Here is a 65,260-nt window from a genome sequence, read left to right as displayed (position 1 = left end):
TATTTTGTGATCAGTAATGATCTCTAGTTCTTCTTTGGTCATGAATTCCTTCCCCTTCCACAGGTCTGAGAGGTAAACTATCCTGTGTTCCTCTAATTTATTAATAATTTCATTCTTTATGCCTAGGTCATGAACCCATTTTGACCTTATCTTGGTGTACAGTGTTAAGTGTGGATCAATGCCTAGTTTCTGCCATATTAGTTTCCAATTTTCCCAGCAATTTTTGTCAAACAGTAAGTTCTTATCCCAAAAGCTGGGGTCTTTGGGTTTGTCAAAGACTAGGTTGCTATAGTTGTTGACTGTTTTGTCCCTTGAACCTAACCTATTCCACTGATCAACTAATCTATTCCTTAGCCAATACCAAATGGTTTTGGTAACTGCTGCTCTATAATATAATTTTAGATCTGGTACAGCTAAGCCACCTTCATTTGATTTTTTTTCATTAATTCCCTTGAAATTCTTGACCTTTTGTTTTTCCATATGAATTTTGTTGTTATTTTTTCTAGGTCATTAAAATAGTTTTTTGGGAGTCTGATTGGTATAGCGCTAAATAAATAGATTAGTTTAGGTAATATTGTCATCTTTATTATATTTGCTCGCCCTATCCAAGAGCATTTAATATTTTTCCAATTGGTTAGATCAGACTTAATTTGTGTGAAAAGTGGTCTGTAATTTTGCTCATAAAGTTTCTGATTTTCCCTTGGCAGATAGATTCCTAAATATTTTATATTATCAGTAGTTACTTTAAATGGAATTTCTCTTTGTAACTCTGACTGTTGGATTTTGTTAGTGATATATAAGAATGCTGATGACTTATGTGGGTTTATTTTATAACCAGCAACTTTGCTAAAGTTGTGGATTATTTCTAATAACTTTTTAGTAGAATCTCTGGGGTTCTCTAAGTATACCATCATATCGTCGGCAAAGAGTGATAATTTGGTTTCCTCATTGCCTATTCTTATTCCTTTAATCTCTTTCTCAGCTCTTATTGCCAAAACTAGCGTTTCTAATACAATATTAAATAGTAACAGTGATAGTGGGCAACCTTGTTTCACTCCAGATCTTATTGGGAATGGTTGCAGTTTGTCCCCATTACATATGATGCTTACTGATGGTTTTAAATAGATGCTGCTGATTATTTTAAGGAAAAGTCCATTTATTCCTATACTCTAGGAGGATATTATAATAGTTCAGGTGAAATGTTATATGTTGGAACTTATTTGGTGGCAATGTGAATGGAAAGGAGGGGATAGGGGAGAGATGTAGAATTAGAATAGGCAGAAATTGACCTAATTGACCTACCAAATCCTTTGATTTGATGGGAAGATGGAAAGAGAGGAAAAGGTATATGACACTGAGATTTTGAATCCATGAGATTGAGAAGAATGCAGCTATGAATAGGAATGGGAAAGAAATGGTAGGTTTAGGAGGGAAATATTGAGTTCAATTTTAAACATAAAGCTAGATATCTGAGCAAGACATATTGATGGAGGGAGTCCCTCAGGTAGTGAGAGATGTAGGATTAATGTTCAGAAGAGGGATTGGGAATGGAAGCATTGATTTAGGAATCAAGTACATAACAGTAATAATTAAAAATAAAATAATTTCAAGAAGACTTCTTTTTTTCAATGAACATCAGTATGATGTATTGGATGGAAAGCTGATCTTGAAGTCAGAATTGCCTGACATCTCTGACATATGCTCAGTCTCACATGGCTGAGGGACTCCGAGTAAATTATTTAATCTTAGTGTTCTAGCCAATTCTATAAGACTATAAATTGCTGAGAAGTTGGTTTTCATTGGTAGAGTTTCTCATCCAGCAGATCCTAATACCAATGAAAGGACATGTCCAATTTCTCTTTTCCTTACCCAGGCTACCTTTCCAGGTTTACTGTACATTATTCTCCTTCATTCATTCTATGTCCTAAAGAAACTGACTGGCTTGCTCTGCCTGGAATGTACTCTTCTCTACCACTTAGAATACATGAATTCTTTTTTTTAAAAAAGCTTTTTATTTTCAAAACATATGCATAAATATTTTTCAACATTCACCCTTGCAAAACCTTGTGTTCCAATTTTTTTTTCTCCCTCCCTTTCCCTCATCCCCTCCCCTATATGGCAAATAATCCAATATATGTTGAACATGTGCAAATCTTCTATACATATTTCCACATTTATCATGCTGCACAAGATGGGGGAAAGTGAGAAAGAAAAAAAATGCAAGTAAGCAACAACAAAAAAATGGAAATACTATATATTATGGTTCACACTCAGTCCCCACAGTCCTTTCCCTGTGTGCAGATAGCTCTTTCCATCATAAGACCATTGGAACAGGGAGGAACACCTCATTGTTGAAAGGAGCCACATCCATCAGAATTGATCATTTTATAATTTTGTTGTTGCTGTGTAATATGTTCTCTTGGTTCTACTCCACTTAGCATCACTTCTACATGATTTCTTTTTAAAATTCAATTTAAATTCACCCTCCTATAGGAAGGCTATCTAATTGTTGGTAGTGTCCTTCCCCTGGAAACTTCTTTGTATGTGTATATGTACATATATACATATATGTATATTTATGCATGAACTAACTCCCTTAAGGTCACAATTTCATTTTTATTTTTGTATATCCAACATCAAACTTAGTACCTGAAATATTACAGGTCAACTTCTTGTTGAATTTAACTGAATTATTGTTACTACAACTATTTTACAATTTACTATTAACAACTCATTCAAATAAACAAGAAAAATATCATTTTAGTATTCTCCATAATGTGCAGCACAGTGTCTTAAACAAACTAACTACTCAATAGATATTTTTGGAATGGATAGATTAATTGATAGTCCATCATGTTCTACATTTTTCTATAAAAGGGCTCTGACTGATTTGACTACTGGTTTGTAATTGGAAGGATCTTTTCATTGGGGAAAACTAATTGAAAGCTATATGAGTGTCTAAATATCCTTGCTAATCTTACTGTGGAAAAAAGTACTGTTTGCTTTCTTCCTAATTCTCCTGTGATATTGATGGATGAGAACAATGATTTTATATAATAAGATACATTTCTTTTTGTGACTCAATTAGTCAATGTTTATATGGAATTTGAACTTTCTACAGACAGGTCAGTACATTATACCATCGGGGGAAACCCAGATCTGACTTTTACGGACAGTTCAAGGAAATACTATCCATTTCTTCTTTAATTTTATTATACTTGAGAGGGGTGAGGATGTCTTTGTTCCCTGAGTTGGGAAGATCCCAAGGCTTTAATCTTGAGACAATGAGGAAACAACTCTTAGAAGACAGGATGAGTATGACAGAATATCTCAGAATTTCTGGGAAGAAATTTAGGATGTTGGGAAATGGTTATGTAGTAAGATGTTATCTTTGTGGTAACTGGAAAAGTCAGAGAGGCAAAAGTTTCATAATAACCAAGAGGGGAGATGGGGTTTCCAAAATATGCTTATCATCTGCTAAGGATTTTGGCAGCTGGACAATGTTGAAGCAGGGAAGTTCCTGTGATGGGGAAGGGGAATAGGAAGTATCAGTTGTTGGAAGGAGTTGGGAGAGAGATTCTGGTAGCAGAAGAGTTGTAACAGCTGGGAGGGCAAATCAGGAATGTTACAGCAGCTCCATGGGGACTAACCCAGGGTCTCTTTATCATGCTGGATTGGCAGAATTGCAGCAGCTGGGAAGACCTTGAGCAGGAGATTTGAAAGGGGGAAAACAAACAATAGAGTTTGAGGGGGAAAGGTGCCTCCAATGTGACTCACATCCAACTATATCTGTTTTCCTCATTAGTGGGACTCTGGCCCACTGATGCTCTCTAGAGGTATAACAGTACAAAACCTACCAGCTATTCCTCCATGAGTTTCTCAACTGGGGTTTCCATTTTCTTCAGGAATATAATGTCTATGACAGAAATTCATTTATTTCTTGATGATCCCAAAAAGCTATGTAATTCATTAAAAAAAGAAAAATAACCATAAAAGTATGAGAAAACAAGCAATTTGGTGTTCTTATTCTAGGGTCTCTGAAAATCGTTTAAAATGAGTGAATAGAAATACAGATGTAGAGAGACCTCAAAGAGCATCTAGTGTAAATATCTCATTTTGCATATAAGGAAAATGAGGTTCAGGGATTGAAAGGACTGCTACACAGTCACACTGGTAGGCAAGATTTAAATCCAAGACCGCTGTCTTCAAGACTATTGCTCTTTTTACTGTACCATACCATTGGGATAGATTGAAAACCAATATGGCAGTCAGACATGAAGAAAAGGAAAGACTATATAGGTATGCCTCATTCTGTATTAAAGTTATATTCCTCAAGGGTTGTATATAAATGGATTTTCTTCTAAAACAAATCACATTTAAAATATACTAGGAAAGTTTGAGAGGATCTTTTGCATGTTGGATACAGAACCAACCTCTGAGTCATGAATATTTGGATTCAAGTGCTGCTTGAGATACACATTGATTGTGTGGACAGTTAACTTCCAAGTTTCCTAGGCAATTCTCTGACTCAATTTTCATGGACCCATTTTACTAGAGGGAGTTTCTTTACTCTGAGTTCCTATACCACTGAAATAACAAGTCCAAAGTCTTTTCCACCTCCCACCAAAAGTAGAACTTATTATTCAAATCAACAAGGATTGAGTGCCAGATCCTTGAGCTGAGCAAAACAGACAAAAAACAGTATTGCTTATTTTCATTCCTATGAGAAAAACCAGGAACAAGAAGGAGAGAGTATAGTAGTGGGCATTTGCGTGAAGATGAAGAGAGGAAGTATACTACAGACCACATGGAAATGAATAAGGAATTAGGGAAACATCCCAGTTATTGCATCAGGGCATGGTAGAATAGTGATAGAGAACTTCAGTTAACTAGACAACTCTATGCCTAAAGCAGAGTAGCCAATAATTTTGACTTGTGTAAATAATCTTTCAAAAGGTAAAAGACATACAAGGGGAAATTTCAGTCTGCCTTTGGTTCCCACCAGTAAGGAAGAACTAGTTACTGCGGTTAAAATTGGGTAAATCTTGAATGAAAGTGAACACTTCATTTTAGAATTTGGAACATAGATTTCAAAAGGGCAAAGAAAAGAATTATAGTAGAATTTAGTCTGCAAGAGATGGGAAGCTCTCAAGAATGAAGTTCAGAAGGCACTTTCAAAAGAAACAGCTTTGATGGGAAAGAAAAGAGAGTGTTGTCAAAAGAATCAACATGAATGTACAAAGAAATTAATAAGATTTTTTTTAAAAGATATGAATGTTAAATGGAAGTAACAGCAGGTAGCAGATGATAACTACAACATTGTAGCAGATCCTTGAGTAATGTCAGAAATACTAGAGATCTGAAGGAACTGAGGCTGGCAAAAAAAAAAAAAGATGCTTAGGGCAACAACAATAACAAAGGTTGTTTTGGGAGAATTGGTATTGGGAGAAGAGGAGGATGAAAGAAGGGTGTAAAATGACTTGTTGAGGTAGGTAACGACGATGACTACTCTGTTTTCTCTGCTAATAATCTGGAAACTACCAAGTAAGAAGATAATTAGAGAGTGCCTTGCCATCCTTACTGAATTCAAATCACTTGGCCCAGATGAATTATAATGATGTGTTTTACAGAACTGTCAAATATGATTGATGAGCCACAGTCATTTATTGTTGAAAGATTTTAGTAAATGAAAAAATGTTATGGAAAAAGGACAATATTGTCATCATTTTGGTCCTTTTCTCTACTCCCTTTGAAATCTGTGCTGCAAATTCTAATGGCTTTTTCATAAAATGGAAGTAATTGGAATTTACCAACCATAGGTCAGTGGGTTTAACTTCAATTTCTGATAAAATTTTAGAATACATAATTAAAGGGATGATTAGTGAACATTTGAAAAGGAGCCATTGATCAAATAGAACTACCATGACCTCATCTAGAATAGGTTATGTCAATTTGAAATTATATATATATATATATATATATACACAGATATATATATATATATACATATATATATATATTAAAGTGACTAGGAAAACTTTGATGAGAGATCCTGCCATTAAGAAATACTCCAATGCAGTCAAAATGTAAAGAAAGGTCACAAAATATCCAGATAAAAAATAGAAGCATTTTTAACAAAGAATTGTCAATAAAATAGGTGACTGCTATTTGAGGAAAAGTAAAACAAACTGGGGCATATGAAGAAATGACCAATATGAAGAATTCACAGAATTGGAAAACTGTGCACTGATGCTGAATGAAATAAGCAGAACCAAAAAACGATCCGAACAGTGAATAATTGTAACAATATGAAAATAAAAAACAACAGTAAAATGAAACTGAATAATTATAATGACAAAATTTGGCCCTGTGTGATTTAGAATAGATACAAAGAAGAATTTCCTATCAGTGAAGGATTTCAATAATCATAGTAGTAATGATAATAAACATTTGTAGAGCACTCTGGGTTTGGCAAAGTGATTTATAAATATTTGTCAATTCTCACAACAAACTGTGAGACAGGCACTATCATTTCTATTTTCCAAATGAAGCAACTGAGGCATCCTGAGATCAAGTCACTTACCTAGATCACACAATTAATAAGTGTCTGGGACAGAATCTGAATTTAGTTTTTTCCTGACTTATAGTACAACCTACTATTTACTATACCATCTAGCCACCAGGAAGGAGGAGTTACTTGTGAATCATGCCACAATATTAGAGAATCTGGTGGGAATCAAGAATAGGGTCAATTTACTTCTGAAACTACAAAAAGTGTTCTTTTTCAAGACTATTATTCCCTGGCTGTAGAGGAAACCTGAGGTGGCTTTGAATTAAAAGCTTGTTTTCTTTCAAACTTTCAAAAGCATAAGATTAAAAAACAACAACACTAATTCAGGTTTACAATATTATTGTAAAAAAGAAATTCAAGAAGTAAATAGCATTAAATATTTTATTTTTAGAAGTTATTTATTCTCAGATTGTAGATTTTTACATTTTGTGATGATTTCATGAAAAGGCCTCCTAGTATAATGTATAAGGTCAGTAAAATCTGCCTAATAAGTTCTCTTATCTGTCAGTTACTAGTTTTATGATTTTGCAAATATCATTTATCCTTACCTCATGAAATTTTTAAGATTTATTTACTAAATTAATGGCAAGTTTGTAGTCTTCATTGGCGGAGGGGAGAGGGGGAGAGAAAGGGAGGATTTCCAAAGCCCCTCAAATCACAGATTTTTGAAGTAATGATGACTAAAATATCAATGGAAGCTCCATAAATTATACCCTTTATTTACAATTAGGTAAAAGCAAAAGGCAAAAGGACCAACTACAGACAACAGAGCCAACATGTGGGCAATATAACTTAACTCACCAGTGTTAATAAGAGATATATCTCAGTGGTTTGTGGTTACTAATAGGAGCATTCCAGACTTGGCTAAATTGACTAATGTGAAAAGATATTATGCTTTCAGATAACCACTAAGCTAAGTGTCAATAATGATATGTATCATATTCTCTTCTTTACTCTACTGATAAATATCTCAATTGTCCAATCCTTTGAATGACATAGGGTAATGAAGAAGTTTCTAAAGGTACTGATAGTTTCTTTCAGAGTGGGGATGTGTTGGGGAAGGGGAGGTTGTATAAATATTAATTAGCAATTGGTGGTAATCTAAGATGTATTTTTAAAAAATCTAAATTATACTTGTAAACATTATAAGAAATGGCATGTGTAAATTTGAATACAAAAGCTATGACTAGGGAAGCTGAGAAAATCAAAAGTATCCAGCGAAAATATGGAGGTACCATTGATGCTTTATTGCATTTGTTTATTCTCTCTAGCTTTTATTATAGTATTTGGCATGTAATATTTGATAAATATTGATTTATGTGGAAGTAGATTTTTATTTTTACTGACAATGATACAGTGACAGTGATATTCTATAAACAGTTCTACATATGTTGTATAGATCCATCCTTCTGTCCTGAAGGGGATCAAATTAAAGAGGGCTTCTTTGTGGATGATGCTCTTCTCCAGATGCTCCTGTTTGTTGATGCCATTGTGCTGATTGCATCAATCCCCAGAACATTTCAGAGTCTTTTGGAAGAAATAATCAATCAATCAATATTTATTAAGCACCTCCTCTGTGCCAGATATTATATGGGACAGAAAAAGAGGCAAAAGACAGTTCCTTTCCTCAAGCAACTAAAAGCATTCAAAGAGTTTGGTCTAACATTCACAGAGGAAAAAACAAATAAATGAAAATGTTTATTGCTCAAATTACATTACATCTAGATGAACAATTTTCCAGAGCTTGCCTAAATATAGGTATATTTGAAACAAGTAGCACAGATGAACAGCAAGTTAGTCTTAGAATTAACCATAAGAGAGGAGCAATTTGGATTGCCTTTGGGAAATTGCAAAGCCTTTTAATGACCCAGAGCTTCCAATATTCTACTGGTATTTCTAAAGGGCAGTAATACATGGACTACTACCCTACTTGAAGAGTCAAAAATGATTATCATACAGAGGGGAATGGAAAAGCATATGTCAATATGAATAAGTCTTAGTCAGAAAGCATCTAGTTATTTGTCACTCAGAAAAAAAGATTGTCAAAGATAAATCCAAATATAATCTAAACTTGTTTGTAAAATTAATATGGATTCAGTTACAATTTTAGATGATCAGATAACTAATAGACCCTCATGGTGGAGTGAAAAAAGCATTGGAGTTGAAGGCTAAAGCTCTGCATCTCAGTTGTGCTACTTCCAAAGTATATGACCTTGGGCAGATTATATAGCCAATGTAAGCCTCGGTTTCTCCTCTGTAAAATAAAAGTGGTTCTTAACCTGGAGTACAAGGATAGGTTTCATTAGTTAAATGATTTTTTTTTTACTAATCTTTGGTTTCTTTTAATTCTATATATTATTTTATGCATTTAAAAATATTCTAAGACAGGGTCTCCTGACCTTCACCAAATAGCCTAAATTGTTTGTAACACAGAATAAGATTAATACCTCTAGGATTAGATGATCTAGGACAAAGTTCTTAAACGGTAGGTTGCGACCCTATATGGGGCTGCCTAACTGACTGTGGGGATTGTGAAATTATGATTGATTATCAATAAATGTTTGATTTGTATACATATATGCTGGGGTCTTGTAAAAAATTTCTCAGGCAAAAAAGGAGTTGAGAGTGGAAAAAAATGTAAGAAGTCTTGATCTAGGAGACCCATAATCGTTGGCTAAAACAAAACAAACAAACAAACAAAAAACCCAAAACAAAAAACCCAATGATAACCCCCTCCAAACAACTATGTGTCTAAGAAATTTCTCTCATTTTCTTCATCTGTAAAAGAGGGATAATTATACTTGTATCACTTCACAGACTTGTTATGAAAAAAAATGCTATCCTAATTTAAAATAGTATATTGGCATATTGTTGTAGGAATGTTCTTGAGATCGTGCTCATGAATGATTTTAAGCTCTTTTGGGAATTACATCCTCTAAATTCAGTTCAAGTGTGCTATATGATATGATATGTGTAGGATGTATAGGAAGTTAGCAACAAAAAGCATAAGGTTGAGGGGAAAATAAAGAGAAGAAGGCAGTTAGGAAGAGTCCCTTTACATAAAAGGGGAGGGAACCACTACAAAGTCATTCGTCATACTGTCAGGATAAGTATATTCTGGGGCTTTCTCCTCTACCTGCTGAGGTCAGACCTCTGAGACTTCTCCTTTTCTGAATCAGGAAAAGTAACTGAAGTCACCAGATATTGAGATGTAGCACCATTCATGGGCATGTGATGGATAAATTGTTAACTCATTTCTTCCTATTTTTTTCCAATTGGGTATGGGGCTGTAGTAGTATTGGGGGACAGGGTCAAACTAGGCTTGCAAACTTTTGTTCCTGAAGATTGAAAGACGATTTGATTTGAACAAAGAGTATTAAAGGTTTTTATTGATTAATATATTTTCCTGCTATTTTTCTTATATATTTAAATCAGTTATCCCCTTTTCACTACTATAAAGTATGTCATGTAATGAGTATTGGATGCAAAGCAGGATTCAGAAAAGGAAAAGTGAAGAGAGAGCAAGAATTAAAGAATATACAAACCCTAAACTCGGTATAAGTTCCTCGAGGAAACAAAGGGTGTTAGATAATTATTGTTTTGTTGTTCAGTAGTTTCAAATTTTTTGTGACAGCATTTGGGATTTTCTTGGCAAAGAAACTGGAGTGATTTGCTATTTTCTTCTCCAGTTCATTTTACAGATATAGAAACTGAGATAAACAAGGTTAAGTGACTTGCCCTGGATTTCACAGCCCCAGACAAGAGAAGTGTCTGGGGCCAAATTTGAAGTCAGGTCTCTTGACTTCAGCATAAGGAGGCAAATATAGTAGGGAGCTAGATTATAGAAGCCTTTGAATGACAAAGAAAGCATTTTGTATTTAATCCTAAAGGACATAGGAAGCCATAGGATTTGATTGAGTAGGGAGTGACACAACAATACTGTGCTTTAGGAAAACCACTTTAGTGGCTCATTGGAGAATGCATGTTACAGGCAGATCCAACAGCAGGCACTTCTTGAATTGAAGTTGAGGTAAGGAAGACCTGCCCCAGAATAGTTGAGTCTATAAAGGGAAAGGGAAATGCTCCAGAGATGTGTCAAAGGTGAAAGTTCTTGTTGATTGCTTGAACAGAGATGGTAGTAGTGAAAAATAGGATCCAAGCTGACTTCTGGATTGCTAGCCTGAAGGACTGGGAGGATGGTATTGCCCTCTGTAATAATAGGGAAGGTTTACTGTTAGAATATTATTGTAGGTGCTGAAAGACAAAGTTTACATAAATCATAGTTCTTGTGCTCATGGAACTTATTATAAGTCAAATGACACAAAAATAAATATTTCAACGATCTGTGCTTTTCTTTATGAATAGGCTCCCTCCATCTACGAAAAGCACAACCCTTCTATTATTTAGTAGATTTTCTTCAAAAAGTTACTATGACCAAAAAATTCATGGTCAGTCTGATGAGAAATCTCTTTGAGCATGACTAGGTTGGTCCTCAGACAATAGATAGTCCACCACTAAACCCCAATCTCTCTTTCTTTCTCTCTCTCTCTCTCTCTCTCTCTCTCTCTCTCTCCTCTCTCTCTCTCTCTCTCTCTCTCTCTCTCTCTCTCTCTCTCTCTCTTCTCTCTCTCTCTCTCTTTCTCTCTCTCTTTCTGTCTTTCTCTCTTTCTTTCTGTCTTTCTCTCTCTCTCTCATATAAACTATTCTGCACAATACTAGATGATAGATATATTGAGAGCTACAAAGCAAAATAATTTCTGAGGTAGAAGTCATTAACAACATGAAGAGTGATAGAATGCTTCATAGAAGAAGCACCACATGAATAGAAAAATGAGTGGAAATCTGAGAGTTCAACAAGACTGTTCAAGATTGAGGTCAAGATCAGGCCAAGAATCTGATCCTTTATAGCCCTTTGCCTTGCTGCCTCATTTTTCTTTCCACTATCAATCTTTTGCCCTTTCCTTTCTCTTTGTCTTTGAATTTCCATTTGGTGTTTGGCATGGAGTAGGCAATTATCAAATTATTATTGGTTGATTGCTCCTCTTAAGCATAGACAAAATTAGCACAGGGCAATTGGGACTTTAAGCACAGACAAGTTACAAGGGAATGAATTTGCTTCATTTTCCCAAGATGAAATGCTGGCTCCCTAAGCTAGTCCATTCCTTGCCCCATTCCGGGCTGAATTCATCTCTTCTTGGCTCCCACTGATATTATTCTTTTCGTCTTGGTTTGCCTTCTTATCATATTGGACTGCTTCTGAAGCACCACCTGTCCTCCAGATCCACTCTACATTGGAATATCTGAGATCGGAAGGGGGGTTAATGGTGAAGATGATATAAGGATCTCCTATTTCTCCAATAGTTACCTCTATCTAGTATTAAACAGTCCCTATCCTTTGCATGCCCTTACCACTGTACTCTCTGAAATCTTCCTATATTGTTAAACTCCCTTTCATCATAGCTGTCTATCTTCCCTGCCTCCACTTCCTTTCCTTTCATCCATTCCTAAACCCTTTGTAAGTTTTGCTTTCAACCACATCTCTGAACAGAAATTGCTCTTTCCAAAATTGCCAATGACCTCTTAATTGCCAAATATGATGCTTCCTCATCTGTAAAACGAAAGGTTTGGACTATATGGCCTCTAAACTTGTTCCAGCTCTAAATTTATGATTCTATGACTATTATGTTCCTTGAGAATGGGGAATTTTTAAGCCTTTTTTGCATCCTCAGCACTTTAAAGTTCAATACCTGGCACATCACAAATGTTTAATAAGTGGTTATTGATTGGCTGACTGTGGCTCTCTCCTCCTGCTCATTGTCAGGGGTGATGGAATTCCTAGTTAAAGCTCTACTTTCAAATAAATGTGTTCAGTATTCCTATTCTCTCTTTGGTAAATGTCTGCCTCTGTGACAGTAGAAGTAGACCCTTAATTCAACTACCATGTTTCCTGTTTGTCTATGGAGTATCATAAGCTATAGCTTGCCAAATTCATTCACTTTCCTAATTCAAGCAGTTCTTAAAGTCCCATTTTTTCCTTTGGGTTGCTTTTTGTCCTTTGTTGCTCAACTGAGTTCTATATAACATTATCTGTTAAGAAATTTAAACAACCTGCTGATGGCATTTAACTAGGACTAATGGAAACAATGAGCAGCTAGGTGGCACAGTGGACAGACTGATGGGCCTGGAGTTGGGAAGACTCATCTTTCTGAGTTAAAATTTGGCCTCAGACACTTATTAGCTGTGTAATCCTGGGCAAGTCACTTTACCCTATTTGCCTCAGTTTCCTCATCTGTAAAGTGAGCTGGAGAAGGAAACCACTTCAGTATTTTGCCAAGAAAGTACTAAATGGATCAAGAAGAATCAGTCATTTTTTGAAATGACTGAACAAATGTCTAGATATATGTAGTATCTCAGAGAGCTGGATTTAATATTATATGTCAATAGTAATAATAATAGATTAGATCATATACTCCTTGAGAGCAAGGACTATTTTTTAAAATTAATTTTACTTCCACTTAGCACAATGTCTGGCACATAGCAGACACTTACTAAATGTTGATTGGATTGAATTGGATAATAATAGCATTTATAAAGTACTTTCCACTTTACAAGATGATTTACAAATTGGTTCCTTTGATCCTCATGACAATTTTATGAGGTAAGCACTATCATTATACCCATGTTATAAATAAGAAAACTAAAACTGAAAGTTTAAATAACAGAGGCACACAGGCACACAAGTCACACCAGTATGTGAGGCAGGATTAGCATTCAAGTCCTCCAGATTTTAAGTCCAATAGCATATCCATTGCACCACCTAGTCTCATCTAATTAGTGAATTAATCTAAATTCTAACTAAATCTAAATGCTAACTATGTAGAAAAATTTAATCAAAATTGTCATCATTTTAAATTTGTATTTGATTTGATGGAAATTTCAGGTACTTTGCTCTTTTTCATAGTAATTTCCTTCTTTCCTTGTATTTCTCTAAGACTGTTGGAGTGTTGGAGAAATGTAACAGCAAGGATACTTTTGTTCAATGACCATTTCATTACTAATATCTACCAAGGTATAAAACAGGAAGACGTATACTTAAGCAAAGTTTTTTGCCACTGTCATGTAGGGTGTCCTATGTGAAGGACAAAGAAAGAAGGAGTCCTTATAGAAGGTGAAGTATGTCAATGCTTTTCTTTGTGTATGGATTGTAAATTGATGGGCTTTCAAATGAAATCATAGGTTAGTTTGAAGAGACCTTACAGACCATTTAGTCTAGAACCTCCCCCAATTTTATATATGAGTAAACTGAAATTTCAGCATTTCACCAATGAAAAAGGCTAGATTTGAACCCATGTTCTTTGACTAAATCCAGTGCTCTTTGCACTGCACTACATTTTCTTTCACATTCACTTAAAAGATTTCATTCAGACTGTTCACCAAGGAAAAACCAAGTAGAAAAAAGTCTGTTGTCCAATCTATGATAGGCAGTTGTTCGGCTTAGAGTTGACCCATCAATGCATATACCTTGGACAGACATTGCGGATGGGCAGTGAACTGGCTCCTGAATTGAAAAGGAGAGCATGGGCTAAATTACACTGGAGAGATTATACAATGTCTTTTCCCAACTAGGATTAGCAGGATGATTAGATCCTGATATCTTGGAACATTATTTCCTCTGCTCCCCACCCTCAACTCATTGACATCTACTATATCTCCCACTCCTTTGCCAAACACTAAAGTTAACAACTTTAATACCCCACCTAACTACATGAAGGGGTTCTAAGACCAAGGTACTTTTTAACCAGGATAGGACCAACAATTCCCTTCTCTCCAATCCCCTACCAGACTTGGGAACTAGAGTTATGAAGGAAACCTGGAATCATAGCATCATAGTCCTACTCATTATGACCCTATTTGGGGTTCTCTTAGCAAAAATACTGGAATGTTTTGCCTTCTCCAGCTTATTTTATAGATGAAAAAACTGAGGCAAATAGAGCAAAGTGGTTTGCCCAAGGTCCCATAGCTAGAAATTTTCTGAGGCTAGGTTTGAATTCAGGTCTTTCTAATTCCAGACCTGGCTGTATCTACTTTGCCACCTAGGACCTACACTAAAAAAATCTTTCTCTTCTCTGCTGCCACTTTGAACAATGCAAACTCAATCTGAGCCTTGTCCTTTTCTGGTCACTATCTTATTCTGCCTTTCATTTCTACTGTGATACAGAGGAGATGGATTTAGAGTTGAGAGGACCTAAGTCCATGTCCTGACTCTGTCATTTATTGAGTTTGAGAAATTGTCACATTTGGAATTGTGAATTCCAAATTGGAATTCAATTTCCTTGCCAGCACACTGAGAAAAACCTATCTCTACATATAAATTGGACTATATGACATATAAGATCCCTTCAAACTCTAAATATATGTCCCTTTAAGCCTAGTTCACTTTCTCTCACACTCTTGCTCACTAAATCTTGCTTTCTCCTAAAAACAAATCTCTTGTCCCCCTTTCTATATCTACATCTATATATGATTTCATCTCTTTACACCTTCACACACAGGAGTAGGAATAAGAATTAATTTATCCTCTGTTCCGCATTACCACTTTCAGACCTTCCCTCTATCACTATCATTCACCAGTAAACCCAGTACAATCCAACTAGCATTTATTAAGTGCAGGTCACTGTATTAAGGAGGAAATTCAAAGACCAAATGGAAACCAGTCTGATATTTTTTAAAGCTCACTCAACCTTCACAGATCCTTGTTACTATCTTCTATGGATCTCTAGGCAATTCTATTTTCTCTCTAAGAGATTTAGAACCTACCTATTCTAGGTTCATAGGCCTAAGGACTGGTATGGATAATCAGACTCCCCTACCCACTTCCCAATGTTTAGTCACTAAACCTTGGAAATGAATAGTTGCAATGTAAAGATTTTAGCTAATGAAAAAAAAAAGCTATTGAGTAAATTAACTCACAGTCTTCTTGACTTCTGTCCCCTAATCAAGAAAATTCACCATGAACTCTTTTCTACCCCTTTCCTTACCTTACATTTCCCAGACACCCTTTCCCAATTATTCCTCTTTTTTCTCAGTCTTTTTTGAACAAGTGGATTTTTTTTTCTAGCCAAGGCTTCTACATGTATCCTGGATTCCATCCCCTTGTGTTTGCTTCAAAAGATTAGCATAATTATTATCTCTTCTTTCTCTAATGCTCAATCTCTTTGTATCTTCCATTTCTTTCCATGCTCCCTGCAAACTTGCCCAACTTTCCCAAATCCTTAAAAAACCCTCACTGGATGCTCCTGTTCCCACTATTGTCCCATTCCTTCTTTTCTTGGCTAAACCACCTGAAAAAATGTGGTAGATTACCAGTGCCTCCATTTTCTCTACTCTAATTCTCTTCTAAATCCTATGAAGGCTGATTTATGATTTAATTACTCATTTCATTGTGCTCTCAATTATGTCAGAGATGGGATTCAGACCTAGTTCTTCCAGACTCCAGGTTTAGTTATGTATTTACTACAGCATTAATAAAGGAGGGACTACAACAGATAGATCCATTTTAGACATGGCAAATAGCATGAACAAAAGCTTAGAGATAAGAGGAAGCCAGATGAGACTGGGAGACAAAAAACACCTGAGTTTGGCTGGAACATTGGGTACATGAAAGAGATTAGTATGAGACACATTTGGAAAGGTACATTCTAACCAGATTGGGCAGGACGGTGAGTGCCTGCATCAGTCAAGTCAACAAGCATTTATTAAACGTCTGTTGTGAGCTAGGTACTGTCTAGTAGGATGAGTTTACAAAGCAAGACAAAAAAAGAGTTCCTGACTTCACATATCCCACAGTCTTAAAAAAAAAAAAAACTATGTAAAACAAATGTGTACAGACAAGAGATATACAGAATAAAATGGAGATGATCTCCCAGGGAAGGCTGAAGTTTAAAGAGCCTTCTTGCAGAAGGTTGGTCTTTATCCCTAGAGGCTGAGATAAAGGAGAAAGGGCGCTCTAGTCATGAGGAACAGTGAGTGAAAAGGCCCATATTTTATGCTTTGCTCAGTAAGCAATGGGGAGACACTGAAGGTTTTTTTGTTTGTGTTGTTTTTTTGTAGCGTGTCATGAATAGGCCAGTGTATTAGGGAGATCATTCAGGCTACTGAGGGGGAAAGAAATATTGGGAAAGAATAGACTAGAGGCAAGTAGAACAGTTAAGAAACTACAAAATATAAGTGAAAAGAGTTGAGGGCTTGAACTGTGATTATTGCATCTAGAACAGAAAGTGATACCTCTTTACAAGAGATATTATGGAGATAGAAATTACAATCCTGGCAACTGATTGAATATGTATCATGAGAGAAAAGGAAGAATCAAAGATAAGTCCAAGGTCACGAACCTAGATAACTGGAAACATATTACATTGAGGAAAAAAGAGAAGTTAGTTGGAAAGATAGGGTTGGGTTTTGTTGATTGTTTGTTTTTTTTTTTTAGGGAAAGGAATGATTATGATACAGTTTGGAATATGTATCGTTTGAAATGCTATTAGGATATCCAAGTAGAGATACTTTTCAAGAACTTGGAGATCTGGCCTCGGACACTTGACACTTAATAGCTGCACATAACTTACTCCTGATTGCCTCACAAAAAAATGAAGAAATAAAAAATATATTTTTAAAAATCACTTTTTTTTCTTTAAATTGCAGAACACTAGTTTTCTTGGCCTTAATTTTATTATCTGCAAAACGAGAATACTCTGTATCCTAAATAATCTATAGACTAACATGCTTAGTCTGAGATAAGGAATTGGAGGTCAGGGAAGAAACATGAAATGGATATACAGATTTGGAAGTCAAAAAAAGAGGTTAGAATGAAATGGAAGAGGCCATGTTTATTGGGAAGAGATGAGGAGTCAGAAAGAAATACTGAAAATTCGTTCAGAGAGCTAGATGAAGAAACGAGCATATGCAGTATTTCTGGAGGACAAGGAGTACAGGAAAATCCCTTGAAATTAATCTAACTGAGGGGTGAAAGATGAATTAGAAGAGAGAGGGGTAACAGAGAATGACAGGATTATCTTTTTAGTATAGGCAGAGGGCTCAGAAAAGTTTGAACTAGGAATGGAATAGGTAGGGACTAATTCTAGAACTTTATGAATGTTTGGTACTTCTTTTGAGATTCCAGTTTACTTCAGTATAATGCTGAACTAGATTTAAAAAGAGAAATCAGAGCAAAAAAGCCCCCCCAAAATATATGTGGCCCAATTTTGGGGGGGAAGGATATATTGCTTATTTGGGTCTCTATCCTTTGCACTATAGCTGAATGCCTCACTAGTCAAAGAATAATAATAATGAGGAGGAGGAGGAAGAAGAAGAAGAGGAGGAGGAGGAAGAGGAAGAAGAGAATTTATAGAGTGCCTTAAGGTTTACAAAATGTGTTGCATACATTTTTCTCTTAGCCTGTGAAGATATATTAAATGAGGAAACGGGCTGAGAAAAGTTAAATGACTTGCCCATGGCCACAGAGTTATGAAGAGAGTGAGGTAGATTTTGAATTCAAGTTTTTTTGACTCCAAGTTCAGCATTCTGGTCATTGCACCACTTAGGTTCTGTGGCAAATGCTGAAGCGAACTGAATTTTTAATTAAAAAAAACAAAAAACAAATTGAAACATAGGTTGGTTGGTCTTCTGGTCACTGTCTTTGTTTCACAGACATGATGGAAAAAAACAAAATATGGAAAAAGTACAAAACAGCATAACCATAATGCCTTCAGTTTCATTAAAGAGGGGAAGCACCCCAAATTTGATCTTTTTTTTAGTTTACCAAGTAAGACATATTCTAACATACTTCCCTTACTCATCATCTGTGAAACATTGACAGGACAAAGTGAACTTTGGGGCTCCAGGGACGGGAAGAAATTGTTAGGGAGAGGGAGATGAGAGAGGAAAGTTTCGGGGAAAGGGAGTCAGGGGAAAGAGAGGAGGTGGGGAAAGAGATCAGGAAGAGGCCAGAGGAGAGAAAGCTGTCGGAGAGGCGTGGGAGAGGGAAGGCGGAGAATGATTCCAGCCAATAGGCGTCGGTCAAATTGTTTCGACCTTGGAAAGTGGACTGCACACCAGGCTGGAGCTCTTTCCTGTGGCGTCCCCCAGGAGCTAGTCTGGTCCCCGCCGCCTCCGGCCAGTGGTTGGTGCGGATTTAGGGGTGGAGAAGGTGTAAGAAGTGTAGGGAGCAGGTAGAGAGCGCTCTAGCCTCAGCCTCTAAGGACTGCAGCTACAGCGGCCGCAGCCAACCACGCAGGGCCAGGTTCCGCCTCTTTTTCCCTCCTCCCATCGGCTCCCCTCGAGTTATGTCATCGTGAAGCTAGAGGGAGAGACAGAGAGACAAGGAGCGCTTTGGCTTGGAAAGGCTGTGTGCGAGGCTCTCCTGGATCGGTCCCTTATCCCTGGCCGCATTGTGTCTTGGCGGGTGCCCACTAAGGAACCGCGCCAGTCACACTTCTCCCAGAAATCCTCCTTTGTCTCGCCACTTTTTCCTTCGGAATTCCAATTTTTCTGGGTGGCTCGTTGAGAACAGGGTATTGCACCGTTTTGCCTTCTTGCTGGAACACTACCATTGGCGAGGAGAAAGCCGGCCGGCCGGCCAGTCTCCTCTTGTCACCGAGGTGTGGGGAAACAATTTGGGGCGGAGAGGGAGGAGGGGGGCCGCGGATCTTTCCCGGCTCCCCCGGTGGACGCCTGCAAAGCTGCCTGGACACAAGGAGGAGACGGGAATCGCCGGCCGGACCATACCGGGTTCGTACATCCCAGAGGACTGGGATCGAGGAAGAGATCTCTATACAAGGACGTTCAGGGGGGCTCTGTCCGCGCGGCGCTGAAGTGCCGTTTGCGCCCCTGGGGGCCAGGCTTCCCTCTCCCAGTTCCCGGAGCACCCCGCGTGGGCTCCCCTTTATCCCCTTTGCTTCCTCGTCCGCGGGAGAGAGCCCAATGCCGCCTCAGCAGGGGGAAGCGGAGTACATCAGCAAGCCAGTGCCGGGCTGCTGCAGCTGCGAGGTGCCTCCGGTGCCCCCGCGCCGGGTGCGCAGCAGCCGGGGCGCAGCAGCCGCCGCCCTTGGAGCAGCCCTGGGGAACCGCTGCCGGGCTGGGGGCGCGGAGCGGCGGAGCATCAAGTGCGTGCTGGTCGGGGACGGCGCGGTGGGGAAGACGAGTTTGGTGGTGAGCTACACCACGAATGGGTACCCCACGGAGTACATCCCTACCGCCTTCGACAACTTCTCGGGTAAGGCAGGAGTTGGAGCCCCGGCTTCTGGGAGCTAGTGTTTGGACAGGAGGGGAAGGGACAAGGAGCAATGTCTTCGTTCTTATTAAGAAGTGAGGCTTTAACTATCAAAATGTGCGTGCGTGTGTGTGTGTGTGTGTGTGTGTGTGTGTGTGTGTGTGTTACTGTTCATTCAATAGAGTAATGCCGTAAATTAATCAAGCTACTGGCTTCCGCAACCTAGAGGGAAGGCATGTTTAGAGTAAAACGTAAGAAAGTGATCCCGGCTCCCCAAACTCGTTGAGGTGGAAGTCAAGTGCATATGGAAATTTTATAAAAAGGGGGGGGGGGCAGGGAGTAGTCCCTCCGATCTAGCGGCAGTTTTAATGGGAGGAAGAAACAAATTAAAAAGGGAAACCTCCTATTGCCGGTACAGTTGTCCTGGGGCGAAAAATGCTGAGTCCGGGCAAAACCTCCTGGCGCCTGGGTTGGGAGTTTTAATTGGAGGGTGATAACTGGGTGTGCTGTTATCAGCCAAGCCTGGGACTTTCAGCCCTTTCTGGTGGCGTGCCTGACTTTGTGCTTGTTGAACTTTAAAGCGCCGTAGAAACTGGCAGATAAGGTTTAATTTGCATCAAAATAGCACCAATCACAACTCACAAATCCTCTTAGGCTGAGTTATTCCCGGGTATCAGGCAGGTTTTCTTTCTTCCTGACCTTCCTTCCCATAACAATAGCTAGGTCTATTTCCGATTTTAAGTATCTCTTTAGAGTCTACTTTGAGCCTCAAACTTGCGCTTCTTAGAGGGTCTGTTAATGCTGAGGTAAACTCTCTTTAATTACAACCGTCTTTGTGATTTTTCCTGTCTTTGTCACTTTCTGGAAGTTTTATGGTGCCCTTGAAGAGTGCGTAATTAGCAAACGTTTATTGTAGTTTTTGTTCTTTCTGCATCCACCCCCTTAAGGACCCTCTTTTCTAAGGCTATTAGTAACTCGTTGTGGCTAAGGACTGGCAATTTATTAATCCATCAAGACAAGCTGGATGGACATGTGGAGCTATTTTTTTTTTAAATAATTTTTTCCTTACTTTCCTCTCCTTTTCCCCCTTTCCTTTCTCCAGTTGAGGCTGGGTTCATTTAAAAATAATCTAGAATGCGGCATTGCTGATGAACAAAATTCTACTAAGGCTTGTTAGAATAAAAGACACAAACAAACAAACAAAACAAACCCTTCACATCCTGATCAAAAAAAGGTGAGCTGTTAAAAAAAATTCCTTATTTGAACAAAATGGAGAGATAAGCAGAAACCTCTTTTATAAACAGAACAATGCAGGTAGCTGCTGTTTGCACATGGTCTCCAAACAAGCTTGAGTTTTATGATAAACTCTGCAGTCAGAAAATTTTCCCAAGGGAAAACAAAAATATTTACTGTGGCTTCCCAGTGATTTAGAACTGTGAGGTTGATTCCCACTTACCCAAGCCTTCTCTCACACCACCCTCCTGTTGTTTTTAAGTCTTTCTGAAACATAAATGTGACAAGAGAATAAATCCTCTGAACCTGGAGGAAAGGGCTGTGTCTCTTTTGGTCTCATCAAAGGGTTTTTCTCCAGTGATTTGCTACTTCATCAGCTGCTGGGAAATGAACTGTCAAGCCCTGAAGGGTTTTTGTACCCAAATGTTTGTGACTGATCAGATTCCAACTCTTCGGGCTATTAAGTCTAAATTAATTGAAGAAACTAAAAGAAATTGTGTTGGTGGGAGGGCCTGAGCAAGGATTGGGGTGGAAGACAGAAGGTATTATTCTTTTGTGAATGATTAAGGAAGCCCCTCTTTATACTTTTCTTTTGTCTTTTCTTCTAAGCTGTTGTATCTGTGGATGGCAAGCCGGTGAGACTGCAGCTCTGTGACACAGCAGGCCAGGTCAGTAAAATAACTCATTCAAAATAATTTCTTAAAAGACGTTATGGGTTTCCAAATGTTTTACAAAGAGACTGAATTATCCTTCTAAGGTATTGTGAAATCATCTTTCGCAAGCTTGCCTTTGGCTGTTCTCGTATGAACTGAGGGACCATGATTAATAAATTTGCTTTAAGGTTTGGCCAAACCCAGCTGATAGTGGCCAAGGTCACTAGGCAAGGAGGCAAGTTTTACATCTTCATCTCTTTCTCTACTCACCACATCCTCTTGTAATTTATTTTTGTATAAGTGAACAACACCCAGTAACTACACTTAGAATTATGGATTTAGAAATGGAAGGAATCTTAGAAGTCATCTAAGGACATGGAAGGACTTAGAAGTCAAATATTGGAAACTTCTGGACTGCAATATTTCTATTTTCCTCTAATTAAATTTGATTTTCAGATCTATATTTTCTGCCTCCTACCCCATTCCCCTATTGAGAGAGCAAGAAAAACAAAACTTATTTCAAACATCAAGCAAATCAAGTTCTCATATTGACCATGGCAGCCCCACCCCTTCTAAATCTTAATTTTGAGTCCATCACCTGGGAATTGTGTCCTTGGGAATTGTACTTAGTCCTTATATTGATCAGGATTCCTAAATCTCTCATAAAATTCAATTTAATGTATATTTTATTAACTGTTTAGTATGTGCCAAACATGATGCTAGATATTAAGAATAGAAAGACAAAAATGAAACAGTCCCTGCCCTCAAGAAGTTCACATTCTATCTGAGAAAAACAACTTATAAACAACTTTACATAATAAATAATTTTTGGGTAAGTAGATGGAGAGTATTAACAACTGGGCCTCACAAAAATAAGAAAAAACCTTTTTTTAGAAGGTGGCCTTTTAGTTGAGCTACAGTACCAAGAGGTGGGTTAATAGAGAGAAAAATTATTTATTCATGAGTCCCAGTCTATTAGACAGGGGAAAGGGCAGCAATTAGTGTGTTTGTGGAGAGTGTGTTAGATGGAATAACGTGCAGTTAGTTAGCATAGAAAAATAGTCAGCTAACATTTTAAAAGAAGATATTGTGCTAAGTTCTGGGGATACAAAAAAAGGGCAAAAATCAATTCTTGCTCTCATTGTAATGGAAGAGACAACATAAAACTAGATACAAATAAAATATATACTTATACATACATATATATATATATATATATATATATATATATATATGATAAATTGGGGTAATCTCAGAAGGAAAACTAAAATTAAGGAGGATTTTGATATCCAACTGATCAGTTTATGTTTTATTCTGGAGTCAAGAGGGAGTCACTGAAACTTCTTGAACAAAGGAGTGACAATAGGAAATACCTATAATTTAGTAATATCAACATGATATTGGTATATAGGATGGATCTGAAAGAAGCTGGTTGCAATGAGACTAATTAAGAGACTAGTGAAAATCCATGAGAGATAATAGTGAGGCCTGGGGTCAGAAAGGTTATAGTGCTAGTGGATAGTGATGGGGTGGGCGGGCAAAGGGCCCTGAATGCAAAAGTTGTTTCCACAGATAGAATTGACTGGACTTGGTAAATGAATGGACAAAGTGGAGTGGAGGTGAGTGAAAATGGAGTTGAGGATGGATGATTCCTCAATATGATCTACTGAAAGAACAGTGATATCTATAACAGAAATTGGGAAAGTGGGAGAGGAGATGGGTTGAAGTAAAAAGTGTTTTGGGATTGAGTTTGAGTGCATATAGTTGCATTTTTATGCAATTTAGATTTTTATCTGGTTTGTTAGCTCTTTTTTGAGGGACATATTCTTTATGTCCCTTAAAAAAAAGTCTCTTCTGCTTCTAAGCTCTCTCCTTCTGTAATCCATTTTGGGTATAATTTCAAACAAAATGTCAAACTCATGTTTATAAGTAAGGCCTGAACCTGATTAAAATGTAATTAGAAAGATTTGACAAAAATGAAAATATAATAAAATGTAGATAATGTTAATTTGTGGTTTTCTAAATCAATACATATTAGGCAGGGATCCATTTCTATATGAGTTTGATATCATTGATCTAAGTAATTTTTTTAAGATTTTGGTCTGCTCAAAAAACATGGATCTTGTATATAGCCAAGTTTTAAATTGTTAGATCATTGAAACTGGTTCTAACCAAAAGTTTTCCCTTTTTTTCTAATAAGTACTTGCAGACCTGGAGAACTGGTAGGGTATAGTTGTACAGTGAGTACCATGAGACATTATGCTGATAATCACATGTCCATTCTGAATGAAGCTAACGTTTCATTTCTGAAGAGATTTTCAGGCTAGTGCCATCTGCCATCAGGGCCAAAGTCAGTTCATCATCCTGGTGCTCCAACTCTGTGGGATAAATTGAGAATTGTAGTGGGGGAGTGCTTCAGACTTGAGAAGTTCCGAGAAGGAACCAGTCCAGCCTTCTTTTCACACATGATTTCACTACATTGTCTTCCCCACTGTCATGGCTGACTATTTACTTCAAGCTCACTGCCAGCATTCCTTCTATATGGTGTGTGGATGACATGGGTTGGGTAGAAAGTGGATATGCATATGGAATGAGAAGGGTTGCAGAGCCTTTTGTGTTATATTAGCATATTAAAAAAAAAACCAAGAACCACTAAAAGTACAGAATTGGAGACAAAAGAAATCAATATTTTGAGTCTTAAGAAGATCAAAATCTCCCACATTTTTTTTTCACTGTAGTTAAATACTTTGGTGATTTTGGAACAAAAATTTCATTTCCTCACACATTTTTTTTCCTCATACAACGTAAATGGGCCAATCTGTATAATCTGTTTAATGTTGATAGTAGCATCTCATTTATTGAGAAATCTGCTATTGAGAAATCAGAAGCAAGGAGAAAAGATCTTTGGGGCACTCAAAACATGTAATAAAATCATGGTTTTTACCCTCAAGAGAATTATTCCTACTTTCCATAATTCAGAAGAGCACAGATTTAGTTTTGGAAAAGTCCTCAGGCCATCTAATTCAATTTACTCACTTTACAAATGAGGAAATGGAGGCCTACAAAGGTTAAGGAACTTTTCAAAGGTCATTTGTGTGGTTAAAAAAAAAAAAAGACAATTTTCCATTTAGAACTTGACCTTTCATGTATACTTATTGTGTATCTAATTTATATTTTAATATATTTAACATCTACTGGTCATCCTGCCATCTAGGGGAGGGGGTGGGGAGGTAAGAGGTAAAAAATTGGAACAAGAGGTTTGGCAATTGTTAATGCTGTAAAGTTACCCATGCATATATCCTGTAAATAAAAGGCTATTAAAAAAAAAAAAAAGAACTTGACCTTTATTTTATGCACATTTCAAAAAATGAGGTTATCTCTTTTGCCAGGGCATGTGCACATGCACCACGAGTATGTGTGTGTGTGAGAAAAATAGAGAGAGACAGGAATAAGAGAGGCAGAAACTTTAACAAGCAAACAAGAAATCAGAAAATATAGGATCATTTCATGTAGGGTCAATGAGCCTATAATTCGATTTACAAACATTATTATGAAGTTCTTATGTGCAAGGCTCTGCATTCCTCATTAGCTAATGAGGACCTTGTTAACAGCATTACTTGTTTTTAATGAATACCCTTGGTTATCAAAAAAATGTTAAATTATTTTCAGTATTCTCTGTTAAAGAAAACTGGAAACCATGTTAGGTTTTATAAAGATGCTGATCATGAATATAGAAAGTGAAATATTTTGGCACATAGCTAAGCTTCATTCATCTATTTAATTGGAACATCATATCATTCAATCAACAAGTATTGATTATGTATCTACTTTATGCCAGGAATTGTGATGGTTGGAGATACAAAAAGAAAAAAGCAAAAAAAAAAAAAAAAAAAAAAAAAAAAAAGAAAATCTCTACTCTGAAGGAAAAATGAAATCTTTCTCAAATGATTTCTCCAAATAATAAACTTTTGTGGTTTACAATTCAGACTTTTTGACTTCTTTGGGTGGAATCAAGTATTTAGAATCTTGCATAGAACTTAGAACATTAGCTCTGGAAAACATCTTAAGAGTTTATCTAGTCTATTAGTTCCTCACTTGAGATCTGTGAACTTGTTTAATATTTTGATAACTGTATTTCTATACAGTTGGTTTCCTTTATAATTCTATGTATTTTACATTAGATATTTTAAAATATTATTCTAAGAAGGTGTCCATGGGCTTTGGACTGCTAAGAGGTTCAATGACACACAAAAAATATTAAGGCCTCCTGGTCCAGTCCAATGGTATTTTAGTAATAATAAAATAATAATAGTAGCTAGCATTTACATAATATTTGTAGTCCTTTAAAATCTGAAAAGCACATTTTATATGTTATCTCACTTAATCCTCATAACCACCCCAAGGGGTTGGTACTTTTATTCATTGAATTTTACAAATGAAGAAAATGACTCTGAGAGAAATTGATTTACTTAGAATTCAGAGGTAAAAGACAGAATTTGAGGTTAGAACTCAGGTCCTCTTGACTCATCAATCTATCTACAATCCCAGCTAATGGCTTACAGATTTGCAGCTGAGGAAACTGAGTCCCAGAGAGGTGATATTGACAGATATGTTATTATCTCACTTGATTCTCAAGACCAACCATTATTCTCACCATTTTATAGTTGAGGAAACTAAAGCAAGTGGAGATTTGCACAATTTGTACAATTATATCCTTCGAGGTGTGGAGATGAGTTGTGTCCCAACTCCCAGCCTAGGATGTATTCATTGAATTGTGTTTCCTTCAAGATGCATATATTGAATAGAAGAAGTGAACAAAGACTGTATGGAAATGGCTTGAAAGCCTAATAATAATAACAACTAAGAAGTCATATATAGAGTGCTTTGCCAAACTAAGTATAACCTAAATGTGTTATTAGATTTTCAAGCCTTAATACATTTTAAAATAATTATGAGGTTTATAGCATCATTATTATCCACATTTAAAGATGAGGAAATAGGCTCTGAGAAATTAATTTGTCCATCATCCCATAGATAAAGAGTCTGAAACAGGATTATGATTTTGGGTCTCCTGACTTTAGTTCTGCCCACAGGTTACCATGAGAAGTGTCAAACTCCCTGAGCCCCTGAGCAAGACCCACAAAATTCAAAAGGCAACTGAATCAAATTAAAATGTGATTGGGAAATGTTTAGTAAAAATACAAGGCAAGAAGAAGCCATATTGTGGTTTCCTGAATCAATATCTGTTTCCTTTTTACTTTGAAACCATGCATCCTATTTAAAAAAATAACAATAATCCAGCACTGACTGAAGACCTTTTTTTCTTGGGCTTTGAAATTCATTTAAAAAGCTGGGAAGTCCCAGATATTGCAGAATCCTGGAATTTAGATCTGAAATGTGCAGTAGAGATACTAGTAGTCTGTAAGCTATTAAACTATTTTATAGTAGAAATAGTAGCTTATTAGTGTTTGTTTTTTAATATCCCCAAGGCCTAGTAGGATGCCTGGTATATAGTAGGAGCTCAATTCATGCTTATGAATTGGATTGAAATAAATTCTCTGGTCCAAGCCCTTTAGTTTACAAATGAGAAAATGGAGGGTACAAAGGTTAAGTGATTTGTTGGATATCAAATAAACATAGAAATTATATTCATTAAAATGGAACTATTTGTAGTCTTCTTTGCTCCTTTATCTTTATTCATGATGTTACTTCTGCCTGGAATAGCTTTCCCCTCCATAGAGTCAAATTCAGATGCCCTTCTTCATGAAGTTGTTTTAGATTCCTTTCCTTCCCTAGCTAGGTGGTACAATGGATAGAATTCTGGGCCTGGAGTCAGGAAGGTCTGAGTTCAAATATGGCCACAAATCTTATGAGCTGTGTATCCCTGGACAACTTACTTAATCTGTTTGCTTCAGTTTCCTCATCTAGAAAATGGTGATAATAACATCTTTATCACAACATCTTTATCATTTGTCGTGAGGATCAAATGAGATAATATTTGTAAAAGTTGTATAATATGTGTAATATTATACAATAAAAAATTGTATAATAGGTGCTTAATAAATGCTAGTTTCCTTCCTTTCTTCCCCTTTCACTGGATGCCTGTTCTTTTTGCTACTACTGGGATTTGACAACAATTTACTTCAGTCTCTCTGTTTGGTACATTCTGCTCTACAGTTAGAGCGTTAGTCTTAATATCAAGAAACAACCTAGGTTTGAACCCTAACTCAGCCTTTTCTTAAAAAGCTGTATAATCACTTAATGCAAGTCACAGAATGCCTCTGACCTCATTTCTTCAACAGATAAGTGAGAATATTAATACTTGTTGTACCTGGTTTGGCTTTTCTTTATTTCCCCACACTTAATACAGTTCTTGGCATGTAGAAGTAGGTGCTCAATAAATGTGTGTTGACTTTACTACCTCTTAGAGACTTGTGAGGAAAGAAATTTTAAATCTCATACTGCCAATTAAATGTGAGCTGAAATTATGAGAGCTGCAAATATTGGTGAAGTGAGACCATGAGCAAATTATTTCACTTCCCTGAAACTCAGTTTCCAGATCTGTAAGATGGAATTATAATTGTGCCATAGGTAATTGTGAGGAAAAAAATTTGCTATATTAATATGTATTACTATAGGGGTGTGTGTGTGTGTGTGTGTGTGTGTGTACACTTCTTATCCCTTTTGTCTTTGAATTATTTCAGTCATATCTGACTCTTTTTGTGGTTTTCTTGATAAAAAGATATGAGTGCTTAGCCATTTTCTTCTTCAGCTGATGTAGCAGAGGAAGAAATTAAGGCAAAAATGTTTGGGTGACTTGCCTAAGGTCTCAGAACTAGTAAGTGTATGAGGCCAGATTTTAATTTAGGAGATGAGTCTTCCTGACTCCAGGTCCTATCCTGACTCCAGGTCCTGAAGTCTGTCAACTAGCTGGTCCTAGTGAAATAGAACACTAAATTAGTACTCAGAAGACATGAATTAAAATCCCAATTTTGATATTTATGTCCTTTGTGACCTTGAATAATTTTTTTTATCTTTTTGGGTCATAGAAAATATTTTTCTTTTCTTTGAAATGAATAGATTGGTTGAGATAACCTTTAAGTTTCCTCCCAGCTCTAAATCAATGAATCCTCCAATTAAACTGGAAGGGTGAAGAGGAGGGTGATGGACCATCTTTATTTCTCTTCTAGCTTAGCATAGCTAACTATGCCTTAAGTGGGACAGTTGCTCTGAAGTTATTCTAATTAGACTGGCTTGAACCAAAACAGGAAACATCCTGGTGCCCTAAAGAGTACTACTCAGAGGTCTTAAGGTTGAATCCTGATTTTGCTTCCTGTGTGGCCTCTAGCCTAAATTAATTCACCTTTCATGATTTCATTTATAAAAGAGTAGGAGGATAGAGGATTTAGAATGGATGAACTTGGTTGAACTTGCCCACCAGGATACCTTTAAGCTCTAAATCTGATCCTATGCAAGTCTCATTCCATTCCCCCTAGATTTGTTAATCTTCCTTCTGAGTGATTTAGATTAATACCTGTGGTATTTCCCTAATACTCATCCAAGGGAACTCAAGTTTAAAGACATTAGCTAATTAAAGTAATCCTCCTGCTGTCCCTGCAAGGTGGATGAACTGGCCATGTCTATCCCCGGTTTAGATATCAAGAGATTGGAGCACAGATCTCCCAGGGTGTGAAATTACACTGAAATGAGGTGATCCTGTAGAAGCTAATTATGTACCCTGTCAGGGAGGATACAGCTGGGTGGGTGGAAGCATGAACTTCTAAATACAAATTGCTCTTCATGCATTTGGATTTTCTCCCAGAGACTATGTGTAGATAAAAACAAATTGGTTAAAATGAGGTTAATGCATCACCCACAGTCTAACTTTAAGTGAAAACAGAAAGGGACTTGGGGATTTTTGAAGAGACATTCTTTGGCTCAAGAAAAAGAGACCACAGTCAAAATGGTGTGGCTCACAAAAGAGTTGCCAACAGGAGCTCCCTTTCATCTATAAACCAAGTTGTATCCTCATTGTGGGAATCTCTGCTGTCTGGTTTTTCTTTTTCTTTCTTTATTTTTTTCCTCCTGCTCTCCCTAAATGATTGAACTTAATCATGCACAATTTCTTTAACACATACCTGGCAAGTTTCTACAAACCACTTGGCTCCCAGAATCCATTTCCCTGAATGGAGATTGCCCCTCCATTGGCCTTCCCTTCCATGTGCATATTGAATTTACATCAGTGAATTGCATTTAGATCAGCTTCTGTTTAGGCAAAGGAGGCTAAGGTGCTAGGTTTCTGCTTTGCTTCCTTGGATTCTCAGACTCAGTCTCCAGAGAACTGGTGGAGCCTGCTTCCTGGACTCCTGTCACAAGCCCAGTCTCGTCTCGCATAAGTTGGCCAGCTTTTTATGGGGAATGCAGGCCCTCCACACACAACCAAAATCCAAGTATTTTTGGCCTCATTCATTCCCGTTGGTAGCAGCGGGACTAATTTCATATTGTACTTGTTCTTTGTGCATCTTAATTTGAGATCCCCTATGAATATGAAGGGACTTTTAATTAAAACATTTTCTGAGCCAAGTAAAAGCTTCTCTGGTTTAGTTTTGTTCAAGATTTGATCTGTAAGGGCGAAATCGACCTCTGCTTTGGGTTTTTGAAAGGTCAGGAAGCTGCTGTGATTTTTAATAAATACCCTCATCACTTTCAGGGCTTCAAATGGACATCCTTTTCATATTAGTTGATTGATGACCTCTACTTGAAATATGGCACTTTGAATGGAGGAGATAATAAATTCCAATAAAAAAGAGACCAAAAGCCTTCATATGGGAGGGGAAGAGAGGTGGTAACTAGGAAGGTTTTGACAAGGATTGATGTTTGTATAAATGTGGGACTGTAAATAATGAGACAGAATGAAGAATTGTGTAGAGGAGACTATGGAATAATGCTTAATTTTTTGCATGCCACTGGATAGCTGTCTGTATAATGCACATTAAAATGGATGGCAGCCATAAATATGAACTTTAAATAGCAATGAGATCATTTCTATCCAACTTTTTTAGTAGGAAACTACTTGAATCTTCACATAACTGAAAATAGAACTGTATGAATAGAGAAAAAAAGATTTCAGAATCATATAGGTTAGAAGAGCCCACTTTCAAGGTCAGAGTAAAAGGGGAAGGTATGGCTAATTATCTAGTTAATGGAAGTTTATAGATTGCCAAATCAGATCATTTGGTTCTAACATATTTTTTGTTCCAAGATTCACAAAGGGTACATAGGGTGGGGCTCAGCAACCTCTATGGTCCTTTAATGTATGGGAATTCTAGAAACAAAGCAGGTAATACACATGGGACAAGCTGAGCAAGACAGGTGTAAAGAAAAGGTAAGCAGGTAGACTAGGAGAGAAAGAAAAGAAGGGAGATGAGAGAATGATGAGAAAAAAAATAGCTATTAAGTGGGGAGCAGGGCTTTGCCACTTACTATTCCATTGGTCAGTTAACACAAGTGGAGTGGAGACCAGAGAATGGTTTGTGGTTGGTTTTCACTCTGACAGTGTATCACTCTATACTTTTTAATAATCAAGTACTCAATCAATCAACAGACACTTATTAGATGCTTACTGTGTGCCAAGTGATAAGAATATTAAAAAAAGCAAAAACAATCCCCTCAAGCAGCTTGCATTCTAATGAAGGAAATACAGTGTCAATCAGAACATACAAGATAACTCCAGAGAAGATTTAAGGAACATTAAATCCTCTTGTGCTATATATTTTTCCCCTCTATGAAAGAGAAAAATCTATGATATATTAACTTTATAACTGTTGTGAGGATTATGGACCTAGAAGTAGAAGAGAGCTCAAGCCATCTAATTCAATTCTCTCTTTTTATAGAGGAGGGCCAGAGACTGTTAAATCACTTGTCCAAAATTACATATATAAGTATTTGAGGCATTCAAACTACAGTCCTCTGCTCCCAAATCCTTTCTACTGTATCCTTGTACTCTTAAAAATCAGTTTGCTAAATATTTATCGATCAATCAATCAACAAGCAATGATTAAGCGCCTACTATTTGCCAGGCACTGGAGATGCTATCTATCATTAGGGTATTTACTTTCTACTTGGGATATGTAGATATTTTCTCCATTTTTATTTATGGATATAGGTGCAGAAATAAATTCTGAATAAATAGGAAAATGTATACTACAACTTAGAGAATCTAGGCCCAAGTAAGTTACTCTTTGTAACAGGAAAATAAATAAGGCAAATTTATTTTAATGTAGTACATGTATATAATGGCAAGTCAGCAGTAATACCTCCTCAGGTAGTTATTTGAGGTCATGAATGATGCTAAGAGAAGCATATGGGAATGGAAGGACCTATATTGATGGATGTCATCATCTGGGGACTTGGATCTCAAAGGAGCAATAATGTTGTTACTTCAGATAACACTTCTTTCCTCCCATATCCAGATGGATTTTCCCAACTTTGGGATATGCTGCCTTGAGTCTTTAAACCATGACAAAAAAAGAAATAATTCTGGACTGCTTTGTTTTGTTACAGGATGAGTTTGACAAACTTAGGCCTCTGTGCTATACCAACACGGACATCTTTTTGCTGTGCTTCAGCGTTGTAAGCCCTTCATCGTTTCAAAATGTGAGTGAAAAATGGGTCCCAGAGATTCGCTGTCACTGCCCCAAAGCTCCCATCATTCTGGTTGGCACACAGTCAGACCTACGAGAGGATGTGAAAGTCCTTATTGAACTGGACAAGTGCAAGGAGAAGCCAGTGGCAGAGGAGGCTGCTAAGCTGTGTGCAGAGGAGATCAAAGCTGCCTCTTACATTGAGTGCTCTGCCTTGACTCAGAAAAACCTCAAAGAGGTCTTTGATGCAGCCATCGTGGCTGGCATTCAGCACTCGGACACTCAACAGCAACCAAAGAAATCCAAGAACAGGACTCCAGACAAAATGAAAAATATTTCCAAATCTTGGTGGAAGAAATATTGCTGTTTGGTATAATGCTGCTGGCCAGGAACTCAGAAAAGGCTATTTTTAAAAGAAATACAATTTAGAAGCTATATTAGCTTAAATGACTTTTCCTTTTACTGTATAGAAAATATGTATGTATATATGTATATATGTATGTAAAAATACATGTCACTGTGGGGAGAGCTCAATTTATGTTCTTTGTTTTCTTTCTTTTCAATTTCTTGGTGAGCTAAGAGGGCAGACATACTTTTATGCAAATGATTTTTTAAGTGGATTAAGAATTTTCCTGCAATCTGGTCATTTAAAGCCCCATTGCACATCATGAGAAGACACTCCAGACCTAGATAAAGATAGTGGAGTCTTGTTTTATTTTAATATAGAGGTGGACAAAGGGGTATGATAGTTTATGGGAAGAAGAAGAAGAAACCTTGACTTGATTTAAGGCTATTAAATGACACAGTGGACTGTGAACAAAGGGCCATCAGTGAGCATTTGTATCTCCTTGAAACATAGTGCCTGCTAAAGAACAACATTTTAAGCCTTAGAACTCCATGCAAACTGCACTTTCACTAAAAACAAACAAAACAACAAACTAAGGAAACTTGCAAAGGCTTATGTGTGTACATCCTCAAAGTAATTGGTCACTTCAGTTATTTCAATCAAGGGTAAGTGCCTGGTTAATTCAACGGGCAGGAAAGTCCATCCAGGTGGTTATTTGGCATTGGTAGCCCCCTCCCAAATTCATGATTTTTAAAAAAATCATACTTAAATCAGGTGTGGGCATTGGGTAGAGCTGGGTCGAATGACATGGATGTTGTTGAGTCTATTGGAATGTCTCCTCCATTTGGTTTTAGGGAATGACCATATTAATGGGAGCAAAATATGGTCATTAACTTCCTGACTCCTGGCCCAAAGGTCTCCTCTTTAGGGTCTAGAATGTGTGCCCCAAAATGCCTCTTTCCCGCTTTGTTCTAACTCCCAGGGCAGGACAGACACTCTTTTCCGTGTGTCTTAAGAGCTTGCATGGCTAATTTGTACCATCTGTAAGGCATGGGAATGCTCTTTTGAAGGGAGGTAGCAAATGTTTGTGTGACACAATGTAGCTTTTTTTAAAGTCAGCCAATATGTGCTCCTCAATGTTTTCCCTTTACATAACGGCTGTTTATGCTGCTGATTTAACTTTAAAAAGAAATGAATGAGAAATAAAGGATGCTACAATTACTGGGTTTTCAGGGAAAGGCCTGCCTTTTTCCTCATTTGAAAGCTTTATATATATATATATATATATATATATATATATATATATATATATATATATATATATTTTTAAAAGATCGTTTTGATTCCAGCCCAGGTGCGCTGTCAGAGGACTTTTAATTGAATCGTCTGCTGAGACTGCCTTAAAAAAAAATACCAGCTACCCTAAAAATCCGTGAAAGCATTCAGTTAAATGCAACAGATGACTTTTTCCCAAAGAACTGGCAGCAGAATAGTGCCATGTGTCTTAAAGATCATGAGAATGCTGCTGCCGTTAGGAATGGGAGGCTAGTGTTTTAATTGGCTGCAGCTGAGCTCTGCGGATCAGGAGACCTGTGTTCACAGCTCCTTAGCTTCCTTGCCTTGGGACGTGGAGAATGTCACTTATTTGTGAGTCACACAGATTTGCTAGTAGGTGATATTTATAAGGCATTGTTTCTCTTGGAAAATGTCACATCAGCCTTTAACATACTGTCTGACATAGAGCTGGGGTGCAGCAGAAGGGTTTTTTGGTTGTTGTTGCTTTTAAGTCTCTGATCTCAGGCTTGCCCCTGGGTTAAGTCGACTTTTCCATATTCAAGGCAGTATCTAACCTGAAAGGGAACCTTTGTGTAGCCGTGGGATAGAAGCGTCATGACTGCTTTTGCCTTTACGTATTTAATAAGTCCCAACTCATGCTCTCTAGAGAAAGACCAATAGCAGTTTATAATTTTTTTTCTTGCTCTTACTAATAACTATCAAAAAACTTCTTTCAAATATATATGGAACAAAAGATTAATCTGTAAAATCTCTTAAGTACACATAGGCTCTTGTTATTATTATCTTTTGTTTTGATGAAATTGATTGCCATAGTTTCTGGAAATGTTTAATTATAACCTGAATTAATTAAAAAAAAACTTGCCTAACTTCTTGTGATTCTTAAAACAAGCTCTGCTGAATCAATGAATTCTAGACAATTCCCAAGCCTAACTTAAAGGATTCTGTGTAAAGCATTTAGTCTTTAAAAAAAAGGGGGGGGGGAAGAGAAATCAGGTCCACATACCCTTCAGTTTTGAAAGCTTCACTTAAATGCTTTTAATTCTTATCAGATGCCTGATTGTACACCATCAAATTAAGAAATTGAGCCAAGAACAAAGCCCAGTACGAGCAGTGTTAGGGCTAACCCTGAAGCTTAAAATTTGGTGGCTTGTTTTTATGAGTGCAGGAATTTTGATATTTCATAATGTTTTATGGAGTGGGAAAGTTGGGGTTGGGCCAGAGGTTTCCCTTCATATTTATTTCTCTGTTAAATTAGCCAAGGTGGGGAAGTTTTGAAAACTTTATGTGTGTGTGAGGATAGGAAGTCAACTCATTTCAAAGCCCAGAAAACTTGTTAAATGTAAACTTGCAGCTTGGTATCACAAAGTTTTTTTTGTTGTTGTTGTTGTTTTTTTTTTTTTTTATCTGCACCCTATATATAGTGTGCTACTCTGATATAAATCTTAAACTCTAGGGCAATATTACTATTTCAAAAAATGTGATGTACCTGAGCCTTTTTTGTTATCTTTTTATGATGTGTATATTAATTAAATTCTTGCAACTTTATGGACACTATGCTTTCTGTTCTTAGATATATTCTGAAAAACCACAGATATTTTACAAAGCCAAAATGAGGAAAAAAAGTCCTCCACATTGCCTCTTCTCGATATTGTGCCTTACCAAGTTGTGTTCTTCTGTTTTTACGTGCAGGTGATACAAAGCAGAATGTTTCACTTAAAAATGCAATGAGTTGGGTGGTATGAAATAAATTTTTACCTGTATATATTTGCATCTGCCTATCTAATGGAACATTTTCTTTTGGAAATAAATAAGGTCCAACCACCTCTTTAAAAATACTGTATCTGATAAGTCCTTTGAAACCTTGGAGTTGGGAAGCAAGATACAAGTCACTCAATCACTAAATAAACATTTATTAAATACCTACTATGTGCCAGACATTGTGCTAAATTCTGGGATATAAAAAAATGCAAAAGATAGCTCTTGCTTTCAAGAGCCTTACAATCTAATGGGGAAGACAACATGTAAACAAATACATTCAAAGCAAGCTTTATAGAGGATAAACATGAAATAACAGAGTGAAGGCTTTGGAGTTATGAAAGGTTGGAGAAGGTTTCCTGTAGAAGGTAACATTTTAATTGGGATTCGAAGGAAGCCAGAAAAATCAGTACCATTAGTGGAGGAGGAAGATGGGAAGAACATTCTATATATGAGTCAGGGTTAATGTTTCCCTGAGCTTTATGAAATGCATTTTCATCAGAATTGAATAGAACTATTAGGAATGATTAGAATGGGGAGATAGGAAATTGTCCTCACACAATGAGATACATGTAATTTTATGTGAGAATTACCTTATGTAATTTGGTAATAATAAAATTAATCTCAGTAAACAATCTATATTAGTGACTGCAGTATTGCTGCTAAGTCCTATAAAATTTCAAGATTTTTAAAAATGAAATTTTAGAAAATAAGGTTCCTGTCTTGAGTAAATAGTCTTTAAATGGTAAGTATGAATGAAAAAAGCATATCATGTGCAGTATTGAGGAACTTTTCCTCATTGTGAATTGTATAAAAATAAGTAAATTATCAACTCTTCCTAGTGGAAAGAGGATGCTCTTAATGTTTGGATGCTCATTGTTTCAGTATCTTTCTATTATATCAGAGATTCCATGACTTATTCAATGTCAAAATTCTTAAAAGCAGGAAATACAAAAGTGTTCAGTATCTACCCCTTTATGGGTTTAATTTTTTTCAGTTCTAATTCTCTGTCTCTCTGTTTCTCTCTGTTTCTCTCTCTCTCTCTCTCTCTCTCTCTCTCCTCTCTCTCTCTCTCTCTCTCTCCCTCTCCCTTCACCTTTTTCCTTCTATGTGGAGAAGGTAAGAAAGGCAATACTATGAGTTTAAAATTGAAATAGCAAATGCTTTGTCTCCCAAATGGTTCAATTCTGCTGGTATAGATTCTCTAGGTTTTTTTGTTTTGTTTTTTTTGATATCTACTTCAAAATAACTACTGGTGTTTTAGGAAAATCTATTTATAATTGCTATCACTTAAAGATTAATTAATTTATAAGGCCAGCCCTATAGATACCAATTACTTTCTCCTAGTCACTGACTACACTTTGTGCCTAGGGTTATGATTTTCAGGAGGCAAGAATAACTCAGAAGGTTTTGATTAGTACTGGTTCAAGTAATGAGACTTTTTTTAGGTGAAAATATAATTGACTTAATTCAATTAAAAATGTGTGCCTGATATGTACACAATTTATGATTTTTGCTAACCAAATAAACAAAGATCAATAGAGCACTGATAATCACAATTTCATGCTTTGATCCACATTTATAGTCACTATAGTCACTTTTAAAAGTGCCACACAACTGTTGTAAATTCTGTATATTATAACTGGACAGGGATTATACATTTCAAACATGGTAGATCTTTCATGAAATAATTAGGGTAGTGTCATAGTTAGGAAGCCCAGGACTTGGAATAAAGAATACCTGGTTTCAAATTCTGCCCAAATATTTAGTAAATGTGTGACCCTGGGCAAACCTTTAAATGTCTCTGAGCCTTGGTTTCTTTATCTATTAAAAAGGTGGATTGCATTCAATGGTCTCTAAATGTCCCTTTCAGCTTTAAATCATTATAGGTTAGTGAAAACAAAGGAGAGCTAAGATGTCAGAGACAAGCCAAGAGGTTGTCTGAGCTCTGCTCAGTTTCCCTAAGAAGTAACCTAAAATCAAGCCTTTAAAAGGATTCTGGAGTGATAGAATCTACAAAAATATGAAGTGAAACAATTTTTCAGCTTAAGATAGATTTATCTCACTTGGCTAAAGGGGGAGCACAGCCCAGAACAGATTATGTCTGACCAATCTGCAGGAGGTTCTTAGCCTCAGTACAGATCAGCAACTGTGGTTCCTCAGTTCTGGCTCAGCAGACTAATGGCACATCAGACTAGCTGTAAGCCCTTCGATTCCAGCACACAAGGTAAACTGTCAGCCCAGAAATCCCTAGTACAGCAGGTGCAACTAGGCTGGGCCACCCCAGTACAGGGGGGAAAGCACCAGCACTCAAAACCTGGTGCAGAAAGCCAGTGAGCAGACCCCTGGCCCCCCAAACAAGCAGTTTGGAATAGCGCTCCTGTGACCTAGGAGCAGAGCTCAACTTCAAAAGTTATGAAACACTAAAAACAGGTAAAAAACAGAAAGGACCCTGACCACAGAAAGCTCCTATGGCAAGAGGGAAGATCAAAACACAAACTCAGAAGAGGACAACAATGTCAAAATACCTGCATGAAAAGCATCAAAGATGAATTGGTCTCAAGACTAAAAAGCCTTCTTTGCAAGAGCTGAAAAAGGATTAAAAATAAAATGGGAGAGGCAGAAGAAATATTGGGAAAAGAAATGAAAGGTATACAAGAGAATTAAGAATCAAAGGCTTGGAATAGGAAGCATAAATATTGACTGAAGAAAACAACTGCTTGAAAAAATAGAATTGTCCAATGGAAAAAAATACCCACTAAAGAAAACAATTCCTTAAAAGTAGAATTAGCTAAATGGAAAGGAAGATATAAAAGTCAATTGAAGAAAATAATTCCTTAAAAATTAAAATTGGACAAGTGGAATTAATGATTCTATGAGACATCAAGAATCAGTCTAAAAATCAAAAGAATGAAAAAATAGAAGAAAACATAAAATAATTCATTGGAAAAACAATTGACCTGGAAAATAGATTTAGGAGAGATAAGACTTATTGAACTATCTGAAAGTTATGATCACAAAAAGATCCTGGATACCATCTATCAAGAAATTATCAAGGAAAATTGCCTTGATATCCTAGAACCAGAGAGTAAAATAGTCATTAAAAGAACCACCAATCACCTCCTGAAAGAGATCCCAAAATGAAAACTCCAATGAAGATTGTAGTCAAATTCTAGAATTATCAGGTCAAGGGGAAAATACTGTAAGTTGCCAGAAAGAAACAATTCAAATATCAAGGAACCACAGTCAAGGTTACATAGAACTTAGCAACTTTAACATTAATGGATCAGAGGTCTTGGAATATTGTGTTCTAGAAAGCAAGGGAACTTGAATTATAATAAAAAAAATCAGCTACCCATCAAAATTGAGCAGGATCATCCAGAAAAAAAGATTCATTCAAAATATTTTATGAAATAGAGGACTTTCAAACGTTCCTAATTTAAAGATCAGAGCTGAACAGAAAATTCCATCTTTAAATGCAATACTCAAGAGAAGTATAAAAAGGTAAACAGGAAAAAACCTCCATGTTATCAAGTAAAGTTAAATTGTTTATATCCATATATGGAAAGATAATACTTGTAACTCTTGAGAATGTCATCTCTATTACATGGACAGAAAGTGTGGGTATAAGTTGACTTTGAGGTGATGATTTAAAAAAATTAAGGTGTGGAAAAAAAAAGGATTGTACTGGTAGAAGAGGGAGGCAGAATAGGGTAAGTTACATCAGATGAAGAAGTTCAAAAGACCATCCATTATAGTAGAGGGAAAGAAGTAAGAGGCTGAGCATTGTTTGAATTTTGATTCATTAGATTTGGCTCAAAGCGGGAATGACACACACACTCAGTTGAGTATAGAAATTTGTATTACCCTATAGGCAAATACAAAGAGAAAGAAAAAGGAGGGAAGTTGATAGAAGGGAAGGCAAATTGAAGGAGGCAGTACTCAGAATCAAAACTGGTGAGGAGGGACAGAGTGAATGAAAAGAATAAGGTTTAAACAGAAGAGAAACTATGATAGAGGGAAATATACAGTTAGGAATCATAGCACTAATTATAACTTCATTTAAATGGTATGATCTCTCCCATTACCCCCCTCCCATAACCCAAAAGCAGATAGCAGAATGAATTAAAAACCAGAATACTACAATATGTTGTTCACATGAAACATATTTGAAGCAGAAAGCTACACACAGAGTAAAAGTAAAAGACTGGAGCAGTAAAGTGAAAAATTTAAAAAGCAGAAGAAGCAATCCTGATCCCAGACAAAGCAAAAGCAAAATTATTTCTAATTTAAAGAGATAAGGAAGGAAAAAGAACCATAAACAATGAAGTAACATCAATACTAAACATATATGCACCAAATGGTATAGCATCCAAATTCTTAGAGAAGTTAAGTGAGTTACTTATTATTGTTGTTTGTCTTTCCTTCTCAAAGACGACCATGAATCAGGGAGATGATGCCATGATATGCAAGTGAATTGGATTTAAGTGAGGGTGGACTGGGAAAAATCATCAGCCTCATTTTCTATAGATTTAGCAGCAAGTTATGGATCAGGACAACTGAAGATGGCCCTGAATGCAATGGAGACCTTAGCTTAAGCTAAGATATTTAAAGGTTTCAGTTTAACACAGGTAATGCTTATTTACTGGTTAAGGTTAAGTAAAAATTAAGGCAATGTATGGCTTTTTTTACCTAATCTAAAAAAAAAAGATCCTCCCAGTTCTGGTCAATCAGATGATGAATTGGGCCCAGACCGATTTGGGTTTAAGGCCTAGTCCTTAAGAAAGAAATTTATCTTTCAAAATCCATCTTGGGAGGTTTTTGCAACTGAAAAAAATATATACTCCTTTGGAAAGAATACCCACAAGTAAGGATATGATGAAAGAAAGAAAGAAAGAAAGAAAAAAGAAAGAAAGAAAGAAAGAAGGAAAGAGAAAAAAGAGAGAAAGAAAAAAAGAAAGAAAGAAAGAGGAAGGGAGGGAAGAGGGGGGAAAGAGAGAGGGAAGAGCAGGGGAAAAAGAGGGGGAAAGAAGAGAAGGGAAGATAAGGGAGAAAAGAAGGGGAAGGAAGAAGAGAGGAATGAAGGAAGGAAGAGAAGAAGGAAAGAAGAAAATAATGGGAAGAAGGGAGGAATGATAGAAGGAAAAAAAGAAAGGAGGGAGGGAGGGAAGAAGAGAGAGGAAAATAGAGAGGGAGGGAAGAAAGAAAGAAAGAAAAAGAGAGAGAGAGAGAGAGATGTTGCCCATTTGACCAATTTCAGTTGGGTCCCTAATAGGGCAGCTCTACTTACAGAAGTTGTTGTTTTTCCTTCATTCTCAAAGATCATGACATCAAGGAGATGATGCTATGACATGCCAGTGAATCAGATTTAAATGAGTGAACTGTGCAGTCACCAGAGACATCTTTGTCCAATGGCAAGATATAGATCAAGACAACTGGAGATGGTCCCTCTACATGAGTTGGGGGAAGAAAGTTGACAATATATTAATGGAGGACCTCAGCTTCAGAGCTAGATAAATCTATTTACAAAATAAACAAGAAAAAAGTTAAGGAGGTAAATTGAATTTTTGAAAAGTTAGATATGATAAACCTCATATCCCCAATTTTAGTAAGATGATTTAGGAGAGATGCTTTAATCCTTGAGTCCTCAAAATCTCTCAATATCATCTCTTTTTCTCTGATTATGTCTATGTCATTACTTTCCTCAAAAATCTTTAGTGACCCCCATTACCTATTTTTTTTTTTTTTTTGCTGAGTCAATTGGGATTAAGTAATTTGCCCAGGGTCACACATCTAGGAAATGTTAAGTGTCTGAGATTAGATTTGAACTCAGGTCCTCCTGACTTCAGAGCTGGTGCTCTATCTACTGTACCACCTAGCTGCCCCCATAACCTATTTTTAAAAAAGATTAAAAATTCCTCTCTTCCCAACTTTCCTAATATTGTTTTAATGGCATCTTTATTTCCCCAGTTACCCAAGCTTATCACTTCACTGCCTGCCCAACTCTCTAATTTATTGTCTTTTATTTTTATCTTCACAGAATGTTTCTTATACATCTCTTTTTTTCCCCACTCACATAGCTGCTACTCTCATGCAGGCTCTAATTACTGTGCACATGGACTATTACAATACCTTTCTATTGGTCTTTCCCCCTCAAGTCTCTCCTCACTCCATTGTGTTCTCCATATAGCTCCCAAAAGCAATCTTCCTAAATCACAGGTTTTGTCTCATCATCTCAGTACAGCAAACTCCAAAAACTCCTTATTCCCTCCAGGTTCACATATCAAGGATGTTATTTGATATGAAAAGCTCTTCACAACCCTACCCTTTTCTATCTTTCCAATCTTCTGAACCATTATTCCCCTTCATATATTCTACAACCCACACAGAAATCAATATCCAGCTTTTGGCTCTTTGCCCTGACTCTCCTTCATGCCTGATTGCTTTTTCCTATAGCTCCACAATCTCCTAATCACAGGTATTCTGGTTCATCTCTTAGTAACAACTCCAAAAGTCTCACTTCCTCCAAGGTATCACCATATCAGATGTTTCTCCTGAAAGCTCTCACGCCTCCCTTCTATCAACCTTCGACATTATTCTTCATAATTACTGCCACACTAGTAAATCAAGTTCAGCTTTCATCACATTGCTGACTCCTCAGCATGGTGCTATTCAACCTCAATCTCTAGAATGTCTAGCTTTTAAGAATAACGTCAGTTCACCTTCGAAGCTAACTACTGGTGTTCTCAACTGCGCTGTCTCCTCAACCTTATAGAATGATCTGACAGATAAAGCTATTCACAATGTGTGTTAGGTGGCAATCATGAGAATTTAGAAATTCTACTTTGAAGTTGTCTGGAGATGGGATGTGCTGTCCTCTAAAAGATTGACAGAGCAATTGCTTGGTGGAATCAGGGCAGACTGAGCATACAGTTTGTCTCCAAACATTAGCAATGAAGGACTGCGCTGATGCAGGTGTTGTGATGCTCTTAGAGCTTGGTCAGACATCAAAGGCACCAAGATCATCCACTGCATTCTGGGCCATCACAGTCTTGCTGACATTAATCTTGCCACTGAACTGCCATGACTTTAGAAGAAAGAGTGAGGCTGACAACTTTGTGCAACTCTGCCTCATTTAAATCCAATTATGTGCAGCCAAAGAACCTTTGATGTTCTCTTTGAAAGCAACAAGAAGCTATATCTAGCATGCATAGGGTGCTTTGCCTGCTGCTTCCTTCACTAAAATGTGAGCTCCTTGAGAACAGGTACTGTGTTTTTGCCTTTCTTTATATCCTCAGTGCTTGCCAACTGACTTACTAATTAGTGTGTGATTTCAATAGTATAAGATACTTCCAATGAGGAAACTGGGAGATCAGGTGACTTACCCAGGGTCACACAGCTAAGATATATCGGAATGGCACTTTGGACCCAGATCTCCTTGACTCCAAGGCTGGCTCTCTCTTCCCTAAGCCATACTATGTCTTTTCACCCTATTGACTTCCAGTAAATTTAAAACCTACTTGCTGATTTTCCTCTGCAGTCTGTGTTAAACTTAAGATCCCATTGTTCATGTGGTTCTCCCATTCTCTTCTATTCTTTTGGCTTCTTGAATCCCTATTCATTCTTTAGAACTCATTTTATACACACACACACACACACACACACACACACACACACACTTTAAATGTAATTGCAGGCCATCTCCAGTCATCCTGATCTATATCTTGCTACTGGCCCAGATGGCTCTGGAGGGGAAAGTAAGGCAGATGACCTTATGTAGCTCTCCTCCACTTAAATCCAATTCACTTGCATGTCATAGCATCCTCTTGGAGAATTAAGGATAAACAACAAGAACAAGAACAAGACTACTATTATTTAACTACTACTACTTCTACTACTACTATTACGACTGCTGCTGCTACTATTACGACTGCTGCTGCTACTACTACTACTTCTACTACTACTATTACTATTACTACTACTTCTACTACTACTATTACTACTACTACTACTACTACTACTACTACTACTACTACTATTTCTACTACTACTACTACTACTAGTACACATACTTTAAATGTATTTTAAAGGCAGTAATATTTGACGTATAATTTAAAAGATGAATAGGTTTAGGTTTCCTAAGAGGTCACAAGCATATCTTATGTTTGAATTTGTGAATTGTTTATTTTATATAATATTAAATCAATAAATGCACAGTTTTTTATTATAGCTTTTTATTTAAAAAACATATGCATAGGTAATTTTTCATCACTGACCCTTGCAAAATCTTCTGTTCCAACTTTTCCCCTCCTTTCTCCCATCCCCTTCCCTAGATGGCAGATAGTCCCATACATGTTAAATATGTTAAAGTATATGTTAAATACAATATATGTATATATATATATTTATATGGTTATAAATGCATATTTATACATTTACATATGTATATATAAATATGTATATTTATATATACTGCACAAATATATATGCATATATATATGCACAAGAAAAATTGGACTTAGAAAGAATGTAAAAATAACCTGAGAAGGAAGATAAAAATGCAAGCAAACAATAACAGATAGAGTGGAAAGGCTATGTTGTGGTCCACACTCATTTCCCATAGTTCATTCGCTGGGTAGCTAGTTCTCTCCATTACTTAACAATTGGAGCTGATTTGGATCTTCTCGATGTTGAAGATGGCTACTTCCATCAGATTTGATCATCATATGGTATTGTTGTTGAAGTGTATAATGATCCCTTAGTTCTGCTCATTTCATTTAGCATCAGTTCATGTAACTTTTTACATGATACCTTTTTGAGGCAGTTATTAAGCACCATGTGGTAGTTATTATTATCCTTTAGGCACTGGAGAGAGATATGGCATCAGTATGATGCCCAGTAAATAGAGAGCATCCACATGCCTGAGGAAGGATGGACCAGGTCAGAAATGTTGTTACTCAGTCATTATAGTCTGACCTTTTATGACCCATTTGGGGTTTTCTTGGCAGAAATACTGGAGTGGTTTGCCAAAAAGAAAAGGCTTTGCCCTTAGAGAGCTTACATTATATTGGGGAAACTATGTATTCTTGTAAGCAAATACAAAAAATATATACCAAGTAATTGCTATTTTTGTGAGGAGGTATATCATCTAATGAAAAGGGAAATCAGGAAAAGTTTCATGTTGAAGAAGTAAAAGTTAATAAGGTAAAAAGTTCTCCAACTGAGCATACTCCTTGACCCAGCAATGTTTCTACTGGGATTATATCCCAAAGAGATAGATCTTAAGGGAGGGAAAGGGACCCACATGTGCAAAAATGTTTCTGGCAGCCCTTCTGGTAGTGGCAAGATGCTGGAAACCGAGTGGTTGCCCATCAATTGGAGAATGGCTGAATAAATGATGAGATATGAAGGTTACGGAATATTATTGTTGTGTACCCATCGACCAGCAGGATGATTCCAGGGAGGTCTAGGGAGAGACGTATATGAACTGAAGCCAAATGAAATGAGCAGCACCAAGAGATCAGTATACAAGGGAACGACAAGACTATAGGAAGGTTCGTTCTGACCCGACGTGGCTCTCTTCCACAATGACATGACTCAAAGGAGTTCCAGTTGTTCAGTGATGAAGAGACCCATCTCCATCCCGAGAGAGGACTGTGACAAGTAAGTGTGAACCACAACATGGCACACTCTCTCTTTCTGGTGTTGTGTGCTGGCCTTTTGTTTTCTTTCTCAGGTTTTATTATTTTTTTTCTTCCTTCTAGATCTGATTTTTTTTTGTGCAGCAAGATAACTGTATAAAAAGGTATACATGTATTTGATTTAACATATATTTTAACATATTGAACATGTATTGGACTAGCTGCCATATAGGGGAGGGGATGGCGGGGAAGGAGGGGAAAAGTTGTAACAGAAGGTTTTGCAAAGGTCAGTGTGAAAAATTACCCATGCATGGTTTGTAAATAAAAAGCTTTAATAAAAAATTTTAAAAAGTGAATGAGCTTTAAAAGAAATAGATTTCAAGTGGCTTTTTGCAGGTAGTACAAGCCCAAAGGACAATCTGCAAAGACTCTGAGATAGGAAATGCAATGTGATATGTGAGGAACAGCAAGAAGATGAATTTGATAGGATCAGCGAGTACTCAAAGGGCTGTAATTTATTTTTAAAAAAAACAAGAAAATGTAGGTTGGAGCCCCATTATAGGGGACAGTTAGTTCAAGAGGAGCAGTGTTATAAATAGGAGATACATTCCTGGGAGGACAAAATTTGTGTTACAAAAGATTAAAATAGAACTTTGTAAATACCAGAGACCACAGAATCTTAATAATGGTGGAACAGGGCATACTTCTTAGGTACAGGAAGTGATTTTTGAGATACATCAAAATATCCTGTTACAATGGAAATACATTTTTATTTTTTAATCTGTCTTGACCTGGTTACTTCCTTGGTGCAGGGGATGCTTGGTGAAACTCTACCAAATGATAACTCACAATGGAAAGTATTTGTGGTTTTAGAGAGATGCCCAGGGGGCACTGAGAGTTTGAGGGATTTATCCAGGGCCAGACATGGTGGAGCAAACCTATAACCCTAGACACGGGGGAGGCTGAAGCTGTTGAAGAACTTGAGTACTGGAATACCTAGAGTTATAAGCTGCAGTGGGTCAAGCTGATCAGATGCTCACACTAAGTGAGCCCCCCATAAATAGACGACCCCCAAGTGCCTAAGGAAGGAGGAGTCAGGTCAGAAGTTGTTGTTGTTCAATCATTTTAATCATGTCTGACTCTTTGTGATCACATTTGGGATTTTCTTGGCAGAAATACTGGAGTGGTTTGCCATTTCCTTGACTTATCCGGGGTCACAAAGGTAGTAACTGTCTAAGGCCAAATCTGAACTCAGGAAGATGAGTGGATCCAGGCCAGGTACTACACAGGTATCATAGGTCAAAGCCCCTATATCAATGAATAGTAGCATCAGACCTGTGAATAGCCCTATACTTCTAGACATAGGAAAACCTACTATCCATAGAGATGGAAGAAAACAGGAGACAGGAGAGAAGGGAGGAAGAGAAGGGAGAAGAGAGGAAGGGGAGGGGTACCTGAAAGGGGGAAGGTGAAAGATAATTAGAGTGTTTCATAGGTGAAGCTAGATATTGGGAATCTTCCTGATTAAGGCATTACTCTAAACTGCCTCTCAATGGTAATACATATTAAATGCACATAATAAAATAAACATTAAGATTTGAAATAAAAACTTTCGTAATTTTCTGTTACCAAATTATTCTCGAGTGGTATTATTGACATTATTCAATAATTAATCAAAATTGCCAATGTTATACAATTTGGTGAAGATAAACTAAAACTCCCTGGATGAATGCTGTTAGGGCATAAGCTTTAGGTCTGGGTTGTTTCCAATCATTTGATTCACATCTAAGGCATGAAATCAGCTGAACTATATTCCACCACAGCTCTTTAGGCATTGTAATGGAGTTTTATTAGAATGTATCAATGATGTTTTTGAGAAGGAATTTTCTTCTCCATTACCTCTGAACTCCAGAGATAGTTTTATTTGAGCAAAACCAAACACTAACAAATCAGAAGTAACTGCATTATATAAGCCTGTAAACTTATGTCTTTGGAAATTTGGACATCTGGACAGAATGAGTGTGGATTAATGAGACCTGACTGTACTTTGTACTTGGTATATGTGGCTGGCAGATCAAAGGACTCCTCTGTAGCCTCTCTCCTTGAGATACTGGATGAAGCAAGAGCTCTGGTTGATAAGAGATAGTGAACCAAGCCCATTGTAAATAAGGCTTTTCCAGGAATAATGAAAATCTCAGCTTCTGATGGATGAATATGTAGGCAACAGAATTTTAATTAATTAGACCCAGCCTGGGGATGTGGGTGGAGATGTGTGTACTCCAGATAGAGAGGAAATCATGCAGGCTTGAAGAGAACTTCAGTGGTAATTATGTATTACTTACCATATTCATCACACAAATAATTTATTAAATGGATTACCAATGAACTAGCAATTGTACAAAATCCATAAACTATGGGAGTTCATGACACTGATGAGAACCTGGAATTGCATCTGTGATCCCTTATTCCTGGGATTTTCAAAGTCAATCTAGGAAGTGAGATGGGAAGTTAGTATGGCAAAGGACATATCTTATTTACTCTATAACAATGAATCCCTCATGTCTTTGTTAATATATGTGTTTATATTTATAGAAATTTAATAGATTTGCAAAGGGCAATAATTATATCACCAGATGGCACACATGTAAATACTTGCCATGTGAGATCTTTTTTAATCAAATGCACTGAAATAATTTGGGAAGATGTGAAAGAGTTAGAAGACATTCCATGCCCTGGTAGAGCTGACAATCAATAGACAACATGTCTATTAAAGTCTTATAAATAAAAGATTTGCTATTGTTCAGTTATGTCTGACTCTTCATGACTCCATTTGAGGTTTTCTTGTAAACATACTGGAATATTTTGCCATTTCCTTCTCCATTTCATTTTACGCACAAGGAAACTGAGGCAGACCAGGTTAAGCGACTTACCCAGGGTCACACACCTAATGTAAGTCTGAATTTGAACTCAGAAAAAGGAGTCTTCCTGATTCCAAACCTTAGTGTGGCACTTTGCCATCTAGTTGCCCAAATGGAAGGTGAGGGGAATTTTATAGGATAAAGAATTGCTTGTTTAGACAAAGGGGGTTTTAGGTGGCAGAATCTTTTAGGCATATCAATCAATGAGGAAAAAATTCTCTAAAGACCTATATATAAAAAGTGCACTGTGCTAGGTTATGGTTGTTCTGAGAAATGGGAGAAGGGACATCAATACACAGAAGTGCAATATAGACCACATAAACTTGAATATGGCCTATAATTACATTCATGATATTTTTCAGATCCAATAAATGGTATGAAGCTTACAATTAGGTGCAAAAGAAAGTGCTCTGGTACTGGTATCAGAAACTTGGGCTCAAGACCTGCTTCTGATGCTTATTACTGTGATTCCTTAGGGAAGGTGTTTCAGTTGCATTAATAAAGCCAAAGGATGGAGGTAGATGGCTTCTGAGATGGCTTCTAAATGGATGACCTGAAGAATCCCAAAGAAGAGTAGTGATGGTGAAAAGAGCAGAGGCTCTCAAAATAATGAGTAATACAACTTCATATTCTTTATAAATTCTCATTTTGGGGAGATACTGAGATATTTTACCTTTCATAGAGATTTCATTTGAGGGATGTGACATTTATTCATTTAGCTTGTATTTGGACTAATATAAAACACAGCATTGTACCTGCTTTCAATGAGCTTGTAGTCTAATTGGGTAGACAAGACAATTCACATAAAATAAAATAACCATCACAGAAAATCAGTAATACAGTAACTGTTTATCATTTAAAAGAGTGTCTATGATTAGGCAGAAATTCCTTCCATTCGTTTAGGCTGTGACTTATCTATGCCTTCTCCTCCTGCTCTGTGCTCTTCTACAAATCTTTCATAAAGGATTGAGCCAATGTTTTTGGAGATATTCCTATAGGGTTTTACATTTTGTGTGTTCAAAGTTCTTCATCTGCTGTACCATGTTTTGTATATATCATTGACATACTTTCTCTGGGATCATACATGTCCTCAATGATACCATTTAGGGGACTTCTTCCATCAAGGGATGGTATGTACTACCTCTTACTTATGTCTACCTTATAATCTCTATTGCATTTTACATCACTCACAATTTTTATTCTTTTGGGATTGTGAAGAACCATATAATGTCATGGAGAACACTTGCAATAAAAATCTTGTGTGTGTGTGTGTGTGTGTGTGTGTGTACATGAGTCCTCTTCCTCTATCTTTGATCTCTTTAGGAAATAGTTAGCTGGTCATTTTTTGAATAATCATGGATCTCTTTGAAGAAATCCTGTAAGCTTCAGTGTGCTGATGTAATCACCAATGTCATTCAAAAATGGGCAAAGGGAAGACCTCACCATTTAGAAAAAAAACTCCTTTTTATTTGGTCTGCTAAAGGACAACTTATACTCTGGTGAGCACTTATTTTTATGATTTATGTATTTTTGATATTAATAATAATCAGATAGTTATTGAAGATTTATTCCTATAGTTACATTTTTAAAGGAATTCTGTATGATCTTAACACATGGATGAGAAAATCACTGATGAAGCAAATAGAGCCCTTCAGACTGTCGGGCAAAAACTTTAAAAAACAACAAGCCAACAACTAATAAATACAGCAAAATCTAGTATTCTCTTCACCTTTCTTTTTTTTTTTAATTAGTTTTTATTAATGGGCTCTGTTTCTTATATCACCATAGTTCTATTTTTTCTTTCGTTCTTTTAGAGCTATATCTATTTCCTTTTCTGAGGTTATTTCCATAAGGTCTTTTGATAGTTTGGGTATTTTCTATTTTTGAGAGTGTTCTATTTATTTTCTGTCCTCAGTTTTTTTTAAAAGCATATAACTGGGCATACTATGTTCTGATTATTCTTTTTTATTTCTTCTGGTTTTGCTGTGATCTTACATTGTTCATTTGCAAATTTAGTTATTTGATTTTCTTCTCTCTTCTTTTTAATCAGATTAACTAAGAGATTTATCAATTTTATTAATATTTTTTTTAAAGAACCAGATTTTAGTTTTAGTTATTTTTGATTCTTTTCTCAACTTATCTATTTCCCCTCTAAATTCTAATTCCTCCTCTTTTGCGCTTATTTTGGTTTAGAAAGTTTTAAGAATGCATATTCAGTTCATTAACTACCCCTCTTCTTTTCCTGCTCCATTTTGTTAATATATTTATTTACTTTAAAGTAGTACTTGGAGTCAGAAGACTCAATTGAGCAATAACACATTTTAGTAATGCTACATTACAATAACCATAGTGCCTCATTAATCGGTTTGTGGCTCTCCAGCTTGACTTTCGGTTCCCTGTGCTCATATCTCTTCTATAATGTAGCAAAAAAAAAAAAAAAAAAAAAAAAAAAAAAAACTTTTTCTCTTCCCCCATCCCCCAAAGGACATCCTCAGCCTTTGGTGGAAATATTTCTCTCCTCCTCCCAATACATAATCAGCTTCTTCACCATCCCAGCAAAAAAAGAGAGGGGGAAGATGGGTAGGGTATTAACTGTACACAGGCTTACCTCTTATAGAGCTACTGACTACATTATAAAATAAGAAAAAAAATAATGGGGTCAAGTCAGCATATATTTATTGAGTTCCTGCCTGTCTGCTGTGCTAGGCCCTAAAGGGGATAAACAGATTTTTTAAGATGTGGTCTCTACATTCGAGAAGCTCACTGTGTAGCTCATCTCTCTGAACTCCCACAGTGAATGAATGAATCTCAGAATCAATCTAGACAGTTTTAAAGTTCAGATCTTTGTAGAGAGTCTTACATGTTGTGTTTACTTATGTGTAAAAGACATATTTTCTGAATGTCCAGTCTATAAAATAGGCAATTTCCCCGGTAAACATTCTAGGCAAATGCTAAATCAAAAAGAAGCAGTTTTGCTTTGTTTTGTTTTGTTTCAAAGTGAACATCTTCATCTGGCTGCTGATCAAGTCTCAAAGCTTGCTTTGCTCTCATTGGACATCTCAGCAAACACCCCCTTCCAAACACACTGCTGCTGGGTTGTCAGCTTTGTTATTATGCACAGTATATGTACAGTGTCTCTTTATTTTGTAAAATGCAGAGATGTCATCTTGTCCTTGAAAGCGGCAAGTTTAAGCCAGAATCTTCACAGAGTGAGACAAAGATAAATAGGGAAAGTCACTATTGATGCTTGTACCACATGTTGTGCCTGAGCAGATCCAGGAACAGACTGGACAGTGCTGGTCTCCAGTGAGCTGCACACACAGCTGTCCTTCCCAACTGGTACTGAACCTTCTGCCTCCAACATTCTTTCCCTCCAATAGTAAACAAGGGATGCACCTCCCACCCGAGCACCTAAAACACACAGCAGTTTCACAATCAGTCTCTTGGAAGGCTATCATTTGAGAATTTTTTTGCCAACTTTTAGAAGATGGATTAGTGCTAAGTTGTTCCTCAAAGCAATAAAAGAACAACAGATCTCAGAAGTTTTTTTTTTAAGATCTCAGAACTTTTAAACATCATTGTTGGCAGAAAGAAGGAGAAAAGATGATGACATTTTTCTTTATTTCCTTAATCAAAGAGATTTCCTCAGTCATCATAGTGTGGTGGAAAGAACACTAGACTTGAAATTGGGGAACTTAAACTCGCTGTGCCTTAGTTTCTTTACATGTAATCTGAAAAGATTGGACTAGCTGGCCTCTGAGGTCTTTTTCTGCTCTGTAAATATGAATCTTTGGGTGAGCATCTTCATTAGCTGAAGAACACCAAGAAACTTCTTTAGTCATCCTGGCACTGATGATGGGGTGGGGGTACCACATACTGTGGTACTATGCCATTAACCCTCATCTGATCTTGACTGGCCAACTGGCCATGTTCCCTTGACTTCTCATTAACCATTCTGCTCACCTGATCAGTGAGAGACTCCGTCACATATTTCCTTTTCTTAGACTGAATCTAAACTTTTATCCTTGTGTTTAATTCCCTGGTTTTGACCCATGCTGACCTGAATTTTTCACCCATTCATATTCTTGTTATCACTCATAAGCATGGGCCACATCCTCCTTGACCATCCTCCTAAACTTCTTTTTCTGGCTTGTTGTTCAATCACTTCAGTCGTGTCTGACTCTTTTGTGACCACAATTGGAGTTTTCTTGGCAAAAATACTGGAGTGGTTTTCCATTTCCTTCTTCAGCTCATTTTACAGATGAGGAAGCTGAGGTAAACAGAATTGTGTGACTTGCCCAGGGTCACACAGTAAATAAGTGTCTGAGGTTACCTTTAAAGTCACATCTTGCTGACTCCAGGTCTGGTGTTCTATCTGCACTGTCACCTGGGTGTCCTAATTCTTAAAGTATTAGACTACACTGTGTCTCATGAGGACAAAGCTTCAGCCTGAGGAACATTCTCTAGGAGTTCAATAACTGTTTACTGAATTGAAAGGAGTTTTAATCACCTCCTGCCCAGACACACCCACCTGAGTCCTAAGGATTTCTACAGAGCTCGCCACTCCTGTTACCAGAAGTGCTCCCCCAGTCCCACCCAGGTCTTTGTTATCTCTTCTAGTTGTTCTTTGGCTTGGAGAAAGCCCCAAAATTGGGTACACTCATCTTCCTCTTTAAAAGGGAGATGGGTGAGTTGTTAAAGAAAGTTGTAAGAAACATTAACACATAAGCTGGTTCTCCCTTCCCACCCCCACCCCCATTCTTTTGAAGAATTAAGAAAAGAAAAAACAGAGAAATTCTCCCACCAGGGAAGGGAAATCAGAGCTTTGAGCAGAAAGACAGGCAGCTATCCCAAAAAAATACATACATATATACATACATCTTTAGATGTAAAGATATGTATATGTGCAGATATGTTTAGAACCTAGCACACAAATTTCTAGTCTGGAAAACTGGGTTCAAATTCTACCTCAAAAACTTACTCTGAGCTTAGGTAAGATGCTTACCCTCTCAGCTTCAGTTATCTTACATTTATAAGAGGGATAATAATAATCTCTGTCTCACCAGGTGGTTGGGCAGAAACAAATTGAATAATATATTCGAAACCTTTTGGAAAATTTAAAACATTATAAATTTTAGTAGTCATTATTATGAAAAATTCATTTGTATTACATTAGAAAATACTAAAATATTGATGCAGGGTAAGTTGATGGCTCAGGAAAGGGTACTTGGCCCAGAGTCAGGAAGACTCATCTTTCTGAGTTCAGATGCTTACTAGTGTGTGACACTCAGCAAGTCACTTAGCCCTGTTTGCCTAAGTTTCCTTCTCTGTCAAATGAGTTACAGAAGGAAATATAGTAAAACCACTCCAGTATTTCTGCCAATAAAACCCCAAATGGGATCATGAAGAATTGTACACAACTGAAAAACAACAACAAATATCATTAAATTTAGAACATGATCAGATCATAACCTTGAAGAATACGCCTTCTAATTGTGTGCCTTTATTCTACACCAAATTTGGCTTTACCAGTTCTAACAGAACTTACAGTCAAAATCTTTCTGTTATGATAACAGAACCTGAGAGATGAAAAAAAAAAAAAGACTTACTGATCAATTAATCCAACCTCCTCAATTTTTAGATGAGGAAACTGAAGTCCAGAAAGAAGGAACAACTTGCCAGAGCTGAGAGAAATTACTCACAGCACAGTTTCTGTCACATAGTGCAAAAACAGGGCTTTCCTGGGTGTGGTCTTCCCTGCCCTCGTAATTTAGGGATCTGGGATGGTATCCATCTATCTGCAAACATTTATGAAGCATCTATTATATACCAGGCACAGTGCTAGACTGGGATAGAGTATTATGGAAAATATATATCAGTATATATAAAGTATGGTCAAGTTGACAGGAATTTCGGGAGGACATGGAAAAACTTTATTTAGGAAGGTCTTGAGCTGAGTATTAAAGGAAGCTAAAGATTCCAAAAGGCAATCATGAGGAGAGAGAATACATTCCAAGTGTGGAAGATGGCCAGTGTAAAAGCAGTGATGGGAAATGGAATGCCATTTGTGAAGAGCAACAAGAAGGCCAGTTTGACTGGACCACAGGAAATGGGAAACAATGCTCTCTATGATTAGAAGTTTTTCTAATGGTACCTAATTCCACAAACCACTCCTTTGGGGGAAAAGAAGTCCTGACCCACCAGTTTGCTACATGTACCATCAGGCAGGTCCAAGAGCTTTTTATTTACTCTATCACCTTATTTTGCTTGCACAGGTTCATAGATAAATAAGGTGGCTATAAGTTATTTATTTGTGTATATTTACTACCATTTTCTCTGCTGAGATCTCCCCCATGCTGAGGTTTTAAAACACCCTTGAAATTGTTAATCAGGCAAAGAAAAAGTTATACCAAATTCCTTTTATGATACAAACATGGTACCAAAATCTGAAACATGAAACAGAAAAAGTTATATAAACCAATTTCCCTAGTGAATATTGATGCAAAAATAATAAATAAAATATTATTAAGGAGGTTATGGCAATTTTATGACAAAGATCATATGTTATAACCAGGTAGGATTTATACCAGGAATACAGGGCTGGTTCAATGCATAATTGACTATCTCAATAACAAAACAATAAAAATCATGTAATTATATTAATACAGGCAGAAAAAGCTTTGGACAAAACATAATACCCATTCCTACTAAAAACTCTAGAAAGCATGGGAATAAATGGAGCTTTCCTTAAAATGATAAGTAATACCTTTCTATAACTAAGCATTATTTGTAATAATAAGATCAGTGGTGAAGCAAGGGTACACATTATCACCACTATTATTAAATATTGTACTAGAAAGGCTAGCTATAACAAAAAAGACAAGGAAAAGAAGCTGAAGGAAATAGAGTAGACATTGAAGAAACAAAACTATCATTCTTTGCAGACAATATGATGGCATTCTTAGCTAATCCTAGAGAATCAGCTAAAACCTTGTTGAAACGATGACTTCATAAAAGCTTCAAATATAAAATAAACTCACAGAAATCATCAGCATTTCTCTATATATTACCAACAAAGACTAGCATCAAGAAATAGAAAAAGATTCTATTTAAAATAACTGCAGTCAATACAAAATTCTTGGGCGTCTACCTGCCAAAACAAATCCAGAGATTATAAAAACAATTACAAAATACTCTTCATATAATTAAAGCCAGATCTAAATGATTATAGAAATATTAATTGCTCACGGGGAGGCCAAACCAGTATAATAAAAATCAAAATTCTATTTGAATTAATTTACTAATTTAGTGCCACACCAACAAACTACTAAACTACTACACCAAAAAACTACTAAAAATTTATTTTATAGAGCTAGAAAAAATAGTAACAAATTCATCTGGAGAAATAAAAGGTCAAGAATATAAAAAAAAATAGAGAAAGAAATTAGGTAACTTAGCTGTAGCAGATCTCAAACTGTATTACAAAGTGGTAATTATCAAAAGAATCTAGAACTAGCTAAAAAGTAGAGTGCTGGATCAGTGGAACAGATTAGGTCCATAATATACAGTAGTAAATGATCATAATAATCTAATATTTGATAAACTCAAAGATTCAAACTTTTGTGAGAACTCACTCCTTGATAAAAATTTTTGGGTAATATATATTCTAAATCATTATTGATTAGAGAAATGCAAATTAAAACAATTTTGAGGCATCACCCCACACCTTTCTGATTGACTAATATGACAGAAAAGAAAAATGGCAAATGTTGGAAGAGATATGAGAAAATTGGTATACTAATAACTGTTGATGGAGTTGTGAAGTGCTCTAACGATTCTGGAGAACAGTTTGGAACTATGCCCAAAGGGCGGTAAAACTGTGCATACTCTTTGACTCAGAAATAGTACTACTAATTCCCAAAGAAATGGGGTGGGGGGAAGAGAGGAGGGAAGAAGGCCCTATGTATAAAAATATTTATAGTAATTGTTTTTGTAGTGATAAGAATTATAAATTGAAGGGATACCCATCATTGGCTGAACAAGTTGTAGTACATGATTGTGGTGGAATACTATTGTGCTTTAAGATATGATGAACAAGATACTTTCAGAAAAACCTATAAAAATAAGAACTGCTAGAAAGTAAAATAAGAGCAGAATCAGAAGAATATTTTAGACAATAATAGTAATATTGTATGATGATCAACTGTGAATGCCTTAGCTATTCTCAGCAGTTTAATGAGTTAAGACAATTTCAAAGGGCTCATGGTGAAAAAAAAGCTTGTCACCTCCAGTGAAAAAACTATTGGAGTCAAAACGCAGATTGAAGCATACTTTATTTATTTATTTATTTTTAGATCTTAAAATAGCTTTTAAAAACATTTTTAAAGCTTTTTATTTTCAAAATATATGTATGGATAATTTGACAACATTGACCCTTGCATACCCCTATGTTTCAGATTTTCTCCTCTTTCCTCCCACATTCTCCCCTAGATGGCAAGCAATCTAATATATGTTAAACATGTTAAAAAAAAATATGTTAAATCCAATATGTATAAACACATTTATACAATTCTCTTGCTGCACAAGAAAAATCAGATAAAAAAAAGTAAATGAGTAAGAAAACAAAATGCAAATGAACAACAACAAAAAGAGTGAGAATGTTATATTGTGATCCACATTCATTTCCCACAGTCTTCTCTCTGGGTGTAGATGGCTCTCTTCATCACAAAATCATTGGAACTGGCATCAATCATCTCATTGTTGGAAAGAGTCACATCCATCAGAGTTGATCATCGTGTAATATTGATGTTGCCATGTATAATGATCTCCTGGTTCTGCTCATTTCACTCAGTATCAGTTCATATAAGTCTCTCCAGATCTTTCTAAAATCATCCTCCTGAGCATTTTTTATAGAATAATAATATTCCATGACATTCATATACCATAATTTATTCAGCCATTCTCCAATTTATGGGCATCCACTCAGTTTCCAGTTTCTTGCCACTATAAGAAGGGCTGCCACAAACATTTTGCACATGTGAACCCTTTCTCTCTTTTAAGATCTCTTTGGGACATAAGCCCAATAGAAACATTGTTGGATCAAAGAGTATGCACAGTTTGATAACTTTTTGAACATAGTTCCAAATAAGCATACTTTTTAAAACTTTATTTTTCATTCTTCTTTTTTGGCAACATGGCTAACATGGTAATATGTTTTGCATGATTTCACATGAGTTATTAATATAACATTTCTCGCCTTCATAATGGGTGGGAGAGAATTCAGAACTCAAAAATGTTTTTTTTAAATAAATGCCTAAAATAAATAAATACATTTTTAAAAAGTTAATTGGAAATGATTTTGTTTTTTTCTTGATATCGCCAGTGCCTTGCACAGTTATTTGTACATAGAAGTATGGGTTAATTTTTTTTTATATATATACAAAAGGCAGCAAGGTATAGTGTGTAGAGAAATGGCTTTAGAATCAGGAGGACCTGGATTAAAATTTCAACCCTAGGATATAGGATTGTTTGGACCTTTGCAAATCTTATTATTCCAAGAAATTCTCTAAGACTCTAACTACCTGAACAGGTATCTACCTGCATTGGAAGTAGGATTTAACTTCATGAGTCAATTTATAAAGACCAAGACCTTGTACCTGAATACAGATATGCCCAGACCATTAAACAGAATAGCTCATATTTTTATTTACATGCATAGACTTGTCCAACTCATTAAATGGAATAGTTTGTATGTAAATATATTTATATTTACATACCACTTCAGGTTCTTCTTTACAATAAGGTTGTGAGAAAAGTATAACTGTTATCATGTCCATTTTATGAATAAGAAAACTGAGGCTCAGAAAGATTAAATTGCCTGCCCAAGAGCACAAAGCAGATAAATAGCAGAGTAAAAACTTCCAGGAATAAGATGTACTGTACTCTTCCATGCTTAGATCATATATAGGATATTATGCTCGGTTCTGGTTATCAGTTTTTAAGGCAGTTTATTCTCCTCAGTGGTCTAGGGGCTAGAGTTTTTTAAAGGATAAAATCTGAATCCATTTACTTCTGAGTACCTGGCCAAAGAGCTCATCTCTCTGCCCAAGACAACTAGTCACACTGAAGATGTCCAGTGACAGAATAAAATATGGGAGAAATGATCATGAATAATCAATAATTTGGGGAGCTTTAGGCTTCTCCCTTTTTTCTTTTATCTTCATTTCAAGATTTCACTCTTTGAAAGTTGAGCTAACCTTCTCTTTATCCAGACCTCATCAAGGGACAGCCACTATGTTCTACTCAGTTTTGAATAGATTGCTCAAGGCTCAAGGTAACTTAAGAATTAAATAACATAATCAAAGTTTAGATCCAGCCTCTCATTATAATATTTATTCCCTCATGGATTAATAATCAATCAGAGTTGATTGCCACTCTCGGGGAACACTTCCCTTCTACTGGATGGACAGATGGGAACATTCTTCTTCTGCTGGATGAACATATGAACCATGAGCTCTTTGCCATGGAATTGTCTTTGGTCTAAGAGAGAGATGGTCAAATGACCATCCTTTAATTAAAATGCTTACATTGTTAATAAAATGATTAAATTGCCCAAAAATTGTGTCTTGAACATGTCTGAATACTACAAGTAATAATAATATTAGTATCTAATCTATAAGACCTAAGTTCAAAGCCCACCTCTTACTTACTAGCTATATGCTTATAAAAGCAATTTTCTTAATCTCTTTAAGTCTCAATTTCTTAATTTGTAAAACGGAGATACATTCTAAAGGGGTACATTCTAATAACTATGGCACTTAGGTTGTGGTGACTGAGTGAGATTATGTATACAAAACATTCTTCAAACCTTAAAGCATTAAATACATGTCAATTATTATTATCCTCTAAGGAAGCCTGTTTCCTTTTTGAGCATTAAATGAGAAATTCTCCCTTATATAGGGCACATCATTTGCCACATTGGAACTTTACCTATTGGTTTTAGTTCCATCCCATGGGACCAAGCTGAATGAATTTTATCCTTCTACATGACAGTCTTCTAAATATTTGAATAAAATGATCATATTTCCTTCTAAGTATTCTCTTCTCCAGACTTAAACATCCTCAGTTTCCTCAACATTTCTTTACACATTATTATTATTTTAAAACTTTCCTTGCAATACTAATTGCCACCATCTGGATATACTCCAGCTTGTCAATATCTCCCTTCAAATGTGGTGCCAAAAAGCTGTCTGATCAGCAGAGAACACATATACAATCGGATGTTTTGGTTTTAAAATTAGAATTTAATTTTCTTAAAAGTCAGGGACCATATAATTATGTCTTCTGCTTTTTGACACTGTTTTATATATATATATATATATATATATATATATATATATATATATATATATTGATTGCTGAATAATATCCCAAGCAAGACTTCTTTTTTAACTCAATAAGAATTTATTAATAGCCTTTTACACACAAAGCACTATGCTAAGCACTAGGAATATGAAGATGAAATGAAATGTAGTCTTTACTCTAAAGGTAATAGTGAATGTAGGCAAGTGGTGCATAGGGAAAACTGATGTGCAAACTAGTAATTAATTATAACACAAAACAGAATGATATAAGAGTAAAGAATAGAGTCAAACAAAATTATGGGAGACTATTTTTGATGGAGATAGTTTCATGGGTTTGGGAGATGTGGAGCTTCATAAAGGAGATGACTTATTAATTGGGTCTTAAAAGAAGAAGGAGATTAGGTAATGGAGAATCCATTTGAGGAATGGGTGAACAAAAAGGGAAAGGGCAGAATGAGGACAAAAGACAGAGAATAATAAGTTTGTCTGGAATTTAGAATATGCAAAAGGGAGTAGTATGAGATAATGTAGGAAATGTAGGCTATGAATAGATGAGTTGAACGCCAAAGATTAGGAATTTATAGTTTATTTTATAGTCAATATGTAGCTGCTGAGAGTTTTTTGAAAGAAGAATGACATAATAAGAGCAGTGCAGTGGTACGAATAATTGATTAGATAAGAGAGAGATGATGCAAAAAGAGAGTTAGGAGGCCAGTCACTAACTCCTATAAAGGAGGGCTTTATTTCTCCTACTTAAATGATAATAAAAGTATAAGAACATCTAAGGTATTTTTATATGCTCTTTTGATCCCTTATCTTATATGTTGAGGGAAATGTGGGAAATCAGTTTCATTTCATTACCCCTTAAACATACATATATACATATACACAATGTATACATATACATTACATATAAATACATACAATTACATATAAATCTATATCTATATCATAGAAAGAACATTGGACTTATAGTCCAAAGACCTAGGTTTGAATCCCATCTTCAGCATTTATTAGCTGGATGAACTTGGGCAAGTAATTCAACTTTTTGGGTCTGTTTTCTGACCTATTAAATGGGAAGAACATTTGACATGAGTGGTTTCACTGGAAAAAATAATTATGACAACTCCCATTTATATAGCATCTTAAGGTTTGCAAAGTTACTTTTCTTTTCTTTCTTTTTTCCCCTAAGGCAATCAGGATTAAGTGACTTACCCATAGTCACATAGGTAGTGTCAGGTGTCTGAGGCTGGATTTGAATTCAGGTCCTCTTGATTCTAGGAGTGATGATCAAAGTTGCTTTTCCTGTAGCAGCCCTGTGAGTGCAACTATTATCCTCATTTTATAAATTTGAAAACTGAGGACCCCAGAGGTTTGACAAGTTCTTCAAAGTTATCCAAGAAGTAAATGGCTGTGGTGGGATTTGGACTCAGGACTCCTGAAGTCAAATCCTAGTGTTTTCTGGGTTTACTATATTATGCTGAATGAAAGAATATGTGCAAAGTGAAAATTTCACACCAATGCCTGAGAAGGTTTTACTCTTACCTGTCCTTTAGTGAAATGACCAGGGAGCAAGTTTTTCCTGTTCCATTACAGAGAAGAAATAGGGAATAGAAAAACAAACTAGAAATCTGTTATGTCATGTTTGGTCACTGAAGTTCTTCACTGTGACTGAAAGTGATGGATAAAGGGATGGGCTATTAGCCTCAGTATTCAGAAATGAGTACCAGCAGCAGGGAATCCTGGATTCAAAGCTTCCTTACTATGTTAGGACCAGTGGTTCTCAAAGTGTGGTTCAGTGAATCCTGGAGGGTCTCTGAAATCCTTTCAGAGGGTCTACAAATTCAAAATTAGTTTTTTTCTAATATGATAAATATCTATTATGTAACCCATATAAACAAAAACTCTTTGGACATATTCTCAATAGTTGTTAAAACATAAAGATACTGAGAAAAAGAGTTTGAGAACCACTGTTCTAGGCAATGTATAAAGCACTGGGGATACAAAGAAAGGTAAAAACTCAGTTCTTGCTTCAAAGAACTTACATTCTAATGGGGGAGGTAATAGGCAAATAAAAATGGATAGATATTTAAAGATATATTTACATATATGTGCATATGTATTTACATATATGAAAATATGTCTACTATCTATCTCTCTTATCTATCTGAGATGGAAGGTAATTTTAGGGAAGGCACTAACAGGGCAGTGAACTGGGAAAAACCTCCAGCAGAAGACAGGGTTTGTGATGAGTCTTGAAGAAAGCCAGGGAAACCAAGAAGTAGAGGTGAAAAGCAAGGGAATACCTGGCATGGAGAACAACCAAGGAAAGTAGATCTGAGAGTGGAGATGTTGTGTCTTAAAAACAAGAAGGCTGGTATCATAAGAGTATAAAAATGGGAAAGGGCAAGGCTGTAACAGGCTCTAGACTATAGAGAGCATTTAGCATTTGCTCATGAAGGTAATAGGGAGCTACTAGAATTTATTGAGAGGCAGGGAGGTGATGCCATAGTGAACTTTGGTACAATTAAAATTCAGCCTCAGCTGTGTGATCCCAAGCAAATAATTTAATCCTTTTTGCCTCAGTTTCCTCATCTGTAAAATGAGCTAGAAAAGGAAATGGCAAACTGCTCCAATATCTTTGCCAAAAAAAACAAAACAAAACAAAACAATCCAAATGAAGTCACAAAGTGTTGGACACAACTGAAAACTAAATGACAAAAGTTTATTGAATGGGAGGTGAAATGGTCAGACTTTGTATTTTAGGATAATCACTTTGGTGGCTGAGTGAAATATTGATTGGAATTAGGAGAGATTTGAAGCAAAAAGACCAACCAGAAAACTATTGAAATAGTCTAATTGTGAAGCAATGAGACCTGAACCAGAATGGTGGAAGATCAGAGGAGAAAAGGGGACATAGGCTGACACTGTTGTGAATGTAGAGCAACAGACCAGAGATGTGGGGTGAATGAGAGAGAGCAGTTGAGCTTGACTCCCAGGCATTGAGCCTGGGTGACTGGGAACATGACTTTCCTAAAATGATTGTTGTTCGTTCTTTGCTTTGGAAGGGGACCAATGACAGTACAAGGGATGTCTTGACGTGCTTGTGAATTGGATTTAAGTGAGGTCATTGCACAAAGTCCTTACCTTTGCTCTCTTCCTGACTCATAAAAGTCCTGTGATAGGACAAAAGTCAGGATGCCTGGATTTCAGTGGATGATTTTCATGTCTTCAATGCCTGATCAAATTCTCAGCATTCCATGCTTGCTTCACCCTCCCTCATGGCCATCAGGATGATTTGTTCTCATCCACCCATTCTTCATCACATGCTTGAGTAGATATCCTCCTAACTCACTGCAAGTCTGAAGCCTCTCTCTTGAGATAGTTTACTAGAATATCAAACAAACTCCAGCTTCTTGAAGCTACAGGTGGGAGGTAGATGAATCAGGTAAATATGAAAGGCCCTGAAAAGGGTTTGGCAAGCTCTTCTACCAAGGGTGCTAATTCTCTCTGAACACACCATACTCCTCACCCTGAACGGTAACAGAAGTTTGAAAGAGGGGAAGGTTTCAGGTAAGAGATAATGAGTTCTGTTTGGGACATGTTAAGTTTGAGATGCCTCGGTGACATCTGGCTTGAGATGTCCAAAAGGCAATTTGATGATGAGACAGACTTTCAGGAATGAGGTTAAGGCCAGACTTTCCACTGCCTTCATATTGCAAACCAATCCTTCAACTTGTGTTTATTGACTTCCTCCTACATATAAAGTAGTCTTTGAAGGGCATATATAAGATACATCTTATACAAGTGTCTGCCCGCAAGGAATTTATAATTTACTCAAAGCATATCAATACTTAAGCATGTAGTTCATTCTCCTCAGACTGACCATAAAAATTTGATAGGGAAAATAGTAATAGAGAGTGAAGATAGGAGATACTAAAAAGGTGGAAATCTACTTAGGGATGAAGTAAAACAAATTTAATATAACCGGTAGCTACTTTCAGGAATATATCAAGGATAAAAACTGAAAAAAGTTATTATGAAAAATTATTTAATATTAAGTGGAGGTCTATTTTAAATCAGCTTCCAGCTATAAAAGATCAGTGTATTATATTTGTATACACTATATATATACACACACATACATATTTATAAAAATTATATTCATTTGTAACCATTAAACCCATAAATGTAGAATGCACATTGTATTTTGCATAATTTAGTTATGGTTTTACTGCCTCATAAAATCACTTGAAAATTCCAGCTTGGAAGTCATACAGCTTTACCGTTTCTAGAGAGAATTTCATTATAGCAGCAAAAATAGGTTCATTTCAAAAAGCATATATTAGCAACTCACTCTGTGCCAGGCAGAGACTAGGCACAGAGGTATAAAAACAAAAATGAGACAGGCTTTGTCCACAGGGAAAGTATATTCTAAAATGATTGGTTTATTATTTTTCCCCTGGTCTTTTTTCTTAATTAAAAAAAAGAAATTCTTTTTTTTTCTTTCCTTCTGTGCAAATGTTTTTTAAATATTAATAGCTCATTAGTACACTAAACTCTAGTAAAAGTTTAAGTTATATATAAGCTTATATTAAAGTTATATAAATATAATATATAATAAAATTATATATGTTATTATTTGCATATATTACATGTATATATAGAATATATAATAGAATTACATATAAAATTTTATATTAGAATTATATATAATTTAGAATTTTATTAAAGCATAAGATATATACATATACATATATATTATTTATAAGCTTCTGATAGATAGGGGATATATCTTTTTTAATTCTTATGTTTCTTACATCTAGCAGAATGCCCATGTGCACATTAGAGAAAGTACTGTACATGTAGCAGATTGAAAGCAGTACCTTACTATAGATATCTATGAATTAAAAAACTTCTGGGATATTTAAAAATTTACCTATATACACATATATGTATATCTATACATACATGTATGTAGATATACCTTTTCACAATGTTTCAAAGTTGACCATGCCCAGTTATTCTGTTTAAACAGCAATCCCATCTACCCACAGCTATTGTTACTATAAAGCTACCTCATCCCATTCCTCTACAATATGTCTTCTAGTTTTATGAGCTTATGCTAAGGAAATTTAAAACTTTTAAAAGTCTTTCTGACCTCTTAGGGAATGCTTATGAGGATGGACTAGAACTTAATCCTTCTTTGAATATCTTTGAAATCTTTCCCAGTAATCTTGTAGCTGATACAGATGAAAAAGATGGAAGGAGAAGTATTTTTGGAAATATTTACCAGAACCATAAATAGTCACCAAGTGCCCATATTTATCTCATCCTCCTCACATACTCAATGGTCCTGCCAAGCTGATTTAAGTTAATTTCTCTGCCTCTGAGCATTCTTTCCCCCATGCATAGAATACCCTCCATTTCTGCCAGTTGACATTCTAGCCAGACTTCAAGGTCCAGTTCAAAAGCCACTATGAATGCTTTCCCAATCCCTCCTTTCCTTCCCTACCCAATTAGAAGTGGATATCTCCCTCACCTGATCTCCTTACACTTTGCATTTTTATTTGAGTA

At 36.3% G+C, this 65,260-nt stretch overlaps 1 protein-coding gene across 1 annotated transcript; it reads left to right on the top strand.

The window, feature by feature from the left end:
* Nucleotides 1–18,676: 18,676 nt before the first annotated feature.
* On the top strand, nt 18,677–33,996 carry RHOU (ras homolog family member U). Its single transcript, XM_031966900.1, has 3 exons — nt 18,677–19,838; nt 21,678–21,736; nt 32,285–33,996. The coding sequence occupies exons 1-3, from the start codon at nt 19,547–19,549 to the stop codon at nt 32,738–32,740; spliced, it is 807 nt and encodes a 268-aa protein (XP_031822760.1). The 5' UTR covers nt 18,677–19,546; the 3' UTR covers nt 32,741–33,996.
* Nucleotides 33,997–65,260: the final 31,264 nt, after the last annotated feature.

Source organism: Sarcophilus harrisii, chromosome 4, assembly GCF_902635505.1.
Source record: "Sarcophilus harrisii chromosome 4, mSarHar1.11, whole genome shotgun sequence".
NCBI lineage: Eukaryota > Metazoa > Chordata > Mammalia > Dasyuromorphia > Dasyuridae > Sarcophilus > Sarcophilus harrisii.
The sequence above is the reverse complement of the archived record's forward strand: the minus strand, read 5'-3'. Positions and strand labels throughout refer to the sequence as shown.

Bases quoted from the DNA above. Each gene is read 5' to 3' on its own strand.
- RHOU (XM_031966900.1), top strand. From the start codon at position 19,547: ATGCCGCCTCAGCAGGGGGAAGCGGAGTACATCAGCAAGCCAGTGCCG. The intron at 19,839-21,677 runs GTAAGGCAGGAG...TTTTCTTCTAAG, and splicing joins CGCCTTCGACAACTTCTCGG to CTGTTGTATCTGTGGATGGC. The intron at 21,737-32,284 runs GTCAGTAAAATA...GTTTTGTTACAG, and splicing joins TCTGTGACACAGCAGGCCAG to GATGAGTTTGACAAACTTAG.